The 60,948-nt window shown below is 34.5% G+C and overlaps 1 protein-coding gene across 1 annotated transcript; it reads right to left on the bottom strand.

Moving 5' to 3' along the window:
* Positions 1-697: 697 nt before the first annotated feature.
* On the bottom strand, positions 698-46,183 carry LOC117338891. The gene is made up of 7 exons (XM_033900255.1): positions 46,003-46,183; positions 8,763-8,868; positions 7,749-7,858; positions 3,692-3,995; positions 3,235-3,459; positions 2,154-2,630; positions 698-1,511 (listed from the first exon to the last, which is right to left on the bottom strand). The coding sequence occupies exons 1-7, from the start codon at positions 46,181-46,183 to the stop codon at positions 698-700; spliced, it is 2,217 nt and encodes a 738-aa protein (XP_033756146.1).
* Positions 46,184-60,948: the final 14,765 nt, after the last annotated feature.

Here is a 60,948-nt window from a genome sequence, read left to right as displayed (position 1 = left end):
ATATACAATGTTACCGATTGTACTTTTAAACAATTATTGTTTTTAGGTGAGGTACATATTGGTATTAATAATAACCTGCTAATTGTAATATCAACCATTCACTGGCTATTGGTTTGACGGTAAACCTCAAAAAACAAAACAAATAAAACATCAAGAAATGTTCATAATAAGCTAAAATCTGTCTTGACTTTCTAGGGAAACTTTCATAACCTGATAAAGTGAAACTTCTCCATACCTAGCAATCCTGCAGCAAGAACATATCTCTGGCCAGTTTAGGGAGGGTTTCATTTGCAAAAGCGAACTAATAAGTTCATACATGAAGGAATCATAAAAGTTATGGATTCCTCTTCAATATCATCAATTCTACATTAAGGTTTAGAGTATAATATTGGCTTGGAGCAAACCCAGATCTTTTAAAAAAAGTGTCACCCCTGGGATGGCGAGTGTCTTTTTTTCCTGAAAATAGAAAAATTCTTTACTTACAAACACATTTCTTGGACAGCTTCTTTGTATTTCCCACTGGATAAGAAAACCTGCAGTGCCATCTCATGGACATTGGAATTCAGGACACATGCCATTCCATCATCAAACTCACATAGTGCACTGGTTGGAGTGGAGGTCGTTGTGGCGTCGTTCATGGTCTCTGTCACCTCAGTGGAATCAGACCGACAATCATCATCTACATTTCCGTGAGGTTTTACACACGTGTCACCAACAATATGATGGAACATCTGCTGGGAGGATCTGTGATCCATGTAAAGACCCCAAAGGAAATCCTCTGACACATCATTGAAGTAATCCTCTCTAAATCTATAGTTTTCCATGTAATCTTCTTCACTTTCAGGAAGATGGTCTGTATCACCTTGCTTTTGGCTACTTCCATATTCCTCCCAACTTTCCTTACTTCCTGAAACTGAACCACTTTCCCTACTTCCAGGAGCTGAACCACTTTCCCTACTTCCAGAAGTTGAACCACTTTCCCTACTTCTCGAAGCTGAACCACTTCCCTACTTCCAGAAGTTGAACCACTTTCCCTACTTCCAGAAGTTGAACCACTCTCCCTACTTCTAGAAGCTGAACCACTTTCCCTACTTCCAGAAGTTGAACCACTCTCCCTACTTCTAGAAGCTGAACCACTTTCCCTACTTACAGATGCTGAACCACTTCCACTACTTCCAGAAGTTGAACCACTTTCCCTACTTACAGATGCTGAACCACTTCCACTACTTCCAGAAGTTGAACCACTTTCCCTACTTCCAGAAGTTGAACCACTCTCCCTACTTCTAGAAGCTGAACCACTTTCCCTACTTACAGATGCTGAACCACTTCCACTACTTCTAGAAGCTGAACCACTTTCCCTACTTCCAGAAGTTGAACCACTTTCCCTACTTCTAGAAGCTGAACTGCTTCCCAAAGACACACTGTCAAACAGACCAATGCTTCTTCTCCTACATTTTTCAAAATTCCCTCCTGTCATGATGACTGGGGATCCCTTGTGTGTTGAAATTTGACTGTAAAATACAAAAAAAAAATAGAAAAAGGAAAAAAAAAAACATGAAAAATCTTGATAATTAACACGCATAAGAATAAACTTTTTACAAGAAATTGGGTTTAACTCACAATTGTTTTTTTTTTTTTTTTTTTTTAATTTAACTATACAGAACATGAAAGGCCACAATGTCTTATGTCGGATTTGAAAAAAATACTGCAAATATTTCAGAAGAGTCACAAAAGAAGGCCATACCTTTGTATGAATTGTTGGTTCGAAAATAGTACACAAAAGATCACAAAAAAAAATGTATAAAGATGTATCAAGTTTGAAAGATGTTGCTTTTTACATTACACATTCAATAAATATTGCAGATTTTTTTCATAACAAAGAGGCATAGTAAAAATATTTTCTGAAAAATCAACAAGTCCCAAAAGAAGCCTCTAGAAATATCAATTCTAAGGTTCAAATGTATTAGTTTTTGAAAAGAATGTAAATGAATATCCATTTCTTTGGTTTAAACAATTTCTCCCATAAGAAAATCCAACTAGCTGTTAAGGAGCTCATTAAGCAGTTTAATAAATTATAACAAGTTTTTTAAATACAGGATACATTATGTGTTCATTGTTAATCTGTTTAACTCCAATTTTTTCTATATACTTACCCACATACATCCTTCTGCCTTGTGTAGGGTAAACCAATTAGGATACTGAAGGCCAGATCTCCTCCTAGCCACGCCCCATTCATCATGTCCTTCGGAACCATCTGCTCCTTACATATGCTGTGAGCAGTTAAACTTAAAATATGAAGATGGATCATCAACATGACAGCGTTTGTATTGGTGTTCTCCCCAGAGGAAGTCTTCCCACTGTCATCTTCAAAAGACCTTGTGGTAGCATCCATAGGTATAGTCATGGTGCTACTAGAATTATCTCCCCTTGATACAGTAGAGTTATCTCCCCATTGGTTACCAGGCACTGTAGAGTTTTCAGCAGATGTGTAATTTTCTGGCATTGAAGAGTTGTCTGCCCTTCCTGTGTTTTCATCACTTTCCATACTGTCTTCTTCCAACGAAGAGAAGTCGCTCATCTCACAACTGTATGTGTGATTATACACACAAGCCAATGCTCCATGTAACTTCCTGTAATGAAAACAGATTTACAAAATTACTTGAGTTAACAACAGTTGAAAGAATATTATGGTATTTGACCTGATAAGCCCACTTAATGCACTGACAAAAACAAGAGAAGTACCCCTATGTCAGAGTGAACTGTTAATAAAAGTTATAAGAAAGTTTTCTTAGCAGCTGCACAACACATTGGCAGTTACATTGTAGTTCTACTCAATTCAATTAAAAGAAGTAAAGATCTTGAGGAATCTATCGAATGATTTTATGAAATGATCTAAGAACCTTTTGAAATATATCAATGACATATTTCAACAGCTGTTGGCGGTTTTGTTTTTCAAATCAGCTCAAAGTTGAATGGGCACAACTAGGGACCAAGGAACCGACATATAAAGTTTAAGAAGATATCCCTCCAGTAGTTTGAAAAAAATGCAATAACTAACTTATAATGTAAATATCCAAGATGATCCGGAAATTAGGTCTCAAAGTTGAGTGAGCACACCATGGGACCAAGGGGACCCTGCATGTAAAATATTCCTATGTTTTTCCAGTAAATAGCCATAATGATTTTCAACTGTCAAAATCAAAGATTATAATTTCAATTTGGTCGTATCCTTACCCACACAGCAGAGGTGCCAGAGTCAACTGTTTGAGCAGTACTTCAATTGTTGTCCCTGCCTCCTCCAGACAAGTGATGGCCTTCTCTAACTCACATGACCCAGAACCACAAAGGTCCTCATGTGTCAACATCATCTTGTTGACCAAGGCCATAATGGCATGCTTCTGGGCAGTTTGACATCCGACTACAGCCGAAGACATGCACTTGGCAGACCACAGCGACTGCCTATATAGGGACAAAGCAGAACATATATTACTGAACATTATACCTGCAGGCTGGGTGACCAGAGAGTGTACTTAACGAAATATTGCATCTTTTAAGGTCAACTAGCTGCTTCATTACCTTCATTATGCTTGGTATAGAAATGCTTATCAATATACAACTTTCTGCTCAAGGATTTTCTTTTATTTTATAATCTGAAAAAAAATTATTATTCTACCATGTTTTGCCTTCGTACCTACAGATTCCTGTAATGGACCGTTCAGATAACACATCCATAAACTGGAGGAAGCATACAGCCGATGCCTGCAGGTCACATGTTCGGGAACAACTGCCATCATCTTCTTTTTCATTGGACCTGCTGTCCATTCCACTAGATCCACTTTCTCCTCTGCTTCCACTTTCTCCTCTGCTTCCACTTTCTCCTCTGCTTCCACTTTCATCGGACCAACTATCACTATGTTTTCCCCAGTCAAAGTCATCAATATCATAACTGCCAAAATCCTCTGCACTACTGCGAATTTCATTACTCTCAAAACTTCCTGCAATTCATGAAAAAAAAAAAAATTAAAAGAAAATCAGAAAATCCAAACTATAGATATATTACAAATATGGAGAACATACAAGTGATTGGACACACACACGTAATATTATGTACTAGGGTTCTATAGGAATGAGATCATATCATAGCAGGCTCTGTCAAACATTACTGATGGTAAATATATACCGTAAATATTCGCGTATAGTGCGCACTTTTTTTCAAAAATTGACAAGTGAAAAAGACCACTGCGCACTATACGCAAGTACAAGCCTTTTCCCAGTCAGAATGAATGTGATTTGACCGAGATTTGTGATCGTTTCCTTTCACAGCAGGATTGATTTAATACTTATATATATATATAACATATATAAAGCATTAAGAAAGAAATAGTTAACAAATAATCAAAGAAATGAATAGTTATTTTAATGTTTAATTCCTTGAAATTGTGTATTTATCAGCAATTACGTGGATTTATCTAAGTCGATCGTGAGCCACATGTTCCGTACACATACGATCTCACTTGAGGATGTTCCCGTATTCAGGTCCAAAACGATGTATAACATCTCAATTAACATCAAACAAAACTTGAAATGATATAGCAGTACTTAGTTATTTCATACTTCTAAATTAATCACCTTATAAATCCAGAATGTTGCCAGAAACTGATAACGTTCAACTTGTTTATTTACGGAAGCTGAAACAGCACGCATGCGCAATTAGGCACGGGTAACACTAATGCCTTGATCTCGTGCGGCAGTCGCTGACCAACTGGCCATAAAAAATATGATAAGACTGTGAAAACTACCAGGGTACTCTTATTTATCGTCTGCACTGTAGATTTATCCTTTACACATGTTAATTCATTGATATAAAAGTTGTGACCAGCATGACGACTGCAGACTTGTTTCCGTACTGTATACAAAATGGCGGCCTGTGTAACATTACGTAGCAGTCAGCTTACTAGTCAATCTTGTTATAATTGAGCTTAATTAGCTTTGTATGTTCGTGGACAGATACCACAAGAGATCATACCTGCGTGAAAATCACAAGGTAATTGAGGGTAGGATTAATTATTTTGTTGGTACAACAGCGTAGATGGGACCTAGATGGGACCGCTACAATTTGCAAGCTGACTAGGCCTGTGGCGGTATAATGTAAACAACCTGTCAATCCAATGTGTCAAATCTGACCGGTGATTCCAATTAAATGTGGTACATTGTAAATAATCTTTCATAAGTTACAACTTCCTGTCATCTTATGCTTTAGAATTCATCTACCGCTCAGTTGAAAATTGAAAAAAAAAAAATTGTTAATTTTTTTTTTTTTGAAAATGAACCTCAAAAACGTACCTGCGCACTATACGCGAGTGCGCACTATACCCGAATATTTACGGTAATCAGATATAATATTTTCTAAAACAGATATTATACAACTAAGACTTCCCCTTAATTATGAAAATTTAATGTGTCTGCAGCAATGTTTTTTTTAAATTCCTCACGCAGTTGGAAACAATAAAATTATAATTCAGAAGGTCCTTAAAAGACTGCATCATTGTTACTGCTTGTAAGACCAATGCTGTGTAGATTCCTACACTTACACCCAGATCAGGCTCAATACGGCTTTCACTGAGAAGCATTGTTTACAAACATCAACCTGAGGTAAATAGTATATAAAAACCTGTAAACATATCATGATTGAATAATCTGGATGGTATATGCTGAAGTGTTGATATATCTTAAACCCGTTTCAGTAATTACAAGAAGAAATCCCTGTTTTAAGAGTATGAAGTATACAGTTATAGGCGACTACAGGGTATATAATAGATATAAAATCATGACTTTCAATCTACATTTTTTTTGGCTACTGCAGCACAGACGGAAAAAAACTTAGGAACAAATATGCAGTCTAGATCTAGACATCAACACAATACGAACACTTCACTTTTAATTTTTTATAATGTATGAACAATCTGAGGATTGTTATTTGATCAACCCTCCCTTAGAAAAATACTAACACTGGACTATTATCATGAAGGCCCATTATGGACAGTACAGTAGAGGACTATGCTAGGGTAGCAATATAAAGTTTGTTGAAATAATTCAAGAGTAAAATATGGAGATTTAAATTCTTTATCAAAAACTACCCAAGCAAAACATCCTTGTCACCTTGTCCATTTAAAACACATAAATACTATGTATTTTTTGCATTACTGTAATACATCTGTGCTATTTTTCAAATCATATCAGTCTCACTGTCATATTAATTAAATCCTGTTCACTATTTTCTCTCACAAAATTATTTGACATGATATCATTAACTGTTTTCTTAATAAGCTAGATTATCTTACACAATAGTACCCATTGCAAAATTGTACAGGACACATGAAATTTGACTGATGAAATTTCGACTGTAAAACCTTATTTCTTTCCCTGACAAACCGCAGGTGCTAAAATATATCTGGTAATACCAGGTATGTAATTACAAAACAACCCAAGTTAAAATCAAATATCCACAAATAAGGGCCGCAATTGCTCAGTCCGTTAAAGCACCAGCCATGTAATCTCAGGTGAAGATCCAAGGTACATGGCTTGACGCTCCCTATCCGTGTCCATTTGTGTTTCATAGGAAGATAGGATACAGGCCTGTTCGTGGTTATGTCCCTTGGGTAAGGCACTTTACCCTAAAGCCAATTGCTCTGGATGGCATGCAATGTAACGCCCATATGTTGTTCAGTGAGGTATTCATCAACTACTACAAGGAGACCCTGCCTCAAAATGACCCTGGCTGTTCAAAGGAGATAAACCCAACAAACAAACAATCAATGACAATTAATAAAACTACATATATATGCAGTACAGGGATGAGTCATGGATGACCGGTACGATCCAGACCTCAGGGAATCAGAGATTCGTAAAAAATATCCCTGTAGACCTTGTACACAAGATTGGACTGCATATTGTAGTGTCATGATTGAGATATTGTGCTAACAGAGCCAGAACCTGCCGACACATTGGTGCATGTCAAATTGTGAGAGACAGACCCCTACCCATGCAGCCTGGGGGATGAACAGATCAAGTCCTTGATGTTATTGTCCTATAGATGGAAGGACAAATTAGACTTTAGGATTATTATGTTAGTTCTTTTTTATTAGGGAGGCGGGGAGATACAAGGGGGGGGGGGGGGGGGGGGTATTAAGATAACAACATACGTGGGGAGTTGGATCCATATGAATTTACCTTCCATATCCCTTGTCAGGTAATATGTATACTTTAACCATCATCTTGCTTTATCATGGATGCCCAGTGCTTTAAGATAAAGGGTTTGACAATCCCATTTAAAGTATGATATATCCACAGGGCATGTCTAGTCTTATATTAAAAAATAGCCAGAACTACCTACATGTATATATATTGACATATATAGGTATTTCTGGCTATTTTTTAATATAAGACAAGACATCCCCCTGTGGTAAGACCGTCATCAAGAAGCATTCGTCTTTAACCTTCACAGTACACATGCCCCTATCTTTTTTTTATCAATTAAGATTATATATATTTATATGAAGCGCCTGTATATCAATGTAGGCACTAACATATGTCATCGCCTATTCATAATTATACCACTTTCATGATCTTGTCGATGACTATGAATAATGGTCCCAGGGTGCTTCTAACACCTGATATAGATATGTCATAAACGTTATAAATGTTTCCCACTGTTAAATACCCTATTTTAGACATCAGCATATATATACCTGTGCCACACACGTGGTGCATCAGCGAGCGGAAGATACTGAGGTAAGAAGACATCTGTTCGGAACACCTCTTGGTTTTCTCCTCACACTCCAACGCCTCTGCTTCCATCCTGCAATGTATGAGCAAGTACAACTTAGTTTATACATCAGAAAAAAATAAAAGTCTTTTTCCAAACACGTACAGTTTTATTTGTTTGAAACATAGGCCTAACTAAGAATGCAATTAAATCAATGTTCAGGTATGCATGTAATATTTCGGAAGAATATATGGCCCATAAACTGAAAGTTTGGCGGGAAAGTAAAAGATGTACTTAACATCTTTCAGTGATCTTGGTTTGATTTTATTCAGTCCACAGGGACCCGGAAATATTTGGACTTAAATTCATTGCAGTACAAGTTAAAAATGGTTGTCGGTGTTTTTCTTTAATTGTATAAAAGTTCAGTCCGATAAGCAGAATAGATCTCAGTTGTGCAGCGAAGCGAAGTTTTTCCTTCCTTCTTCTTCTGGGTTTGAGGTGCTTATTGTCAAATTACAGTAGTTGTATTTTGTACGTGGTACTGTGTATGTAATTCTGAAGATAGATTTCAAACTCCGTCGAGTTCATACATTTGTAGTTGTCTTTCAGTGGCGTCTAGAGGTTGTGATCCTCACCCGAAGACTTGTGATATGATTGTAAAACTTACTGATCGAGGAGATGTCTGGGCATGTACATTATAATCAACTTTTCACCCAAGATAATATCTATGTTAGCCCCAGAGAGTCTTCATATGTAGGTCTTAACCAGTAGCAATAAAACGGGAATAACCATATACAGTCCCTCTTAATGATAAAACAGTTTTAGACAGATACGCAATGGAACTATTTAACTATTTCTATACTAGCCATGTACATACAGTATGTATTGGTAAGCTCATCAATAGCCTTATGCTCGATTTTAGATATAATCGAATATCTTAATAAAAAGATATTAATCAACAAATTAAGTTAAAAATTAAATCAAATATTTTAATTACCTGCATATGTGAGCGCGGTGTTTTCCTTTCAAACTGATGGCGATGGTGACATATTTGGCGTAAGACATGAAACATTCTCTGACCTCGTCTTTGTCACATTCTTCCCCTGTAACAAATGAAAAGTTAAAAAGTAAATGCTTCAGTCTGGCATATTTTAAAATACTAAAATCATGTTATCAATTTGTAAACAGTTTTTTTTTTTTAGTTTTCCTGATTGGTATTTCACACACAAAATATCTAGATGTTCAGTGTAATATAGATATGTATTGCCTACTTTCACCGAAGACTTGACTTTCGTTTATGCTATAGTTACGAATGCGCAGACGGAGTTTGGACTATAGCAGTATGCATGTATTTCGCGGTATTTATCTGCAGTAAGACCGTATTCCTAAAGTCTAAAAACTTCTTAACGTCTATTGTTGTATGTACAGGTGTATGTCAGACTTTTTTTTTTTGGGGGGGGGGGGTTGTTTTTGTTCTTTGTTGTGTTAAAAACCAATTATGTATTGATGGTGTTTGTAAAAATATATCTACACTGTTGTAGTATGTCAAAATGTCTGTATGTTATATATAGACCTTGTACTATAGTCTTTTTCGATTTCGGCATTCATGAAACAATAATAGAATATGAAATCGAAATTACAAATTCAAATTCATTTTATTATCTTTTTCACATACAGGACACATTTACATGTACCGTAGGTCCATACCGAGTTCGACAAAATTGTTGTCACAAAAACAAACAAACAAACAAACAATCAAAAACAAAAACAAAAAACAATACAGAAAAAAGACTAGATAATAACGAAAAATATATATATATAAAAAAAAAGGAAAAAAAATAGCAGATAACGCTCACTGCTATCCTTACAGTACTATAGGTAAATCAAGAAAGAGAGCAGTCAATATCAAGTTTTTGCCATAGTCTAGTTAAAGGTGCCCCAACCGCCTGGTCTATGGCCTACATTCTGTGATGATATGTCTTAACTTATTTTCAATTTTAATTTTTGTTGTAATTAATTGCAATGATAATTTCAAACCAACTGTTCCCATTACAGAATTAGTATGCGACGACTAAATTTTATTTATTTATTTATTTTTTTTTGGGGGGGGGGGGGCTATGTCTCTCTTGCTATTGCTTCAACTTATGATCTTTCAGAGTTCGCCCCTCTGAGAAAGTTCATGGGCTCTATCTCGAGGCCGTGCCATCTTGAAGTAATTGAAATGATATTTGATTCCCCTTGTTTGGTTTGTCGTTATTGAAACACTAAATGATGGACATGGACACATAACTGGCCAATTCCGGTTGGTCCTATAGACCGGGACTATGCCATGTCATTGTGCCTGGGACATGACATTTCAGTGAAATGACAATATATACCCCATTTAAGTTGACACGGTTTTCAAATGACCTAAATGTATTGAAAAAACGTATACTGTAAAAACTCAAAATCCTATGTATTATGCGCATAAATTACTAATGGCTGGAGTCAGCCTATTCATCTTTGTATTTTTCTCTCGTTGAAGGCTCCCTCACAGGTGCCCCTTGCTAGGGAAGGTAAAAAAAAAAATAGCGTACGTATTGAAAATGTTATACTCGGCGTGATCACATTACGATTTTTTTCAAATATTGCCGCCACAGAATGAACGAACATAATGCAGTTGACTCGGTCACATCAGAGTATTGATATATGGAATTATGTACATACATGTATATATAATACACTAGCCTTAATTCCTTATCAAGATCCGGGTACAAATAGGTTGGTGGGAGTGGGGGCAACTTGTCACGTCAGTGACTAAAGGTCATACAAACCTGTCTCATGGCACGCCGTCAGTACAGTAAATAGGAGATAAACATCATCATCGCTTTGTCAATCACAACCACGCAAATGTAAATTTATGTGCTATACAAGATGCGCTTTGCATAACTGACCACATCTTTCAACTTTCAGCTCACAAAAGAGATTATAAAAAGATAAAAAAAAAATTAAACCTATACAAATACATTAAATCGTATGATTTTAATGGGATCCTGCTTACAATGATAGTGTTTCTATGACGTCATACAGAAACTTCCCGACAGACGAACGCCCACATTGATTAATTGTACCACACTCCCTACGTAATATCACACCTCCATACATCTTGTCATAAAAAAAAACTTTAAATCATTTTAAGGTTTCTTCTTAAAACTCTAATCCGTCAATAATGCTGAGTGTTGAGAGTAATTCGAAAACGACTTATTGCAGGAACGGACACCTGTTCAAATAAATTATTTCCAGTACGAATACTGGTCTTACGATAAGGCCACGATCTCAGTATGTTTAGAACTTACTGTGTATGGCGGCATCAATTGAGTGTTTGCAAGATTAGAAGTATACAGACAGGATACTCTATAAGAACCCATATGCAACCTCCATATATTTATTATGCAGGTTACAGGGCTGGGTAAAAACTGGATGTTCGGTACCTATAGCTCTCAATTGGTTACAGCGCCCGTCTCTATATAGCTCTCAATTGGTTACAGCGCCCGTCTCTATATAGCTCTCAATTGGTTACAGCGCCCGTCTCTATAGCTCTCAATTGTTTACAGCGCCCGTCTCTATAGCTCTCAATTGTTTACAGCGCCCGTCTCTATAGCTCTCAATAGGTTACAGCGCCCGTCTCTATATAGCTCTCAATTGGTTACAGCGCCCGTCTATATAGCTCTCAATTGTTTACAGCGCCCGTCTACAGACACGAAGTATTTGGTCAGCCTTATTTCACTTGCCCTCTCCTGTTACATTCTTGCGAGTAGACTCGAAGCATTATAATATTTGTCACCTTGGGATAACGTGGCGTTCGTGGAAACAATGCATATGTCGGAAGTACTAATAAGATACCCCCCTTTTTCTTAAATGTACCGAACATGGAATGGGGACATCTCTTTATAGACTAATTAGAATATGCATGTTCCAATGCTGTAGAGACACCACTTGTTGGTCATACTCATTGAATCTCCACTATCATTAAACAAATCTGAGACATTATCTCGAACATGTACGTGGCGTTGAAAAAATGGCAGATGAACGAGAAAGGAGAAAATGGAGATCCCATGGTGCGGCAAAGTGGACAGCAGATAGATTCTCGTCTCTTCATAGTCACAAAGGATTTTACAAAAGTCACACAAGTGAGAACTACAAGATGGAAATATCGATCCTGCAGCCCCGCCTGGTCATCGTCAATATCTGTTAGCAGGTGAAATCCTTCCCCGATCCTACAACACTATCAGTCGTCTATTGTGATACGCATGACGTACATGTAGGACACAACTATCTACTCGTAGTTTCAGTATTCCCTAAACAAAGGGAGACAATGGGGACTCTGCAAACGCCTCTAGAGTACTGACTTTAGAACTGTCCTTTTCTTACTCCGATTCTCCACGTGTTTTATCATTAAATGGTTTATTCCACAATAAATCTCAACTATAAACATGATTGATAAGGCTCGAAAATATAGTATGCATTGTGTTACTACCTTTCATAGGTTATTGAACATTATAATTCTGGAAAGGAAACAAATCGTACAGAGCAATATTAACTCTAAAAGTCTTAAGATCTACGATATTCACATGAAAATATTTTGTTTTTCAGGGAAATGACTCCCGTTTTGAATAAATGAATTTAGAAAATACATGTTCCTCACATTTTTTTTTTTTAATTTTCAATGTCATAACAATAATTACGGAGACTGTTGTTTTCCACTAACTCATTATTAACGTATACCGATGAAAACTACCAATCGATATTATAAATATTCAAGGTAAAAAGAAAGTGTAATACATTTTTGTATTATATATTGTATAGTTACATGTATATCAATTAAAATAGGCAATGTTTCGTGAGGAAAGGCAGTAGAACGACACTCTTTTGCTGAATATGATAGAAGAGTATTTCAATGGTAAACCTTGGTCGTAACGTCATGTTTCGGTGGTATCCATCCACGTGGTATATTCGTTCACAATTTGCTTCAATGTTATGTTATTGCAATCTAATTAAAATCTAGACTGTCATTCTCACTACGTTACATGAAGTTAGATGTTCATGTTACGTAGTGAGAATGACCGTCTACATTTTAATTAGATTGATGTTATTGGAAATTAAATGACGATTTTCTTCGTTGGTGATATTTTTAATTTCCTCATTATCAATTTCCATTTTCAGTTATAAACATCCCTTTTCCCTTGTTCACTTGTTTGATATTCAAGGACATGTGCCCAATATTACGACTACCGTGACGGATATTGACTGCTGATCATCACCAAACAAAACTAACAATACAGGGTGTCGTCAGCATTCGTTTTGATGTAGGATGATGAAAATCTTTTTGGGTTGCCATTATGATCTATTACGACATAGCTAAGTCGTTATTACGAGATACTATGTCGTTATTACGACATAGCTAAGTCGTTATTACGAGATACTATGTCGTTATTACGACATAATATATTTTTTCGCTGTGACCCTAACTGGCTTCCGTATGATCTCATTGCGAAGTGATGAATTAGCGAAGTTGTCATGTCTACATGTCATCTGTATTGGCAGACGACGCGGCGAGTACCTGTGGTCAGGTCGTCGGGCCTGGTACTCTGTGATCTGTACTTTTGATGGTCCCGACATCCGGAGTAAGATTGTATGTGGACAGTGTGATGAGTACATAATTATGGGAACCGTCTATTAAAATTCGTCGATGATACCATTATGATATCCATCATCAGAAGCCCCAACAACAGAATAGACATCAATGCATGGGGATATATGTGCAGAACTGCATTAAAACAAGCATCTATGCTATTCCTACCGATTGGCTAGATGACGACAGGAGTACATAAAATAGCATATAAATGTACTTATGTACTTTGTATGCACTTAGAATGAAAGGAAGGATGGAATATGTCAGGAATTTAAACGTACGTACGTTTCTTCAACAAACCTCAGACCTATTTCCTGATAATTGTTCTGACGATGCCCTAATATTTAAATTGATATTGATTATACTATTAAAGTACGTGTTAGTGTCTTTGTTTACACAGTAATTTTCTAGTCAAGTGGTTGTAGTGATCATCCGACTAGAACCCAGGTACAAAAGTCACGATATAAACATATAAACGAGCACACAGCTCCATTACAACACTAAATATAACGATAGCATCAATAATGAAGATAGACACCTTAAAACACAGTTAATGGTTAGATGCACATACATTGTACTCCTTCAACATCAAAACAAATTTCTAAACACCTGAGAAATTTGAAATTCTCTATTATAATTCGAAAGGTGGAGATTATTTTTATAAATTAGAAATCTGTAATATAGTTTCTACATGGGTAAACAGAAGAAGATATCGTGTTATGTGGATAATTAAAAATGATAAATTACACAATAACATAGTATATACGCCTAGATTCTCTCATTCTATGACTTTGAGTTTGTTACATTTCGCGAAGCTATAATATTTCGCGGTGGCGCCAGTCGGTACTACACGTGTTTACGGGCATTAGAATTCACAAAACACGACCATGTAAAAGTACAACCATTAATAAGTAAACAGTAGAAATTTTCGCGTGGTGTTTTTTCTCACCATGTTTATTGACCGCGAATAAAGCGAAATAAAGCACCCCGAAAATAATGCCAGCTATGACGACCACATGATGGGACATTTAATTCAAAATGCAGCATACTTGACAACAGACACCAGTTAAAAGAAACCAAATGAATACTCAACCTTGATCCTACTGAGAAGATAACCTTACCGTGGCCCTTTCAATACCAACAATGTATCTATAACAAGTCCTACTCGATATTGTTCCGATGAACAAAAAACTACAAATCTCTTATTCGAATTCGGTACGAATTGAATGGACGTCTGCTGTAAAGAAATGGCATACTTAAAGTGGATTAAGAGAAAACGACAAGACCTACCCTGTTATCAAATATTGATTTAGCTCACGACTAACTTATTCTCGGTATCGTTACACAGGTACAAATCAGGAGATCCCACTTCAGGTACCCTGTGTTACAATATACTTCTTTCCCATGACAGTTTAATTGCATCAAAAAGTAGGATATACAGATGTAATCGAAGAAGTTAAATGTTTTCTCCGTCTATTACCTCCTTTGATATACTTCTTATTTGTACAGGTATATACAGTGTTGTATTTGCTTAATGCGTTTAGAACTCTTGCGAGTTTAAATGTACAGGTAATTACGTTTTATTTATAGTAATTAAAACACGCAATTCATCATATTTGTGTAGTTTAATGGGATATGGGCGTTTTTTAAAAAAATAATTGAATGCATTTTAGATATATTTTTAATACGTACGGTAATATTTCATTTCAACAAATTTTATTATTAGAAAACAAATGGATTGGACAACAGGCAAACCCCTATAAGCCCTCTCCAATAGGTACCACATATATACAGTCAAACCTGTCTATAACGACTGCCCAAGGGGAGGCAGAAAAACGGTCACTATAGACAGGTTGCCTTTATAGACAGGTCAAAATTATCGCACCAGCCAATTTACATGAAACTGCCATAAATAACTTGTCATTGAACAGGGCTTCCAGAAGACCAGTCAGAAGTCAAATAAATGCATAAAATTTATAGATCTGAAGGGTTTAATCTTAAATGATTTTGTGGACCCAAAGACAAAATATAACTCAAAATGGTCTTATAGATACTTTTTTTAAAAATATTTTGTTCTGAAATAATGCTATATTATGTATCTGTCAAGTAATCTCCCTTTTTTTCTTAAATAAAGAAAAAGAATACACAATAATTAATTAATTAATTATATTTGTGTTACTACTAATAATTTTGTGATATAGTCTAACTTCTTAAAACCAAAAGATGTATAAACCAAAGTAAATAATACATATCATAGACAGTAAAGTATTATATAAAGAGAAATAGATTAAGGATTGTAAGTATTAATGATAATATTACACAAACATTCAGAGAGTAGAATGATTACTTTATGTAATGTACAATGCTATAATCAATTCTGTAAACATGTACTGGATTATACAGATTTGCATACCTACATCCTACATGCCACACACACTCTCACATACAACAAATCAATATAAAATATGTAACTCAGCATCAGTAAACACTACTTCTACATGTATATATTGTAGTAATATCTATACTATCAGACTGTATTATAATATTTCAAAATATATTAGTAGTAGGTTGGAGCTCATTTAAGAAATTTGTCAAAATTATTCAGTATAATTCGATCAGCTTGTACATTTACTGGACAAGTACAAGGTGAATTCAACCGTAGAGTTCAGTTATTTGTAAGAAAATGTCTACTGCGTCATCGTCGACACGCCCCGTGAAAATCTGGGGCGAATTCAGGTAAAGTCACTTAATCAAAATAAAAAATGACAGCAAACTAAAATGACAAAAAATGTGAAAAACACCTTCAGATATGAATGTAGTGATAGGTACAAGATATATTATTGTCGTATAATGAAAGTAAAACTATATCATGTCATATATTGCACAATAATGAACACCTATTTTCCATTCTTCATATCACACACAAGAAAAATGCTTCAATTGAAAAAATAGTTGCAGTAATAAACATTTTTTATCGTTAACATCGTCCACAATAAACCACATATCTTGAGCGGTCTTCGTTATTACAGTTTGTTTTACCTCGTGATAAATATATGTAATTCGCATTAAATACATCTTTTATATTCATATATGACATCCATATACAAATATACCTTTTTCTTTTAACGTCTATGGGACGGGTTATCAATTAGTATTAAATGGTGTAGAATATGATGAAAGTGCCAAGAAGGTCTTAGTGTGGGAATACTCAGTGTATTTCACAGGGGCTTGGCACGATTTTCCAAATGATGGTCCATATATATATGTATTATAGTGTCTATAATACAGATATATATGGACCATCATTAGGAAAATCGTGCCAAGCCCCTGTGGTGTTTTTGGCCTCAGCCGACTAGGTGAAAGTTGAACACCATATGAACTTGTTCGCACACGAACGCGTTATTGTTAGATATTTGTTACATGAAGGTGTCATTCCCAAATAATCAGCTTGATCCCCACATATACATGGGGTACGCAAGGTATTTCATCACTTTTTGTTTATCTATACATTGATCAAGAGTTATAATCACACTTTTTCGCAAATTTGAAATTACTGTTACGATGTATTTGTCGTGTTTTTGCATGCATAAAATATCCATTCACTGCAAGTCCAGACTCCTTTGGTATATTCAAGAAACCGATAAATATTTTCCTATTTTTTTCTCTGGCGAATTGAACTGCTGACCCTATTAAATCAATTCCTAAGTTCTGTGTTGTTCGTCTCTGGGCAAATATTGAGCCCAATCCACAAACAATATGCATGTGTAAACTGACTTGTGTCATTGAATGTACGCTATTCCTAACACGTTTGCTCTTGTATTTAGTTTAATGGTCATATGTAGGTCAATATTTACAATGCCTAGATCAATTTTAGCTACTAATATATAATAGAGAAACACTTCACATATGGGTCAAGTTTTAAAGTATAATAACTCAATCAATATTGTTGTAGAATTTCTAAAAATAACACACAATCTGGCCAAACCAGTACATTTGCTAGGTGTTTAATGCTACCGAACATGGAGAGTAGTAATCATGCAAAAATAATAAAATACTGAGTTTAATTGTATTAATGACAACATGTAATACAAATGAGAACAATTAACCAAATCTATTATGTTATTTTGCTTTTGCTTTTATCAGAATGATTATCGGCTACTGTATATCTCTGAAAGGAATCAATGATTTCTAAATGGGTATATATATAAAACAAAAAAAACCCTACATTTCTATTTCTTTATGATAATCATCTTCTGTTAAATATATATTCAAAGCAGCCTAATGTTCATCACTTTTGCCAGAAAGACACCCTAATGACATTCGCTTTTAAGCAATATGATTTACACGCTCACAACTATAATATTTACAAAAACCAAAAACGATTTTGATTACGTTAAGAACTGGTGTCTCACATTTATTGCAAGTTCAGCCGAAAATGTGACGGATTGTCTCCAAAAAGAGATGTAATTTGGTAGCGGGTTGATCCCAAATGTGACTGCAATGTCAGGATTTATTAGCTTAAATACACTATCTATACTATCTTCTGTGATCATATTGGGCCACCATTGATCTTTACTCACGAAGAAACATATATCAATGTTTACATTTTGATTTTTTTTTTGTTTTTTTTTTTACAGTTTTCGGACTTAGTTGATACATACTTAACAGATTATCGTGAATCAGAAACTGAAAGAAAATGTGTATTTTTGAAGGTATACGGGAAATTCCCAAGAATAATAACTGTGGCTGCCGGACCAAGTTTCTCTGAAAATTAGTCCCACAATGCAATGCTTCGCTTAAATCATGCATTTAATATCTTTCACCGAAAATGCCCTCAGTATATGCATGAATTTTTCACAAAAACTAACAAAGCATATAGTACCTGATCCGGACATTCGAACTTAGAAACACCAAAGGGACAGAAACATCAACTTTTTTTCCCCCAAGCACCAAGTTTATATCTCCAGAATCCCCATTATTTTTGTGACCTCTATATTCTGTTGAAGTATCACACTCCCGTGTATATATTGCATTTCTAGTTTCTGTAGTATGATGTTACTTATATGTTTTCTTTTAACCTCTTGTGAATTTACTCCCAAGGAAGACTTTCGTAGGGACACAATATCATCACTGCTGCTGATGTGATGTTTGACAAATGGTTTGCCGACTCTCCCATTTGCCTCATTGTGTGTATATTAAAGTGTCGGATTTAATATCCACACGCAAAACGATTTGTAATCATATCTGCACCCTGGCTCACATTCTTGTTTAATATTATACAGTTGGCAACACTGATAGATTAATTTAAATGAGCTTATGATTAATGACAAAAAATATTGTGTATAAATATCACTTGAAAGTCAATATTAATACTTTTCGTGCTTTATAACATTTTTTTATGAGCGCGAAAATTATCGGAAATAAAATCTAAATGACAGCATTCCTTTACAGTCTAAGAGAGTTTTTTTTGGTTTGTTTTGTTAACTTTCGAGGTATACAATTTGCCTTGGGTTCTCGAAGACTTGATAAGAGTAATTACAGGTGAGTTGATATACTTACTATGGTCGATATCAATAATTGATATACATGTATACATTATTAATTACGTAATGCTATGAAGTCGAGGTTTAAATTATTCGAAAACACAGCACAAATACGCAGGATAACAAGGCACAGATTAACGAGTTGGGTAGACTAAACTGTCGACAAGACACGTTTGTAGATAAGATGACAAACACATGTGTAGATAAGATGACGAGACACGTGTGTCGATAGGATAACAAGACACGTGTGTAGATAAGATGACAAGACACGTGTGTAGATAAGATGACGAGACACGTGTGTCGATAGGATAACAAGACACGTGTGTAGATAAGATGACAAGACACGTGTGTAGATAAGATGACGAGACACGTGTGTCGATAGGATAACAAGACACGTGTGTAGATAAGATGACAAGGCACATGTATTAATAGGATGACAAGACACGTGTGTCGATAGGATAACAAGACACGTGTGTCGATAGGATAACAAGACACGTGTGTAGATAAGATGACAAGACACGTGTGTAGATAGGATGACAAGACACATGTGTAGATAGGATAACAAGACACGTGTGTAGATAAGATGACGAGACACGTGTGTCGATAAGACGACAAGACACGTGTGTAGATAAGATAACAAGACACGTGTGTCGATAAGATGACAAGACACGTGTGTAGATAAGATGACAAGACACGTGTGTAGGTAAGATGACAAGACACGTGTCGATAAGACGACAAGACACATGTCTCAATAAGATTACAAGACACATGAGTCGATAAGACAAGTCACATGAGTCGATAAGACGACAAGACACGTGTGTCGATAGGATGGCAAGACACGTGTGTCGATAGGATGACAAGACACATGAGTCGATAGGATGACAAGGCACACGTGTCAATAGGATGACAAGACACACGTGTCAATAGGATGACAAGACACATGAGTCGATAAGACGACAAGACACACGTGTCAATAGGATGACAAGACACACGTGTCAATAGGATGACAAGACACATGAGTCGATAAGACAAGACACGTGTGTAGATAAGATGACAAGACACGTGTGTAGATAAGATGACAAGACACATGAGTCGATAGGATAACAAGACACATGTGTCGATAAGATGACAAGACACGTGTGTAGATAAGATAACAAGACACGTGTGTAGATAAGATGACGAGACACGTGTGTCGATAAGACGACAAGACACGTGTGTAGATAAGATAACAAGACACATGAGTCGATAAGACAAGTCACATGAGTCGATAAGACGACAAGACACGTGTGTCGATAGGATGGCAAGACACGTGTGTCGATAGGATGACAAGACACATGAGTCGATAGGATGACAAGGCACACGTGTCAATAGGATGACAAGACACACGTGTCAATAGGATGACAAGACACATGAGTCGATAAGACGACAAGACACACGTGTCAATAGGATGACAAGACACACGTGTCAATAGGATGACAAGACACATGAGTCGATAAGACAAGACACGTGTGTAGATAAGATGACAAGACACGTGTGTAGATAAGATGACAAGACACATGAGTCGATAGGATAACAAGACACATGAGTCGATAAGACGACAAGACACATGAGTCGACAAGATAACAAATAAAGGAGGGATATATAGCCACACTAACGATAGCATAATATGCAGAAGCAGTAATAACCGGGTAGACTTAACTGATTGATTACAAGGCACAGACTAAGATGAGCTAGGGTATCCAGACAGACAGACAGACTAAGAATTTTAGATGACATGACATAGTCTAAAGGAAGGGTATCTAAACAAACTAAACTAGACTTTAAAATGACAGGACACAGACTAAAGGAAGGGTATCCAAGCAGACTAAACTAGACTTTAAGATGACAGGACATAGACTAAGAAAAGGGTACCCAGACAGACTAAACTAGACTTTAAGATGACAGGACATAGACTAAGAGAAGGGTACCCAGACAGACTAAACTAGACTTTAAGATGACAGGACATAGACTAAGAGAAGGGTATCAAGACAGACTTAACTGGACTTTAAGAGATTTGATAATAAGAAGCTGACAATAGTAGTCGATAGGATAAGCAGGCACATAACTTATTGATATGATGGCAAGATACAAACTAACAATAGGCCAATAAGGCCAACAGACGTTCTCGATAGGTTAACAAAATACCGCCCAGAATAGGTGATATTTAAACTCAGACTGACTCACATTAGCCAGCGTTCACAACGTTTTCAAAAGCACACTATACGTTAAATACGTAAATCGTTCTAATTATTTTGGTAACATATCGATTAAGCTAACTAGGGTGAGAACAGAACATTAGCTAAATAGATATGGGGCACGGGGCGGTAACTAGTCGGTTTATGGTGATAAATCACTGCTGTTAACTCGACACCCATTCCTTTTAACGTAACACACAAATCTGATGACCCATAAATATATTAATATTTTATATATACCAGTATGTGACATAGTGGGGAGTAAACCCACGCGCTAAAGCGGCAACTGTCGTAAAAAAACTGTCTACCTCTTTCTATATAAACAGAAAAGTATATGATAAGTGGAAATAGACAAACATTTATTATATCAATGATATGAAATAACGAAGTCAGGTTATAAGTAAAAATATAACGTAATATCATATAGAATGACGAACATTGTTAGCAAACTGCTCTTAGTCAAAAGTACATTTAAGGTCAAATTCTACAATTATGTCACAATAATTGACAGTTAATTTGTTGCTAGAAAACTCGTTTTCGTGGTTGAACGAACGCTAGTAGCCGAGATAAGATGTGTGACATTTACGTTTAAAACTGACGAAAAAGATAGCTCATTAATTCGGCAAACTAGAATCATTTTCGAGAGCAAATAAAATGTTCATGATTTTATAACGTGTACTAAACATTACCAGGGCGTCAAACATCAATTATAATCTTCAGCTAGGGCTCCGGGTAAAGACCATACTAGGGGGTACCTGTCACGAACCAGGTTGCCCCAGTCTACTATGCTACCAGCTTGTTGCATTAGACTCAGTATTCAAGGTCTTACGGTGGCTGGGTTGTACCACAGGGGCTTGGCACGATTTTCCAAATGATAGTCCATATATATATGTATATAGTATCATATACATATATATATGGACTATCATTTGGAAAATCGTGCCAAGCCCCTGTGGGTTGTACAGAGGTAAAACATTTTCCAGTTATCTGCCCGACCACATGGGTTTTCACCGGGTACTCTAGTTCCTCCCGCAGTAAGACCTCCTTAGCTCTTCCATCTGAGCCAACATGAGTGGCTAATATAAGTTGATATAACGGAATTGCTGTAAAATAGGTAGTTTTCTTTTAGTTTAAAAGCTCTTGTTATGAGATACCTGATAGGTGTTTGTCGACATATTATCATGAGAATATACTGAACTCACTTAGATTTCGCGAATACTTTATTTCGTAAGATTATCCCTTCAAACAAATTCGTGAAATGCAACAAGACCTCTATATAAGACACCGATAGCTTGGCCACCATCCTTAAGTGTCATTTCCTTACAGTAATCGCAAAGGATTTGAAATCCCGATTGACTCCACGCAAAATATATGTGATTTAAAATATATCTTCTTGTACGATATGGTGTTCGTGTCTGATCGTAAGCATGTCTGGTAATTTCGTTGTTACAAGTACTGTGCCAGTTCTTAGTTTGAGAACGTGACATTATTTGGATTTTATCTAGATATACGTGTTTTGGCTATGGACCAGAAGAGTCTCAGCCTTTTCAGCACCCTCTTAAAGATCCCCGTATACATATTTTTGATTGTTGATAGAGTATCCTAATATTATCGGTTTTCTATTGCTATTAATGAATGGAACTCAAATTGATTTGAACGTTAATGCACTATTTTGCCGACCGAGCTTAAAGATAAAAAGTACATGCGTCATTTATATATGCAATCGGGTCGTCTTAAGTGAGGCTTTTTAATCGACAGCGCCAGACAGACAGATAATGGAACAGGAGTATTCGCCAGTTTACCTTGTCGAGAGCAAGTTTTTTTTACAAACTCGGGGATAAAAAACGTGCTAGTTATATACTAGGTTTGTATGGTCGTATCAACTCGCAGTAGGTGAAGAAAGACTAATTGAATATAAGGAGGGAATGCAGTGTCCAATTACTGAACCAGCCATCATTATGTCTAAGTTAGGTGGTGCAAACGTAAACTCTCAAGCCGAAACTAATATCACAGGTGACAATGTCCACAGAGCAGGTATTTTATGATTACATTGTAGTTTGGCGAATATATGAGGTAAGGTTGCTCATGAGGGATATTAGTAGAATGTACAAAAATGACAATCAGATAGAATATATGCAAGTATGATTTGCAAAATGTCAGAACTTTGGTTTCGTTTACATTTTCAGGCCCATCGGCAGTAGAGGCAAACATCGATAGAAGGGCAATGACAAAACCGGACTAACAGTTTAAAAGTCGTATGACTCTCTCACTTTCTCCCGTTTACAAAATTTGATTGATGTACTTATTGATAGATTTGAGGAACTACATTTTATGTGTAATTGCGATTTTGTGATTAGAAGTACGTTGTATCTATATTTATACCATGATACTGCTATTTGCCTGCTGACGTAAATACTGTGACACAGTTGTCAGACAGCCGGACGAAGCATGATGTGAAGATAGTAGGGAAATATGATATTGACAAATCGCTCTAGTTTTTATTAACACTGCGTACATATCTTAGAGTTTCTTTCTAGTTTCTAAAGTGTCAAATTCATCTACATACACTGTATCAAGCAACAGATTAAAAAAAATTACTTTGACTACCAATGACCCCCTCAAAAAATAATATAAAACAGAATTAAGATAATATTAATAAATGATGATTTAAAAAGATAATTGCAAAGCTAAAGAATACCAAGGAATACAAGAAAGAAATGACCGAATCCACTCTTAACCTTTAAACATTTGTTATTCTAAATCCTTTTTCATTGTGATAAATAAGTGTTCAATGAAATTAATTTAATAAATGATGAAATGATTACAGCGTAAAGTTCTTTTAGTAGATATTTTTATATGCATATATATTTTATCTCTATTTTGGGGTAGTGTCAAATTAGTATTTTAGAATCAGCCAATCACTGCGCTCGTCTATGAAAACCAGTACCGTAATTCCCCGTGTATTGCCCGCGGGCTATACGATTGTTTACATCAGAAGATGTCTAGTGCGGGCTATTTGCCGAGGCGGGCTATCAATGGATTTGTCCTACCAAACTAAAAAAATGCGGGTTATACGATTTTAAATGTTTCTATTTGTATTGAAACAGCAGATGAAGTAAATGATTTCAATGCGTTGATTCAGCTATTTGTAAACAAAATAAATCGTTGATAAATTTATACATATACAATGTAGATACATTTACAAAATAAACACAATATTTCCATCATATGTCTATGATTTTCAGCATTCAAAACATCATCGGTTAAATCCGTCAAAGTCCGATGACTCAGAATCACTTTTAAATAAAATACAGATTGCCCTGGACCAGTCGAGCAATCTGGGCAAGTGGTAGGTCATCATCACTGTCGACGTATAACCCGCGGGCTCTCTCAAATTTGTTTTACAAAAGCATAAAAATGCCTTTATTAACTTCCCGCGGGCATTACCCAGGAGCGGGCAATACTCTGGAATTTGTACGGTAACGATACATCAGCCAATCACTGCGCCCATCTCTAACAAACAGTAATTATAAATCAGCCAATCACTGCGCCCATCTCTAACAAAGTGTTATTATAAATCAGCCAATCACTGCGCCCATCTCTAACAAACGGTAATTATAAATCAGCCAATCACTGCGCCCATCTCTAACAAACGGTAATTATAAATCAGCCAATCACTGCGCCCATCTCTAACAAACGGTAATTATAAATCAGTCGTTTGTTGCATCTGCACATGACAAAAGATGTACCATCCAGAAAAAAGATTACGCCTAGATGTTCATACAATGTATATTGTCTTGTAAAGGAAATAAAGTATCTTCCCCCCCCCCCCCCACCCCCCTTTTATTTATTTTTCTCTTAAAAATGTATGTTCATTCGTAAAAGGTTTATCAAATATTGTTCGAATAATATAAGAAAGAAAAATACCTCACATACCATAAAAATTAATAATTTCAGGGAAAAGGGTGAAAGTTAGATCATGTACATTTATTTCATAACGCTTACTCTCCATTCAACGTAGATGTAACAGATTTGGGCACGCTTTAGCATGATTAATAATTATATTCTGTTAATTCCTTCTATTATTTCCTTCTTGGTGTTTGAAATGTCCGGATAACAAACAACTTTTCACAGCCTAACGTACAGACATCATTTCTATGGCAATACATAACATAATTGATTTACTGAAAGTTCTTGGGGTTAAAACGAAAACGCCTAGCAATGAATGAATCTTTATCAATGGAAATGTTCGCGTCATTGCACTTGAATGCAAGAATAATACCAAGTTTTTGTTATATATAGTGAGATTCCTTTTTTTGTATTAGAAAAGACCATTTATGTTCTTTGATAATATAAACAAATAAACAAATGATTTAGTTGACATGCTGAAGAGTATATTTGTGGGCGTCTTTTGCAATAGTTGCACCCTGAGTGAACCAGAAACCAAAAGACGTCAATTAGTTACAAAATGGGACTCCTGACGTCTGTCGAAGGTAGACAGCTTGGAGAAAAAACTATCATGACAGCACATTTTTAAAGTTATGTAAAAGTGCAAAGTAAAGCTATTGTAAGCCGACGAGTCGTACTGGTGTCGAGTGTTAACACGTCCCATATATATGTTGGCCAAGGTCAGAGAAATACATTGTACCATCGAATTAATACAAAATCTTCAAGTGAGTGGAGGGAGTTGTTTAACCCTAATGGGGATCTCTGTTTTTCAAACGCCATCTGGAATGTCTTTTCAGCAGAAGTGTAAGATAGATATGACGCATTGTTTGGCTTTAAAGGATACTTATATAATATTGAATTGGTTACATTGTAGCTGAATATTGAAATCATTATACACACATCCTATTGATTAACCTAGTAATATTTTGTCACTTCCCCGGTTCTCACATTGATGACATGATACCAACTACAATTTTGCAATATTTACATGTCAATTTTATTTATTTTACAACAAATGCGAAATAAATTCTTATTTCAATTACTTTTAATGCCCGGATGGAAGCACGTACCTCAATCCCGGCCCCCTAAGTGAAAGGTAGGCGTGTGCCACCTGCCCATTCGTGAACGGAATATGCATTACGGGTGTTGTGGATGAAGATGACATGATTTTCCCACTTTGAGACATCCGGTCTGATTTTTCCTGATTATTGAATATACTGTTCCCGTTTCATCTTTTTGAGAAAATACTATCTATTTACAAAACTCTATTTTTTATGTTAGAACGCTCGTTCTCTTAAGTTCACACTGACAAATATATATGACTTATGAAAACAGTCATATCTTTACCGAAAACAACCTTACCGAAACAAACAAAACGCATGTTTTGGTATTTATTCAGATTGATAGATTAAAGATACCAACGAATGCAGTCAGATTAACAGTTCATGAAGTATAACACAAAAGCATTGCACTTGACTGCCTTTATCAACTATACATCCGTATTGGACCGGGCCCACAGTATTCTGGCATGGTGTTCTTTTCTTAAAACAAAACAGCTTGTTTCATTATGTTGATTTGAGATTATTGAGATGGAATTTTCAGTCAATGTCAAATTCAGCTCGTTAAAACTGAAGAAACATTTCCTTAAAACAACCATTACTGTATGCTTATTACACAAGCAGGGATTATCATGTTAGGAAATTCCAGGAGGAGAATAATCAGGCGATCAAGCTAATGCTTATGACTTTGCTGTCCTTGGATACTGTAACATATTTGAACACTCTCATGTTTTCATGACAAACCTACAATCTGATCGTCCGACTCCGAAGCGTTGATTTATGGCACCCGGTGACAGCGTTACCCCTGTCTATAATACAATACCAAACACAAACCAAGGGTTTAATGGTAGTCCAGTAGAAACTAGTAAACCATGTCATAAAATAAACAACACATTCACAACCTTTCCTGACTAAAAAAATGGAAATTGACCTCCGGCGAACATGGATATCTATTGAAATCATCTGTTGTATGTTTATTCAGAGTTTAAAATGAGTTTGCCTTCTAAATGTCACATTTTAAGTTTCTGTTTCTTTCAAAGACCAAGTAATACGATTTTCCTTTTATCCTCCATTGTAAGGTAATGATCGGACGTCCTTTACCCTGATATGATAATAGGGACTTGACTCAAATTTCAAGACTCACACTTCGTGTATGTTTTTAGGTACCTATAGGTCAAATATAGAGAGCGTAAGGTTGAGAATATTTGTCAGATCCTTGTGAGTGAGAATATCTGTAGAAAGTACAGAGAAGAGAAAAAGAAGTTGCTGAAGGTGTGAAGCTTTGAGGGAGACAAGAGAAGGAACTAGGGTGATTGATGATATGAGAAGGGCAGTTAAAGGAGGAAGACTGGAGAAAAGAGAGAAGGGAATTTTTTTTTCCAAAATATGCCACGACTTTAGTTCACTTAAGTTCAAAAATGATAAGAACAAACGATCTAAAACAATTCATAAAAGAAGTTTGTTTATATTTGTTATAATTTAACCAATCATTACAGAGGGTTGTTTATGTTTACTATACTAATCATTACAGAGGGTTGTTTATGTTTGCTATAACTAATCATTACAGAGGGTTGTTTATGTTTACTATAACCAATCATTACAGAGGGTTGTCTATGTTTATTATGAATAATCATTACAGAGGGTTGTTTATGTTAACTATAACCAATCATTACAGAGGGTTGTTTATGTTTACTATACCAATCATTATAGAGGATTGTTTATGTTTACTATAACCAATCATTACAGAGGGTTGTTTATGTTTACTATACCAATCATTATAGAGGGTTGTTTATGTTTACTATACCAATCATTACAGAGAGTTGTTTACGTTTACTATAACCAATCATTACAGAGGGTTGTTTATGTTTACTATACCAATCATTACAGAGAGTTGTTTACGTTTACTATACCAATCATTACAGAGAGTTATTTATGTTTACTATAACCAATCATTACAGAGGGTTGTTTATGTTTACTATACTAATCATTACAGAGAGTTGTTTATGTTTACTATAACCAATCATTACAGAGGATTGTTTATATTTACTATAACTAATTATTACAGAGGGTTGTTTATATTTACTATAACCAATCATTACAGAGGGTTGTTTATGTTAACTATAACCAATCATTACAGAGGGTTGTTTATATTTACTATAACTAATTATTACAGAGGGTTGTTTATATTTACTATAACTAATTATTACAGAGGATTGTTTATGTTTACTATAACCAATCATTACAGAGGAATGTTTATGTTTACTATAACTAATAATTACAGAGGGTTGTTTATGTTTACTATAACCAATCATTACAGAGGGGTGTTTATGTTTACTATAACCAATCATTACAGAGGAATGTTTATGTTTACTATAACTAATAATTACAGAGGGTTGTTTATGTTTACTGTAACCAATCATTACAGAGGATTGTTTATGTTTACTAAACCAATCATTACAGAGGGTTGTTTATGTTTACTATACCAATCATTACAGAGAGTTGTTTATGTTTACTATAACCAATCATTACAGAGGGTTGTCTATGTTTACTATAACTAATCATTACAAAGGGTTGTTTATGTTTACTATAACTAATTATTACAAAGGGTTGTTTATGTTTACTATACCAATCATTACAGAGGGTTGTTTATGTTTACTATACTTATCATTACAGAGGGTTGTTTATGTTTACTATAACCAATCATTACAGAGGGTTGTTAATGTTTACTATACCAATCATTACAGAGGGTTGTTTATGTTTACTATACCAATCATTACAGAGGGTTGTTTATGTTTACTATAACTAATCATTACAGAGGGTTGTTTATGTTTACTATAACCAATCATTACAGAGGGTTGTTTATGTTTACTATAACTAATTATTACAAAGGGTTGTTTATGTTTACTATACCAATCATTACAGAGGGTTGTTTATGTTTACTATACTTATCATTACAGAGGGTTGTTTATGTTTACTATAACCAATCATTACAGAGGGTTGTTAATGTTTACTATACCAATCATTACAGAGGGTTGTTTATGTTTACTATACCAATCATTACAGAGGGTTGTTTATGTTTACTATAACTAATCATTACAGAGGGTTGTTTATGTTTACTATAACCAATCATTACAGAGGGTTGTTTATGTTTACTATACCAATCATTACAGAGGGTTGTTTATATTTACTATACCAATCATTACAGAGGATTGTTTATATTTACTATACCAATCATTATAGAGGGTTGTTTATGTTTACTATAACTAATCATTACAGAGGGTTGTTTATGTTTACTATAACCAATCATTACAGAGGGTTGTTTATGTTTACTATACCAATCATTACAGAGGATTGTTTATGTTTACTATAACCAATCATTACAGAGGGTTGTTAATGTTAACTATAACCAATCATTACAGAGAGTTGTTTATGTTTACTAAACCAATCATTACAGAGGGTTGTTAATGTTAACTATAACCAATCATTACAGAGGGTTGTTAATGTTAACTATAACCAATCATTACAGAGAGTTGTTTATGTTTACTATAACCAATCATTACAGAGAGTTGTTTATGTTTACTATACCAATCATTACAGAGAGTTGTTTACGTTTACTATAACCAATCATTACAGAGGGTTGTTAATGTTTACTATACCAATCATTACAGAGAGTTGTTTATATTTACTATAACCAATCATTACAGAGAGTTGTTTATGTTTACTATAACCAATCATTACAGAGAGTTGTTTATGTTTACTATAACCAATCATTACAGAGAGTTGTTTATGTTTACTATACCAATCATTACAGAGGGTTGTTAATGTTAACTATAACCAATCATTACAGAGAGTTGTTTATATTTACTATAACCAATCATTACAGAGAGTTGTTTATGTTTACTATAACCAATCATTACAGAGGGTTGTTAATGTTTACTATACCAATCATTACAGAGAGTTGTTTATATTTACTGTAACCAATCATTACAGAGAGTTGTTTATGTTTACTATAACTAATCATTACAAAGGGTTGTTTATATTTACTGTAACCAATCATTACAGAGAGTTGTTTATGTTTACTATACCAATCATTACAGGAGGTTGTTTATATTTACTGTAACCAATCATTACAGAGAGTTGTTTATGTTTACTATAACTAATCATTATAGAGGATTGTTTATGTTTACTATAACTAATCATTACAGAGGGTTGTTTATGTTAACTATAACCAATCATTATAGAGGGTTGTTTATGTTTACTATAACTAATCATTACAGAGAGTTGTTTATGTTAGCTATAACCAATCATTATAGAGGGTTGTTTATGTTTACTATAACTAATCATTACAGAGGGTTGTTAATGTTAACTGTAACCAATCATTACAGAGGGTTGTTTATGTTTACTCTAACCAATCATTACAGAGGGTTGTTTATATTTACTATACTAATCATTACAGAGGGTTGTTTATGTTTACTATACCAATCATTGCAGAGGGTTGTTTATGTTTACTATACCAATCATTACAGGAGGTTGTTTATGTTTACTATAACCAATCATTACAGAGGGTTGTTTATGTTTACTATACTTATCATTACAGAGGGTTGTTTATGTTTACTATAACTAATCATTACAGAGGGTTGTTAATGTTTACTATACCAATCATTACAGAGGGTTGTTTATGTTTACTATACCAATCATTACAGAGGGTTGTCTATGTTTACTAAACCAATCATTACAGAGGGTTGTTTATGTTTACTATAACTAATCATTACAGAGGGTTGTTTATGTTTACTATACCAATCATTACAGAAGGTTGTTCATGTTAACTATACCAATCATTACAGAGGGTTGTTTATGTTTACTATACCAATCATTACAGAGGGTTGTTTATGTTTACTATAACTAATCATTACAGAGGGTTGTGTATGTTTACTATACCAATCATTACAGAGGGTTGTTTATGTTTATTATACCAATCATTACAGAGGGTTGTTTATGTTTACTATAACCAATCATTACAGAGGGTTGTTTATGTTTACTATAACCAATCATTACAGAGGGTTGTCTATGTTTATTATGAATAATCATTACAGAGGGTTGTTTATGTTTACTATATCCAATCATTACAGGAGGTTGTTTATGTTTACTATACCAATCATTACAGAGGGTTGTTTATGTTTACTATACCAATCATTACAGAGGGTTGTTTATGTTTATTATAACCAATCATTACAAAGGGTTGTTTATGTTTACTATAACCAATCATTATAGAGGGTTGTTTATGTTTACTATACCAATCATTACAGAGGGTTGTTTATGTTTACTATAACTAATCATTACATAAGGTTGTTTATGTTTACTATAACTAATCATTACAGAGGGTTGTTTATGTTTACTATAACCAATCATTACAGAGGGTTGTTTATGTTTATTATACCAATCATTACAGAGGGTTGTTTATGTTTACTATACCAATCATTACAGAGGGTTGTTTATGTTTACTATACCAATCATTACAGGAGGTTGTTTATGTTTACTATAACTAATCATTACAGAGGGTTGTTTATATTTACTATACCCATTCATTATAGAGGGTTGTTTATGTTCACTATAACCAATCATTACAGAGGGTTGTTTATGTTTACTATACTAATCATTACAGAAGGTTGTTTATGCTTACTATAACCAATCATTACAGACAGAGGGTTGTTTATGTTTACTATAACTAATCATTACAGAGGGTTGTTTATGTTTACTATAACCAATCATTACAGAGGGTTGTTTATGTTTACTATACCAATCATTATAGAGGGTTGTTTATGTTTACTATACCAATCATTACAGAGGGTTGTTTATGTTTACTATAACTAATCATTACAGGGGGTTGTTTATGTTTACTATAACTAATCATTACAGAGGGTTGTTTATGCTTACTATATCAATCATTATAGAGGGTTGTTTATGTTTACTATACCAATCATTACAGAGGGTTGTTTATGTTTACTATAACTAATCATTACAGGGGGTTGTTTATGTTTACTATAACCAATCATTACAGAGGGTTGTTTATGTTTACTATAACCAATCATTACAGAGGGTTGTTTATGTTTCTATAACCAATCATTACAGAGTGTTATTTATTTTCAGTATACTGTTCAAATGACGAAAACATAGTGAATTTATCAACCATTTCATCAATATAATGTACACGAACATACAGAGGTATTCCCTCGGCAGTTTCCGTAACGGAGTTTACCGAATTTATGCTTTATTTTCCTAGTATCTTTTCAAGGTTCTCAGATTTTGTTGTTGATATTTTGTGTTTTGGTGGTATACTCTTGTTTTTATATTGATCTGCTCTTTTTGTTGGTATCGATCTTGAGACAAAAGCATTAACAATATTCTTTATTTTCTTTGCGAATTCTACTACGAATAGATATTCATAAATATGTTTAAATGCCTTTATTTTGTATCGGTATAAACACACAGTCACTGTTTGTGTTATCGGGGTACAACTCTAGTTGATCAATAGACTCTAGATAATGCTTTCACTATTTTGATAACTACCTTATGATTTCTACCATCAGATTGGAAACAAGGGATTTAAATCATTATGCTATGCTATTTTTAAAGCCAAATGCACATGTAGGATACCATTACTGATTAAAAGATTTTCAAGTACTTATATAGATCTACGGTATGCATTTGCTACTTCGTGACAGTTATCTTTGTTTTTGCATCATGAAATAAAAATGAATAAAATCTTAAAAGTGATAACAGATAATCAGGTTCTATTTCTCTTAACTGTAATATCTTTTCCGTTCTCTATAATGTAACTTTTCAACTACCTGCTGCCCCACTAAATGACTTCAAGAGGAGGCTAAATTTTGATTTTTTTTCTTTTATTTCTACCCAACTCTCTTCTTTCTAACGTCTACCTTGACACTGCCTCACTCTTGACCATTCGCCCCTTTGAGGAACACTTTGAAATCTGTCAACTGGTCAATACGTACCGGAGTCTATAAAATGGAAGTTGCTACTACTGCTGAGCGCTCAGCATTCCTGGGACGGGACGAATAGTTCGCCTGTTGTCAGTGAAATGTGACCGGGTAAGATGACCTGCCGCATGTCTTCGGCAGTATGTTTCAGTGAGGTAGCACTATAAAATCGACATCAGTTTCGCGCTATCACAAGGAGCCAACCACAGTGTCCAAAACACACACATACACTACCTGCATGCATCGCGCACATATAGGATGTTGAATATTTCAAACCAAACTATACATTATAATAGAATGGACAGCCGGATAATCATCCTCGACTCAAGGTTGAAATGGTACAAAAGGGTTTATCAAGAAATGAAAGTGATCAAATAGAAGCAGATACCGATTATATTTAAGAAATTTTACTTTAATAAATTGTGATTTAAACAGTTACATGCATAACTAAATAACCGTAAGCTCAAAAATCTACCAAACACGTGCAAACAAATGATTATCATTTAAAATGATGTGCCGATTAATGATACAAAATTATGGGTCTCGATCGAATAATAAACCAACATATAACCTGATTGTCTTTGCCCCAGCTTGATGAAATAGAGTGGGCGAGGCTAATGGCATGTGCTCTCAGTAATATTTTGATTGGCTCATGAAAGAATATGATTGACTCATTAAATGATTTGATCGACTAATTAAAGAAAAAAGTGCTGGAACTATAGACCGGTAAACTATTGCTTAATCCAATAAATACTGTAACTAGCATATATCTCATAAATTTTATATCGAGAAAATAATAACATGAATTTCCATATATAGTGAGAAAGTGTGACGTTTTCCTCTCCTTTGGTAATGAAGTTAATGTCGCAAAAGGCTGTACGATTTCGACTCACACTCTATGTTTTATACAAGCATTAAAGATGCCCTGACACACTGACAATTTAGTACACGTGTTACCGAATACTCTTCAGTTTGGTGTTCTGTTCTGTATACACTTGCAGGTCACATCAGTTTCGTGATATTTGATACACACATTCTGCCCTTCTTATTTGAAGGTATTCTCCTTACAAGTTATGTGTTAAGTTAAATTTAACAAAGTCCATACTAATAGGTCACAAAAAATTTGTGACACATGATTCACACATGATAGTGTTTCTTATTTAACTCTTCACTTTCCAGACTTCCCTGATTAATAACCATCGTCATTTCTCTTACAACTCACTCTATTCAAGAACTTTCGCGACTTTTACCCGTTTCGTTAATGTTCCTTCTTTGAAGGAAATTCGTAAAAAATAAAATGTTCCACTAGTGAGCGTTATTTAAGTTAAGGAAAAGAGTTACAGTTAAAGAAGCTACAATGCTTTCCTATGCACAATTCTAAGGAATTTTCTTTAGTTAAGAAATTTTGATAAGTGTGGGTTATGGATTTTTATACTTCATTTACTTACATGTTTCTCCACTGTCACTAGATGATCCTGTGACAACTCTTACAGTTGTATTGAGAGGCCTGTCAGCACCAGATGTTGCTGTGGTATTTGCAGGAGGTGGTGTAACATTTGTTTCCGTGGTATTCTCACCAGTGCCAGCTGTGGAGACAGGCCCGGTTGCAGGCGGGGTGGTACTAGATGCCGAAGTCTTCGTCCAAACGCAAATACATACCACAAGGCAAAGCAGCTCCTTTGGAATCATGATTTAAAACGAAATATTGGGAAGTTCTCCCACCTTGCTACATCAAATGTACCATGTACAAAAGAGAAGTCACGATTCCACTACCACTGTACTACGAGGTGTTACTCCGACACCGGTCCCCAGTGTTTTGGTACTCTTTCACTTTATGTACCAACCCGTCTCTGGCTGGTAGTTTGCAGTCCCACATCTACATACAAAATGTACAACCTTTGGCTAATGTGCTTGTATTGAAAACGAAAAGGTGGAATTTGAATGACAACCTTAAGTCAGTAAACAAATGCTATGTAAATGGGGTATATATGTGTGTATTGAGCATTGCAATCTCCGACAGACCGTGACTCCCACCCACTCGGGGCACTGACACAATTATTCCGGGTGCTGTTCCCTCCCTCGTCAACTGTCACGCTCCGTCGCTCACCAAGTTTACACAAGCCGTAAAGGTATACAGAAAATCGAATTTTAAAGACTTTGCTTTTATTGACCAATTCAAAAGGAAATCACTCGATTAAAATTAAGATGTCGTCCCAACTAGTGCTAGACCTTGTGTAATCTAATATCCCATTGAGTGTAGAGTTTTTAGAACTATTGATCCAAAAGAGTTATACAAATCATAGTGTATCGTCCACCATTCCCACATGCTAGTATGAACATTGTAGTATCAGTTTACACCTACGATAAAAGTTAATTTAATTCAAGCTACCAATGATTGCATATATAGGAATGGTATAAAGAAAATCATCTGAGCGAATTACAGGATGATCATATAATTCAACTATTCGGTAATTGTTTATATACAGAATGAATTATATTTTATTTAGTTTTTCAGTGTATATAATGGGAAAACTAAATTGAATTATATTCTTCCTTGTGGAGCTCTTTACAGGAGTTGTCGCCCTTTGTACTACCATGACTACAATTCCTTGAGTGCCAGTTGGTACCGGATTAAGGGGAAAATATACGCTTTCAATTAAAGTTTTAATCAGGCAGAAATATATGTGATTTCTAATTACAGAAAGGTGTATTTAAATGTTTAACGAGACTACCTTTGATCCCAATCGAATATAATATATTTCATCACATAACGGAACATGACGAATAATAGTCACAACACTTTAAGCGAGTTATTAAATATCTATGAAATTAAATCAATTTTTATCTATTTATTTTTCCCCATTTTTACTTTGATGTTTTGTAAATAAATAAGGTTAAGGTAAGCGTTTCACAAGATCTTAAAATAAAAAAAACCGCCAGTCTTGTCGGAACATTGCCGGAATATACTTACCACATATATTTTTGCTGTATTCGGCAGTGATGGGAACATCTGTATTATAGTACGTGCATGTATTCGATGTTACAATTCCTGAGTGACCCGCACTTTGACCTTTACCCTCTATAAAACCTAAACAAACCTTCATCACACGCATATCGTAAACTAACAATACGATGTATACTGTACAGTACATGGAGTTGAATCAATAATGCTTTGTTGTAATTATAGGACTTGTTTATTCAATAACAACAACCTACGCCAAATATCAGACCAGCTAATGGAAGATGATGATAATTTCTTAATGGAAATGGGCCAACGTTCGCTTGAATTCATTTTCGATATTATGAATATAGAACAAGATGCAGAAGTATTTGATAAGGAATAATGGAAATTCAAACGATATCTTTCATTCGGCCAAGTGTAGAAATGAATAATGAAGTTGTAAATATCACCCTGTCACATCGGTTACACAAAATGAATTAGCTCAACATTGAATGGCTGCTCTGGATATGTTGACAACAACATCAACTAAAAACACAAACAAATACGTGACTGACTAACTTATTCAGTTACAAATGACATAAACATTGTGTTACACAGATAAATGCACAAATGACGCAAATAAAGTATGAAAATGAAAACATGTGAAGGAATCAAACAAGAAAGATTACATGATTACATAAATTACGATGTATATAAGAATAGTTAGACATAAACAGGACACGATTATGGCAGAAAGTATGAAACAGGTGTGTAACCATACGTAATACATTTTTATATGTTTTATTACTAACATGTTATCATGTTTATTACAACCTAAGAAGGTATGTAGATATAAGCACATTGAAGAGTAACTTGTACCACTACATCAGACCCCCTTCGGCCTCCCCTACTCCCAACAATTTTACAGCATGATTCAAGTAAAACAATGAGGATTATTTTATAAACACTAAAAAAAAAAAAAAAAAAAAAGATTTTTTTTTTTTTTGTCTTTTTATCTGGTAAAGATATTCTTAATTATGAAAAACAAATTACCTTCCCTACTGGCATACTTCATCATTGCAGTTCGAAGGGAAGAACGGTGGAGGAATATAAACCAAGGTAACCTAGGTCTATTATAGTTATAGGCAGTGTATACAGAAACACCTTGCCAGGAAGTTACTCAAATGTAAATGTAAAGCTAATAACAAACAACACACGGCTCCATATTATATGGGGCAGAATCTGAATGTCTGTATGTCAGGTAATTAACTCTATTCAACAATAATTTGAGGGTGGCACAGTAGAAACACACTTTCACCTAGGGCCACGACAGCTCAGGTGGTTAGAACGGGGGCCACGTAACCTCAGGTGAAGATCCGAGGTGCGTGGTTCGACGATCCCTACCCGTGTCGGTTTGTGTTTCTCGGGAAGCTGAGAAACGGGTCAGTCTGTCGTAGATGTGTCCTTGGGCAAGACACTTTACCCTTATTGGTCTGGATTGCATGCGACGGCGCTCTCGTATGTTTTTCAGTGAGATAGTCACCAACTACTACAAGGAAACTCCGCCTTAAAATTACCACGTGAGTTTTTCAGATTGGATTGCCGTGCATGGAAATGCATGGTTGAATCAGTGAAATCAGCTGGGGCAACAGTTTATGGAAATCCATGGTTATATTAACTAAAACAGCTGGGACAAGAGTGTGAAAATCAATGTTTATACTAGTCAAATCAGCTGGGATAACATTTGAATTCTGACTATAGTGTACGGAGATCCCTGGTTATATTGACCATAGGAGATGGGACAATGGTTTGTGGAAATCCCTGTTATGTTAACTACAAGTACATCAGATCGGACAACGTGGTTATATACTCAACTATATCATACGAGACAACAGTGTGGGAAAACCCATGGTAATGTTACATGTATCTTATGTGGAACTGCATGATCATACATGTCATATCAGGTCATACAGGAGTCCTTGGTGATAGTGGCAAATAATACAATCTGAAAATGATAATGCCGAATGTTGAATATAAAGCAATACAAATCACACAGCTCTTCCTCCTCCTTGAACTCGTCATATTGATAATGAGTCAAATGTCTGGAATTCAATAGGAAAGTCGAAAACATCAGGATAAGCTTGAACGAATGTTAAGGTATCGCTATCTCTTGCTAATGTCTTTTTGAAGTATCCTTACGTTTCCCTCAAACACAAAGAGGGGCCTTTCTTGTGTGTGTTTTTTTAGACAGAAGAGTGGCCTTCCATAAAAGCAGCATTAAAGCGATCAATACTCTATTATTGTTTACAAATCAATTTAGTTATCTTCTTCTCACGAACCGGTACTGGATAGGGTAGCTTTGATGTTAACAAGTTTTATGTATTGAAATTACGTAATAGTTCGATGGTTATCTATAGTAAATAAGGATAAATGTAACGTCTAGACTATGAAGACCAAGGCATATAAAGTTATAGTTCGGGGTACCTAAAAGATAGCCTGAGCATTATCAAAGTTACAGTTTTTAATGACATTTAAGATGTTTAATTCTCTAGACTACATATATACATATATAAATAGGTGTTGGGACTCTGGGAAATTGTACTGTTGATTGAAGTCAACTGTGGATAACATGAAGAATACATAAAACATAAATATTAAATAAATTAATGTTACTTTAACATCCTATGCAAAGTCAAAATCATTTTAACGAGGGGGAAATATAAACAGGATTATAGATTTGAACGGAGAATCCAAGAGATCTTTCAATAAATTTAAAATCCTGGGTTAAAGATAAAAAGGAGCAGCTAGGCAGATATACCCCGACAACAGGTAACAGACCATTACAACACACTAGTGCTTAGATATGCAAATATTGTCAAGATATTGTGTTATATCAAGCTAGCCGAACTTTCTCGAACATACCTTCCTGAAGGAAGGATACGATTTATTCAGTCTTGAAGACAGTGAACGATATTAGTAATAAGTTGGAACATTTTATGGTCGATATTTTGTTCTCATCTCAGAATTATTTATCAATTATTAATTTATAGCGATATCAAGTTAGATACGTCCGATACTCTTTGATATGCATGTTGGCTCCATTATCACCGAGGTACCGATTTTGAGGACATGACATTACCTGAATTTGCCACCAAAATATGACAGATGGAATTGTTTAAATAGAAGACGTCAATCCTTCCGGAACGCCTTATTTACTAACCATTGTATGATATTGGATTGTTTATGTTAATCTTCATTTTGCCTATATTTTGTCTCCGTTTAAACAATTTTGAGCTGGTGTTGTAATTTTCGTTGGCGTGTTGGTAACACGATTATTATTACAGAATATCATTAAATGAGACAGGTGTATAAATTGATATATTATTCCGACATCACAAGTCCGATAACACCAGTGTCAGTCACTGATCCGTCATCTGTATATATCAAGTCATATATATGGATTACTTTCTGTTACCTATAAATTAAACATTCCAACGTTTCAATGTCACTAATCAAGTTTCTGATCAGCCAGATTAATTAAATTGCTTTACTTGAAAGGAACTTCATAAGTTGTTAAAACGGGAAAATCTCATCACTTTGCGACCGTGTATTTGATATTGTGTTACAAAATGTACTAACATGCCAAGTGCCCTTCGGAGACCTTGAAGTAAGCGTTCCTATACGGAGATAGTGTTACGTGAAGGAATGAGTTTAACTGTATAGACCATGATTGTAATCTCTGCTGATAGAAAACGAGCCATACAATGACTATAGAAAACCGGTTTTTTTCTGTTGAAGGAGACTTCAGCAATGACACCTGAATACAATAAACAGCTATAATGTCCTAATTTTTAACTTGGACGAATTATGATATAAAAAGTTAAGCAGGCTACATCACAGTAGCATGCTTTGGTAATTGTAGAGTACCTGTCAACAGAAAAAAAAACCAGAAAAACATTAATGGCGTCGTGGAAATTCAATTATATCTGCGAATTTAAAAACTTTGAAAAATCCGATTTCACACATCATATCCGTTGCTAATACTATCTGGTTTCCGATGATTCAGTCCCTTTAAGGATCCATGTACTTCTGTAGTTGTACTTCTGTATTTGTACTCACCACTGTAGTTCTACTTCTGTAATTTTATTTCTGTAGAAGTACTTCTGTAGCTGTAGTAATAGTCGTATTTCTGTAGATGTAGGGTCTTCGGTGGCCGAGTGGTTAAGGTGTCCCAACACTTTATCACTGGCCCTCCACCTCTGGGTCGCGAGTTCGAAACCCACATGGAACATTTGCCTGGTACTGACCGTAGACCGGAGGGGTTTTCTCCGGATACTCCGGCTTTCCTCCACCTCCAAAACCAGGCACGTCCTTAAATGACCCTGGCTGTTAATAGGACGTTAAATAAAATAAACTAAATATGTAGATGCATTTCGGTAGTTGTACCTCTGTAATTGCACTCCTTCAGTAAATTACCGGTATGTAGTGACGTTATGCCACTCTCTCAAGATATTTTAGTGTAATGGTATAAGAAAAGCGCTGGGTAGTGTATAAATCCTTTGTTAAAACTGTGATAATGTGTCCTTATTATTACCTAAGGTGTTGCGTAGACATCCAACCCAATGCAAATACATTGTAAACTATTGTTATATCAGTAAGGTTGAACTTTTCAACAAACTAGACAGTTTGCTAGATTCTGTTTAGCAGAGTACATACAATGTATTAACTATTTTATCTGACAATCATTTAAGTAATTTTCATCTTTTTATTTGCAAGACGTGCTTCCTTTCCCAATACTATTAGTTTGGGTGTTACAGTCAGACACTATATCAATTAATTGTATTGTATCCGAAATGTTGAAAAGCAATCTTGCTTGTTGAATTGTCAGTTTTTCTCGTTTAAAGTGATTGTGTCTAACTATAACTATTGTAGCGTAAAAAATGGACAAGTTCGCCTCTTTGCTAGTCAAGTGTGGAACACTTTCCCGCTACAACAGTAGCTAAACTGTTAGCACATTGTAATCCCCTTTACCTTTGTATTCATAGAAAATGCAACCTTATATTGTTTCAACATCGACCTCGTGAAAACAATCATCTAACCTCTCGATTTCAATTAAATATTATATTTGTGAACGAAAAACTGTCAGAAATGAATATTTGATTCTAGAAGCTGATTGTACACACAGCTCACAGTTACGATTGCAGAAGTACATTTCAATAATAATAAAAAAAATTAGCCAGCTGATCGCACAGATTTCACATCAACACACGACGAATAATTCCTAATCAGAAGGTTCATCAAAAATAATACCGACAAACTGGCTTTAGATATTGTAGATATTTGACAAGCTTTATACAAATTATTCATTGACGCTATATCTATACGTTCAACGATATCATACCTGCAATTTCCTTGTACATAATTGTCAGGATAACCACATACCTGTTCAAAATGTCTTCATAATTTGCCAAATGTATAAATGTGATTTAATTTCAAGCATAAACGCAGATTGAGAGTTACCTTGAAGTCAGTCTCTAGCTTGTGTTTCCGAAATGAAAGCAGAATTAATGGAAATGGTTGTAAGCATAACAGGACTTGTGATTATCAATTATATGTTACTACTTTGTATCTCACAGCTGAATGAAAAAACTCAAATTTTCCAGCGGACTTTACAGCTCGATAATACACTGTGGATTAGAGAAAGCCTATTTCCTTGCCACAATATGATGTAGATTAATTTTTTCTATGTTAGATTTGCTTGGACGATCTTTACTATTTGATATAATAGGGCCTAGGCCTAGCAGTTGTTTGTAAAGCTAGAACGACTGAAGACCATTAATGATGGAACGACGCATCTCACTGTAATATGTCGTTGCTGACAGGCTGTGAGAGGAATATATATTTTAATAACAAGGACGAGCGTCTTGTTACGTTGTCGCCATATTATTCAACTAATTATAAAACATATCTCGGACCAACATATCCGGAATCAAGTACAAACTAATAAAACAAAATTAGAAATAAACAACAATATCCGGAATGGAGTTATTTCCCCTTAGACCATAATATCTCACAGACCAGTAACACCATATACATAACATCACTTCCAAAAACTCTGGATTATGTTTTCATATGTAATGATGTCACATTATAGATATGCATAAAATATTGTTGTTTTTGTTCGTCTGAATGATTAACTTGTCAAACATTCCTGTCTGATCATATATCTTGAAAATACACTAAGAATTGAGCTAAATTACGACGAAATGTTAATATCAAAACTCTTTATACAAGGTATATACATATATGGCAAGTCAACTTAACATGTATTCCAGGAGTAATTTCGATCCCTAATTTCTTAAAGCGATATAACATGTACCGTTAACCTACTCAGGTAAACCCCAGTGCACTTAGCATACAAATCGTATCAAACCTACAGTATCACTTAACTGATGGTATTACCAAGTACGAGTTACCGTTCTTCTACCCTAGGTACTGCATATTCCAATACCAAGGCGAAGACAATCTGTATCGCCATACTAATGGGCAAGTCTGCTCACAAGGGACTACAGACATATGCCCAGTGTCCTTTAGTTTACCTCTGATGTCACTGCCCTTTATTCAATCAATATTAAATGTCTTCTGTTCTTTAGTACATTTGTATGTAGCCTAAATCAGATGTGCCTGACTAAATTAACCTGCCCTATGGAGATCTTTCAAGTATAATTTCGTTACCGACATATATTTTCGATAACGTCTCTCCCCGGTATGTTTTCTTGTACTGACGTGACCTCCATTTTAAATCTCTCGCAAGTGATCGTCCTCCTTTATATACTTTAATTGCACAGTACCAAGGCAATTTCTATCTCACAAGAATCAGTTGTTTGGAAAACGTACGCTGGGGAACCTATATGTTACTAACTAGAAATGGAAATTAATAGTAGGATACCACGAATTAGGTCGCTAATCATTAAATCATATAGCTTAGTGGTAAGTATTACCCCCAGTTTACGATACAGAAGAGAATCAAGTGTTCTTGAATATAGATTGATGAGGATATATCTCATCGATATAACCAATATATGTCCTGTTACTGAATTGTGTAATACTATTGGGGGTAGTGAAATATTGTTAGCAGTGATATTTTTATAGCAGACAGTTTGAAATGTCACACATGCTGGAAGTATTAACATTCTAACAACGATAGACCAGCAACTAACAGTAATGATGTATATAAATAGCTGACAGCAGGACTGTCCTGGGCAGTCCGGACATTACCAGCTATACAGAGCACTCAACCTTCCTCTCAAACGGGCTCTAACTTAATTTCGTGAAGATTGTGATACCATACCTTTAAATACTGCTGCCTATATTTACACCTTTGTTAGCTGCTGTAAGTGTGAGGTTAAACATTAACTTTGAAGAATTGACCTGTTCTTCTATCTGGCTACAGTAGTGTCCCATCATCAATATATCTATTGACCCACTTGGAAATATCTTTGCTACAAATTGGGATGAACCCATCGATGAATGGTGTGAAAAACCAACTGGCTGGGAGAGTAGCATAGTTTTTTTCTGATTGGTAGGCAATTAATCTGAAAATCTTGCCAACAAACAAATACATTTATTGTTAACACAAACTTCAACTTGTTCATTATTTCATTCCATTTAGACCTTCAGCAGTTTATTGAAATATACTTGTATGCAGTCCGATTTTCAAGGAAAACAAAGCCCATACGACATAGGAAAGAATGTGTTTATAAAGTTAAGAATGGCGTAAGGATATGTAAAGAGTGTAAACGTAGAAAATTTTAATAGTAGAAATGCTTTTCTGAGCACATTTCGTGATGGATCAAAGTTCTTCTAACTTGAGTTCCGTTAATTCCATTTATAGGGGATACATTATCACAGAAACACTACAACTGGAAGCAATGTGTTAGGAGATCCTAAAGAAGCGATGCAGATTTCTTATTTGGTTAACTCGTAATCTGAAAGTTAATTGCGATAACTGTAGCTAGTATTGAAAACATGTAGGTAAAAATGTATGGTTTCCTTATGCATCCAGAAAGACTCGCTTGTTTTGTTTTTAGGGGTTTAACATCATCGCAAAACCAGGGTCATAGGAGCACAGGTGTCATGGAGACACCTAGAGTAAAAAAAAAGCACAAAAAAAGAACAAAAAACAAAACAACCCCCCCCCCCCCCCCCCCCCCCCCACACACACACAAAAAAAACCCCAAAAAAACAAAAAACAAAACATAAACAGAGTAGTGAAGAAAGAAAGGAATGACGTTTCCTTTGTATCTTGTTTTCGGACAAGTATTGAGGTATGAGATGTTTCATTTGTCGATAATACTATATACTTATAATGTAGATAGCTGGATTTGACCTTAATAATGGCATTATGAAATACAGAATTGTGTTTGGTTTTCATTTTCTACTAATTCGTGTTAGGATGCTGAGCCTTACTATCTACCCCGAAAGTGAATGCAATGTATTTTATTTTCGCTCAAATATCGCTCAAGTCAATCAGTATTTATAAAATTCCCTCTATATTTAGGAGCATTCAAAACTTGGTGCTTGGTTAAGGAATATGTGTTGATCGCCAAATACTTAGATTCCAGTTTGATGATGGTTTGTATGTATGTAGAAGTACTGTAACAAAGGAAAATATTGAAGGAGGCATTGTCTGTATGACAGTTTGTATGTATGTAGAAGTACTGTAACAAAGGAAAATATTGAAGGAGGCATTGTCTGTATGACAGTTTGTATGTATGTAGAAGTACTGTAACAAAGGAAAATATTGTAGGGGCATTGTCTGTATGAGTTTGTGTGTATGTAGAAGTACTGTAACAAAGGAAAATATTGAAGGGGCATTGTCTGTATGACAGTTTGTATGTATGTAGAAGTACTGTAACAAAGGAAAATATTGAAGGAGGCATTGTCTGTATGACAGTTTGTATGTATGTAGAAGTACTGTAACAAAGGAAAATATTGAAGGAGGCATTGTCTGTATGACAGTTTGTATGTATGTAGAAGTACTGTAACAAAGGAAAATATTGTAGGGGCATTGTCTGTATGAGTTTGTGTGTATGTAGAAGTACTGTAACAAAGGAAAATATTGAAGGGGCATTGTCTGTATGACAGTTTGTATGTATGTAGAAGTACTGTAACAAAGGAAAATATTGAAGGGGCATTGTCTGTATGACAGTTTGTGTGTATGTAGACGTACTGTAACAAAGGAAAATATTGAAGGGGCATTGTCTGTATGACAGTTTGTGTGTATGTAGAAGTACTGTAACAAAGGAAAATATTGAAGGGGCATTGTCTGTATGACAGTTTGTATGTATGTAGAAGTACTGTAACAAAGGAAAATATTGAAGGGGGCATTGTCTGTATGACAGTTTGTATGTATGTAGAAGTACTGTAACAAAGGAAAATATTGAAGGAGGCATTGTCTGTATGACAATGGACCTTAAACAACCGCTTTTCATCACTACACAGGTTATTATTTTTTTATTATCCTATTGACACTTTATACATGAAATATAACGACAAACTATATAACTACAGAGTATTTGTTGGATATATTTCCAACAATTTTTATTCGATAATTCGGTTTCGACAGAGTACTGTTAAGTTTTGTATAATAAACCTTATTGAAAATCACACGATAGACATACTTATCAGAGTAAAAATATTGTCATAATTCGTTATATCCTTTAGTCATCTAATTGACATATTTGTCAAACCATTAGTAATGCCATCTGCATAAAATAATTTTCCATCGTTTCAAGATCACTTATCGAGTTCCTCACGAATGTATATACATTTGTATAATTACAGACAGTATCAACGGTCACAGTCGACAGTGGGTCGTGTAAGTCGTCCATTTCCTGTCGAAATAGCGCCGCCTGGATCAAATTGATAGGTGTCAGCATCATTCTCTTCAGAATACGAAGTCGAGGCTTAAAATTTTGTGACGTATACAATTCATCGTGGAGTCGCTGTTCTATGACCTCCATGTTGTGCAAGGTTCCGTAGAACATGCGCATTGAGTGATAAATATGGGACAATCCCTCAGCATCCTATAAATGAAGAAAGTGGAATTTTACAAACACTTGTCACAAGATGATAATAAAAATAGAACAATATTTGAAATCTGATGAACTTTAACATTTATGCAATGACAGGCATAACAACACAAACAAACATACATATAATATTCATTAGTTCCCGGGTTGTGCGCTTTATTATATTTTGTAGTTCTAATATAATACAGAAAACAATGAAGTGTTCATGTTGAATACAAATGTATGAAACACACCTGTCCATGAAAGAGGTCATCTGCAACATTCGAGCTAAGGTCACCGGTAAGGGGTTGGAAACGGGTATTCTGAAAGATTGGATGTAGCGGTTAACGGTTTACTATAAAGTCTATGTTACACTGAACGTTCCTTTAAAAATCATCATTTATCAAAAATATACCAAACTGATCAAAACTATTAGGTTAACACCCACCCCGTCCTATACTTCAATACTTGTTTGTGCGCATGCTAATGTCTATATTCCACCTGGATTTTCTGAAGTCCTCTGTCTTCTTCACTTTTCCATTTGTCTTATTTCCATATCGTTTGCGCATTTCCATTAGGCAAATATATCAAACGTGATCATCTGTAGAAAGTTGTATTGACTGGGCATGTGCAAAATTACAAAAAATCACATTGCCCTGGTGACGTCAGAAAGATGTCTGATTTCTTGTTATAATCAATGTTTAAACCAACGGCAAAACATTGTGTATGTCAAGCGTCTGAAAACCACGATTTTAGTCGAGAAGTCGACTTTAAACATGAACGGTCACAATTCAAAAACGTCATCCGATTCTCTACTTACGTATCTCCGGACCATGTCTGTCATCCGAGGGTACATGGCGCGTCCAACTGATGATAGATACCCCGCTGTAATCCGGGTAGGTCGGGATCTGTTTACGCGACCCAACTCCGGCAATGTGTAATTGACCATGCATCCATTGACAAGGGCCACATGTTCGCTCAGTGTTATAATGAGCATAGCAAAAAATAACATTTTTCCTAAATTAAGAAATTAAGAATAGGTTAAGATTATAAGAGATAACTTTCCTGCATATATCATATACATATTGTTCATGTTTAACCACGAAATTAGATTTGTAATTTTGACAGTGCTAATAGATTTAAGTAAATTGATATATAAATCAGTCATCAAATAAAGTATGAGCGTCACCTTTTGATTTGTCAACGTTTTTCTTGAATGCAAACACAACATTTTACATAAAGAGTTTTATAATCAATCTTATTGATTGTCAATATATAACTGCGATAATAATGAAATAAGATGTAATCATATATTATATATAGATATATAACTGTGTTATGCCAATGTACATGGTCTACAATACGACTATGTAGCTTTAAGCATACCATGGTAATTCAACAATATATTTTTATATCATAATGTCATGGGAATTTTATCAAAACTAGTTACTTTTAAATCTATATTCATTTATTGAAGATGTACATCGGCTATAATTGTGTAATCTAAGTGTTTATTTACTAGAAACTATTTTTACTTATGCTTATTACTTAAGTTGTTTAATTAACTGATGCTAACCAACAGACAACCATGTGTTCCATTTTTAATGATGGATTGCTGTGTAAAAAAACATTTCGTTTCGTTATTGTTAAGACATTATGCAATGTCATAAACACGCGACATCTTTGTTATAATGCTGTCGCTTGGCTAATTACTAACTGTGAAATTTGAGTTATGGTTATTTCAAAGAGCAATAAAACAAATTTCTGACGTTTTCGTCATAAAATTCCTCGCTGTTATAAAGAATAGAGCTAACCCTAAAATACTAGCTATTCTTTCAACAATTGGACACTCTTACATTCAGCGAAAGGTGAATGTGAAACAAAACACTAATTTAAAATGTGTTTGTGATGAAAATTTGGCTTCGTTTTGCGACACTCTTAATAAAATAAGTGACTTCTGATTAGCGAAGACTTCATCAACTATATCTACTACGAGTTAACAAGTATCTAGGACACATTACTATTGTTCACATGCCTATCTAAGGGTGCATTGGATCATGTAAATACTATTTTACTCACCTGTTATGTTCATTTTGATCAATATCAACCAACGAGAATGATAATTAATTCTGAAAGTTCGATTTATATATCTTTTGGCAAGGAAACGGAAGTGAGCTATATAGGGAAAATTGATCTAATATCTAAAACAAAACACCAGGGGTAAATACGAAGTTGGAAATTTAAAAGTATGTGTCATGTTTTCCAAAATAAAGGCGATTTTTGATAATCATGGGATATTTGTCGTTTTCCTCACAGCATTTAAGTATCTGGTTACCTATGTCTGTAATATCAACAATTCATAGAAATACATATTGCATGACCGCGTATCGTTTCCCGGATATAAAGCCGAGTGTATAGTAACTGCTGAGTCGTACTGCCCGGCATCACATGGACTAATACTGACACGAACGACCTTGAATCTGTTGTAACTACTACAATTATAACTATAAGAGATGATCAAGTATGTGATGGAAGGTTGTGTACTGATATCGAGCACGGTTGCGAGATGTTAATAAATTATCTACATTTGATAGAAAATGTATATATGGACGATTCTTTGATACTGACATTAGTAATATTTGGTAATTTCTAATTTTCCTTTTACGAAATATGCATAAATTGTGATATTTAAATAGCTATGACTATTGTGGCATAATTTGATTATATTACGAACTATATATTAAGGATCAAAATGATATTTTCATGACATGTTCATTTAGGTACAATATTACTATTTTACGAAATGTTGACTATAGTTACTTTATGAGAAGTAAATTTGGTACTATATGATTTTTTGACGACCTGAACTTTTTGTCAAGAAATGTAGATCCTCGTGCAAAATGTTGATTTTATAAGGCATTCTCCTCGATACAACTGTATCGTTTTAAAGCAATTATTTACATGCAGTATTGATTTTGGTGCAAAGCTTTCATTTAAAAAAAAATGCTTTTAAATAAAAACAATTTTGTAAAGAAAATAATCATATTTTTTAAAACAAATTAGGAAAATAAGAACTTTTATAAATTGAACGAGCTGATCATGGTATCAAAACAATTATGGATCAATATCATATGTGTATGGTCTATCATTTTAGGTCCGTATTGATATCAGGATTGCATGCATTGCTAATACGAACTATTGTATTTCATATGATTTGATATATTTCACAAACAATACATTATGTACGATAGCATCATTTTACAAATAGCGAACAAGAAGAGGAGGTTATCAAAGAAAATAACTAAGAAGAAGAGATAATCAAAGGAAATAAAGAAGAGGAGGTGATCAAAGGAAATAAAGAAGAGGAGGTGATCAAAGGAAATAAAGAAGAAGAGGTGATCAAAGGAAATAAAGAAGAGGAGGTGATCAAAGGAAATAAAGAAGAAGAGGTGATCAAAGGAAATAAAGAAGAGGAGGTGATCAAAGGAAATAAAGAAGAAGAGGTGATCAAAGGAAATAAAGAAGAGGAGGTGATCAAAGGAAATAAAGAAGAAGAGGTGATCAAAGGAAATAAGAAGAGGAGGTGATCAAAGGAAATAAAGAAGAAGAGGTGATCAAAGGAAATAAAGAAGAGGAGGTGATCAAAGGAAATAAAGAAGAAGAGGTGATCAAAGGAAATAAAGAAGAGGAGGTGATCAAAGGAAATAAAGAAGAAGAGGTGATCAAAGGAAATAAAGAAGAAGAAGAGGTGATCAAAGGAAATAAAGAAGAGGAGGTGATCAAAGGAAATAAAGAAGAGGAGGTGATCAAAGGAAAAAAAGAAGAGGAGGAGATCAAAGGAAATAAAGAAGAAGGTGATCAAAGGAAATAAAGAAGAGGAGGTGATCAAAGGAAATAAAGAAGAGGAGGTGATCAAAGGAAATAAAGAAGAGGAGGTGATCAAAGGAAATAAAGAAGAGGAGGTGATCAAAGGAAATAAAGAAGAGGAGGTGATCAAAGGAAATAAAGAAGAGAGGTGATCAAAGGAAATAAAGAAGAGGAGGTGATCAAAGGAAATAAAGAAGAGGAGGTGATCAAAGGAAATAAAGAAGAGGAGGTGATCAAAGGAAATAAAGAAGAGGAGGTGATCAAAGGAAATAAAGAAGAGGAGGTGATCAAAGGAAATAAAGAAGAAGAGGTGATCAAAGGAAATAAAGAAGAGGAGGTGATCAAAGGAAATAAAGAAGAGGAGGTGATCAAAGGAAATAAAGAAGAGGAGGTGATCAAAGGAAATAAAGAAGAGGAGGTGATCAAAGGAAATAAAGAAGAAGAGGTGATCAAAGGAAATAAAGAAGAGGAGGTGATCAAAGGAAATAAAGAAGAGGAGGTGATCAAAGGAAATAAAGAAGAGGAGGTGATCAAAGGAAATAAAGAAGAGGAGGTGATCAAAGGAAATAAAGAAGAGGAGGTGATCAAAGGAAATAAAGAAGAGGAGGTGATCAAAGGAAATAAAGAAGAGGAGGTGATCAAAGGAAATAAAGAAGAGGAGGTGATCAAAGGAAATAAAGAAGAGGAGGTGATCAAAGGAAATAAAGAAGAAGAGGTGATCAAAGGAAATAAAGAAGAGGAGGTGATCAAAGGAAATAAAGAAGAGGAGGTGATCAAAGAAATAAAGAAGAGGAGGTGATCAAAGGAAATAAAGAAGAAGAGGTGATCAAAGGAAATAAAGAAGAGGAGGTGATCAAAGGAAATAAAGAAGAGGAGGTGATCAAAGGAAATGAAGAAGAGGAGGTGATCAAAGGAAATAAAGAAGAGGAGGTGATCAAAGGAAATAAAGAAGAAGAGGTGATCAAAGGAAATAAAGAAGAGGAGGTGATCAAAGGAAATAAAGAAGAAGAGTTGACAAAGAAAATAAAGAAGAGGAGGTGATCAAAGGAAAAAAAGAAGAAGAGGTGATCAAAGGAAATAAAGAAGAAGAGGTGATCAAAGGAAATAAAGAAGAAGAAGAGGTGATCAAAGGAAATAAATAAGAAGAAGAGATAATCAAAGGAAATAAATAAGAAGAGGTGATCAAAGGAAATAAATAAGAGGAGGTGATCAAAGGAAATAAATAAGAAGAGGTGATCAAAGGAAATAAAGAAGAGGAGGTGATCAAAGGAAATAAAGAAGAGGAGGTGATCAAAGGAAATAAAGAAGAAGGTGATCAAAGGAAATAAAGAAGAGGAGGTGATCAAAGGAAATAAAGAAGAGGAGGTGATCAAAGGAAATAAAGAAGAGGAGGTGATCAAAGGAAATAAAGAAGAAGAAGAGATAATCAAAGGAAATAAAGAAGAAGAGGTGATCAAAGGAAATAAAGAAGAGGAGGTGATCAAAGGAAATAAAGAAGAAGAGGTGATCAAAGGAAATAAAGAAGAGGAGGTGATCAAAGGAAATAAAGAAGAAGAGGTGATCAAAGGAAATAAAGAAGAGGAGGTGATCAAAGGAAATAAAGAAGAGGAGGTGATCAAAGGAAATAAAGAAGAGAGGTGATCAAAGGAAATAAAGAAGGTGATCAAAGGAAATAAAGAAGAGGAGGTGATCAAAGGAAATAAAGAAGAGGAGGTGATCAAAGGAAATAAAGAAGAAGGTGATCAAAGGAAATAAAGAAGAAGAGGTGATCAAAGGAAATAAAGAAGAGGAGGTGATCAAAGAAAATAAAGAAGAAGAGGTGATCAAAGGAAATAAAGAAGAGGAGGTGATCAAAGGAAATAAAAGAAGAAGAGGTGATCAAAGGAAATAAAGAAGAAGAGGTGATCAAAGGAAAAAAGAAGAAGAGGTGATCAAAGGAAATAAAGAAGAGGAGGTGATCAAAGGAAATAAATAAGAGGAGGTGATCAAAGAAAATAAAGAAGAGGAGGTGATCAAAGGAAATAAATAAGAGGAGGTGATCAAAGGAAATAAAGAAGAAGAAGAGGTGATCAAAGGAAATAAAGAAGAGGAGGTGATCAAAGGAAATAAAGAAGAAGAGGTGATCAAAGGAAATAAAGAAGAAGAGGTGATCAAAGGAAATAAAGAAGAGGAGGTGATCAAAGGAAATAAAGAAGAGGAAGAGATAATCAAAGGAAATAAATAAGAAGAAGAGATAATCAAAGGAAATAAATAAGAAGAAGAGGTGATCAAAGGAAATAAAGAAGAGGAGGTGATCAAAGAAAATAAAGAAGAAGAGGTGATCAAAGGAAATAAAGAAGAGGTGATCAAAGGAAATAAAGAAGAGGAGGTGATCAAAGGAAATAAAGAAGAGGAGGTGATCAAAGGAAATAAAGAAGAAGAGGTGATCAAAGGAAATAAAGAAGGTGATCAAAGAAAATAAAGAAGAAGAGGTGATCAAAGGAAATAAAGAAGAAGAGGTGATCAAAGGAAATAAATAAGAAGAAGAGGTGATCAAAGGAAATAAATAAGAAGGTGATCAAAGGAAATAATGAAGAAGAGGTGATCAAAGGAAATAAAGAAGAAGGTGATCAAAGGAAATAAAGAAGAGGAGGTGATCAAAGGAAATAAAGAAGGTGATCAAAGGAAATAAAGAAGAGGAGGTGATCAAAGGAAATAAAGAAGAAGAGGTGATCGAAGGAAATAAAGAAGAAGAGGTGATCAAAGTAAATAAAGAAGAAGAGGTGATCAAAGGAAATAAATAAGAAGAAGAGGTGATCAAAGGAAATAAATAAGAAGAAGAGGTGATCAAAGGAAATAAATAAGAAGAAGAGGTGATCAAAGGAAATAAAGAAGAAGAGGTGATCAAAGGAAATAAATAAGAAGAAGAGGTGATCAAAGGAAATAAATAAGAAGAAGAGGTGATCAAAGGAAATAAATAAGAAGAAGAGGTGATCAAAGGAAATAAAGAAGAAGAGGTGATCAAAGGAAATAAATAAGAAGAAGAGATAATCAAAGGAAATAAATAAGAAGAAGAGGTGATCAAAGGAAATAAATAAGAAGAAGAGATAATCAAAGGAAATAAATAAGAAGAAGAGGTGATCAAAGGAAATAAAGAAGAAGAGATAATCAAAGGAAATAAAGAAGAAGAGGTGATCAAAGGAAATAAAGAAGAGGAGGTGATCAAAGGAAATAAAGAAGAGGAGGTGATCAAAGGAAATAAAGGAGAAGAGGTGATCAAAGGAAATAAAGAAGAGGAGGTGATCAAAGGAAATAAAGAAGAGGAGGTGATCAAAGGAAATAAAGAAGAGGAGGTGATCAAAGGAAATAAAGAAGAAGAGGTGATCAAAGGAAATAAAGAAGAGGAGGTGATCAAAGGAAATAAAGAAGAGGAGGTGATCAAAGGAAATAAAGAAGAAGAGGTGATCAAAGGAAATAAAGAAGAGGAGGTGATCAAAGGAAATAAAGAAGAGGAGGTGATCAAAGGAAATAAAGAAGAGGAGGTGATCAAAGGAAATAAAGAAGAGGAGGTGATCAAAGGAAATAAAGAAGAAGAGTTGACAAAGAAAATAAAGAAGAGGAGGTGATCAAAGGAAATAAAGAAGAGGAGGTGATCAAAGGAAATAAAGAAGAAGAGGTGATCAAAGGAAATAAAGAAGAAGAGGTGATCAAAGGAAATAAAGAAGAAGAGGTGATCAAAGGAAATAAAGAAGAAGAGTTGACAAAGAAAATAAAGAAGAAGAGTTGACAAAGAAAATAAAGAAGAGGAGGTGATCAAAGGAAATAAAGAAGAGGAGGTGATCAAAGGAAATAAAGAAGAGGAGGTGATCAAAGGAAATAAAGAAGAAGAAGAGGTGATCAAAGGAAATAAATAAGAAGAAGAGGTGATCAAAGGAAATAAATAAGAAGAAGAGGTGATCAAAGAAAATAATGAAGAAGAGGTGATCAAAGGAAATAAAGAAGAAGAGTTGACAAAGAAAATAAAGAAGACGTGGTGATCGAAGGAAATAAAGAAGAGGAGGTGATCAAAGGAAATAAAGAAGAGGAGGTGATCAAAGGAAATAAAGAAGAGGAGGTGATCAAAGGAAATAAAGAAGAGGAGGTGATCAAAGGAAATAAAGAAGAGGAGGTGATCAAAGGAAATAAATAAGAAGAAGAGTTGACAAAGAAAATAAAGAAGAGGAGGTGATCAAAGGAAATAAAGAAGAGGAGGTGATCAAAGGAAATAAAGAAGAAGAGGTGATCAAAGGAAATAAAGAAGAAGAGGTGATCAAAGGAAATAAAGAAGAAGAGGTGATCAAAGGAAATAAAGAAGAAGAGTTGACAAAGAAAATAAAGAAGAAGAGTTGACAAAGAAAATAAAGAAGAGGAGGTGATCAAAGGAAATAAAGAAGAGGAGGTGATCAAAGGAAATAAAGAAGAGGAGGTGATCAAAGGAAATAAAGAAGAAGAAGAGGTGATCAAAGGAAATAAATAAGAAGAAGAGGTGATCAAAGGAAATAAATAAGAAGAAGAGGTGATCAAAGAAAATAATGAAGAAGAGGTGATCAAAGGAAATAAAGAAGAAGAGTTGACAAAGAAAATAAAGAAGACGTGGTGATCGAAGGAAATAAAGAAGAGGAGGTGATCAAAGGAAATAAAGAAGAGGAGGTGATCAAAGGAAATAAAGAAGAGGAGGTGATCAAAGGAAATAAAGAAGAGGAGGTGATCAAAGGAAATAAAGAAGAGGAGGTGATCAAAGGAAATAAATAAGAAGAAGAGTTGACAAAGAAAATAAAGAAGAGGAGGTGATCAAAGGAAATAATGAAGAAGAGGTGATCAAAGAAAATAATGAAGAGGAGGTGATCAAAGGAAATAAAGAAGAGGAGGTGATCAAAGGAAATAATGAAGAAGAGGTGATCAAAGGAAATAAAGAAGAGGAGGTGATCAAAGGAAATAAAGAAGAGGAGGTGATCAAAGGAAATAAAGAAGAAGAGGTGATCAAAGGAAATAAAGAAGAAGAGGTGATCAAAGGAAATAAAGAAGAGGAGGTGATCAAAGGAAATAAAGAAGAGGAGGTGATCAAAGGAAATAAAGAAGAGGAGGTGATCAAAGGGAATAAAGAAGAAGGTGATCAAAGGAAATAAAGAAGAAGAGGTGATCAAAGGAAATAAAGAAGAGGAGGTGATCAAAGGAAATAAAGAAGAAGAGGTGATCAAAGGAAATAAAGAAGAAGAGGTGATCAAAGGAAATAAAGAAGAGGAGGTGATCAAAGGAAATAAAGAAGAAGAGGTGATCAAAGGAAATAAAGAAGAGGAGGTGATCAAAGGAAATAAAGAAGAAGGTGATCAAATGAAATAAAGAAGAGGAGGTGATCAAAGGAAATAAAGAAGAGGAGGTGATCAAAGGAAATAAATAAGAAGAAGAGGTGATCAAAGGAAATAAAGAAGAAGGTGATCAAAGGAAATAAAGAAGAGGAGGTGATCAAAGGAAATAAAGAAGAGGAGGTGATCAAAGGAAATAAAGAAGAAGAGGTGATCCAAGAAAATAAAGAAGAGGAGGTGATCAAAGGAAATAAAGAAGAAGAGGTGATCAAAAAAAATAACGAAGAAGAAGAGATAATTGAAGGAAACAAAACAGAAGAGGTGATCAAAGGAAAAAATAAAGAAGAAAAGGTGATCAAAGGAAATAAAGAAGAAGTAGAGGCTATCAAATAAAATAACGAATAAGAAGAGATGAAAAAAGGAAATCACGAAAAAGAAGAGGTGATCAAAAGAAAATGACGAACAAGAAATGATCAAAGGAAACAACAAACAAGTTGAGATGGTCAAAGGAAACGACGAACAATAACAGTTGATAAAAGAATTTTAAAACGATGAACACGTATCTTTATTTTTGAAATCAAAGTTAGTTCTGGATAAAGTTATGTTAAATATTAGCCGAATACTATACACAGTATTGTAGTAGTTCTTAAATTAAATCGTAGGTGCACCTTATGTAGCAGGGCGACTGATTTGATGACAAAATCTGTTGTTTTCTTTACTTCCCTTATCAATCCATGAGGGTGCCAATGTATATAAATAATCAAGATATTATACTGATAAGTGGAAGATCCGGACCCTTTCCGGATCTTCCTTGTAAATTGATAAAAGCTTACAGTTTCTTTTCTAATTCCTCATGTACATTTTGTAAATGCTTCAAAAGGGAAAAATTGAAATAAAACACCACTGAAATTGTTCGCATATTGTTTTAATGGCAGAGGTTAACGGATACTCATACGGATCCATCTTAGCACATTGCCGCATTCCTTTATATCAGAATCATCATATCATCTTTCTGTTACAACCCACCGACCCTGCCTTACAACTCGTGTATCATATAATGAAATATTTGATAATTACCCAGCCGTATCTGGCCTGGAGCACATCACGCAATCTTATTGTCTTTTTACTTTTTAATACAAATCCTTATGTTTGTAGACATAAAGGTCTCAATCCATGACAAGTTTTCAAACGGAAGATTGTGGCGATCATATTATTACTCGGCCTATTTATGTACGCCTGGCTTGAAGGAAAAGTACCTTTTACAATTGATTGAATAATTTTAGAGCTAATTATGATGCTATCCATATATTTCACCCAGCTGCAATTATTTACACGTTTGTATTTTCAAATATTCACGAGGGGATAACGATATTAGATTTTTTGACATATTCCATTATCTTGTATGTACGACCTCTGGAATGAGATGCTGAAAAATAAAAGCTTCTTTTCATTTTCGTTATTATTCATTTCATTATATAACTAACAAAATAACTAAACGTCAGTATTTTCAACGACGGTTTGTATTGTAAAGAAAATATTAATTTTCGTGTGTAATTTATAATGCTAAACAGACGTAAAACGATTATCAAAGACAAGAGAGAGCAAGTAAATAATATCAAAGGAAAAAAAAGAAGGATTGAGAGTTTACAAGCTCTTCAGCAATATCCTGGTAGATAACAAGGATAAATCCCTGATAGGAAAGTGTCTAGGAATAACATGAACTTTCCTGAAAAGGTTAATTTCCTATAATTTTGAATGCAATTCATTTTTGCATCCAACTTTGATTAAATCATTAAGCATTTCAATTACGAGTGCTGCATGTAAACTTAATTTATAAGACGACAGTTAAAATGTTACAATATATCTACATTTCAAAATAATAGCATATAACTATTGTCTAATTTATTCGAATGTTGAACAAAATTTTTGTAAACGGTAGCACTGTGAAATACAATTAGCCTTGTAGTTTAGTATTTATGTATGTGTTATTGTTGTGAAATCTTATTTTCTAGCAGAAAGAGTTGAATATTGTTTACCCGGAAACCAAAAGATAAGAGAGAGAAAAGAATAATTGTCCGGATGGTGTATAAGACGTATCTACTACAGAATCCCAGGTAAACCCATAAACATGTAGATATCATCACCTTTACCGGTGACATGTGTGTAAAAATACATTATTCGTTTATGAGTGGTGTCGTTTTGAAAGTTCTCCTCATGCTGTTATGAGTCACTTACACTTTCCCAAGAAATGATACCGTTGTAAAACGACGGATACAGTAGGATCGCATACCCCACTGATCTTTTTGTCAAAATTCCTTTTCTTCCCTAAATTCACGGACGGAACTGACCGTTTGCCAGATTGTCTTTCTTAAAATTTAATCTTTTTCATTGCTGATGAGTAATAAATGATAAATAATATCAGAACAAATACTGCAGGCCAACAAATAGAATCACACATTTTTTAAATCGCAATGGATACTTCTTAAAGTGTTTATATATATGTAATATATACATATAAAACGTAGTCATTAATATAAGGAAGTAGTCTTGAATATTATTTATAATAAACACCAAATGCCATAGTTTATATGCAATCCAGTAAGGATTACAATTCTGAAGAAAAAGAAACTATTAAGGGAAAAACTTATTTTTGTGTATCATGACTGAATATAAAGTGAAAAAAAGGAAATGTTAGGGAAAAATCAAAATTTATTTACAACAAACATATTTGTTTTGGCCCAAAATTGAATTTAACACAGTATAATGGTAAATTCGTCTGGCCAAAAAACCGTGGTCGTACACAATGTAGCTCTGGTATTAAACAAATGATGTGAGGTAGTAAGCAAAATACACGTGGTAATAAGCAAAATACACGTGAGAAGTAAACAAAATACGAGTGGCAGTAAACAAAATATGTGAAATAGTAAACGAAATACACGTGGTAGTAAGAAAAAAACACATGATAGTAAACAAAATACTGTGGTGGTAAACAAAATACTGTGATAGTAAACAGTAACCAGAATACGCGTGGTAGTAAACAAATTACACGTGGAAGTAAACAAAATACTGTGTGAGTAAAGAAATAACGTTCGGTAGTAAAAAACAATACAAGTGGTAGTTAACAAAGTACATGTGGAAGTAAGCAAAATACTGTGTTAGTAAAGAAATAACGTAAATACAAAATACTAAATACAAGTGGTAGTTAAAGTACGCGTGATAGTTAACAAAATACGCGTGATAGTAAAAAAAATACAAGTGGTAATATACAAAATAAGCGTGGTAGTAAACAAATAACACGTGGTTGTAAACAAAATAAGCGTGGTAGTAAACCAATTACACGTGGTAGTAAACAAAATAACGTGGTGGTATACAAAATAAGTGTGGTAGTAAACAAAATAACGTGGTAGTAAACAAATTACACGTGGTAGTAAACAAAATAACGTGGTGGTATACAAAATAAGCGTGGTAGTAAACAAAATAACGTGGTGGTAAACAAAATAACGTGTTGTTAAGCATAATACACGTGGTAGTAAATAAATAGCACGTGGTAGTGAATAAATAGCACGTGGTAGTGAATAAATAACACGTGGTAGTGAATAAATAACACGTGGTAGTAAATAAATAACACGTGGTAGTTAATAAATAACACGTGGTAGTAAATAAATAACACGTGGTAGTTAATAAATAACACGTGGTAGTGAATAAATAACACGTGGTAATAAACAAAATAACGTAGTGGTAAGCATAATACACGTGGTAGTAAATAAATAGCACGTGGTAGTGAATAAATAACACGTGGTAGTGAATAAATAACACGTGGTAGTAAATAAATAGCACGTGGTAGTGAATAAATAACACGTGGTAGTGAATAAATAACACGTGGTAGTAAATAAATAGCACGTGGTAGTGAATAAATAACACGTGGTAGTGAATAAATAACACGTGGTAGTAAATAAATAACAAGTGGTAGTTAATAAATAACATGTGGTAGTGAATAAATAACACGTGGTAGTGAATAAATAACACGTGGTAGTAAATAAATAACAAGTGGTAGTTAATAAATAACATGTGGTAGTAAATAAATAACACGTGGTAGTTAATAAATAACACGTGGTAGTGAATAAATAACACGTGGTAGTGAATAAATAACACGTGGTAGTAAATAAATAACACGTGGTAGTGAATAAATAACACGTGGTAGTGAATAAATAACACGTGGTAGTGAATAAATAACACGTGGTAGTAAATAAATAGCACGTGGTAGTGAATAAATAACACGTGGTAGTAAATAAATAGCACGTGGTAGTGAATAAATAACACGTGGTAGTGAATAAATAACACGTGGTAGTAAATAAATAACAAGTGGTAGTTAATAAATAACACGTGGTAGTGAATAAATAACACGTGGTAGTTAATAAATAACACGTGGTAGTGAATAAATAACACGTGGTAGTAAATAAATAACAAGTGGTAGTAAATAAATAACAAGTGGTAGTTAATAAATAACACGTGGTAGTGAATAAATAACACGTGGTAGTAAATAAATAACAAGTGGTAGTTAATAAATAACACGTGGTAGTAAATAAATAACACGTGGTAGTTAATAAATAACACGTGGTAGTGAATAAATAACACGTGGTAATAAACAAAATAACGTAGTGGTAAGCATAATACACGTGGTAGTAAATAAATAACACGTGGTAGTAAATAGATAGCACGTGGTAGTGAATAAATAACACGTGGTAGTGAATAAATAACACGTGGTAATAAATAAATAACAAGTGGTAATAAACAAAATAACGTAGTGGTAAGCATAATACACGTGGTAGTAAATAAATAACACGTGGTAGTAAATAGATAGCACGTGGTAGTAAATAAATAACACGTGGTAGTGAATAAATAACACGTGGTAGTGAATAAATAACAAGTGGTAGTGAATAAATAACACGTGGTAGTAAATAAATAACACGTGGTAATAAATAAAATAACGTAGTGGTAAGCATAATACACGTGGTAGTAAATAAATAACACGTGGTAGTAAATAAATTACACGTGGTAGTAAATAAATAACACGTGGTAATAAACAAAATACGTGAGGTAGTAAGCAAAAAAAGAAAAGAAAAAAAGAAACGTGTCGTAGTAATTAATGTACAGAAACTGATTCAAACCTTATTTCCCGTAAGCATGAAACCACTTTTCGCGATAAGTGAAATCATAAAGTATATATTAAATTTGGAATATTTTTGATATGAAAATACTTGTTCTAAACTTTACTTACATAAGAATTATATTAAGGTTGTTACAGAAGAACGATAGCATTAATTCTCTCAAACCTCTGGTTATAAATTGCTGGTAATATTCATATCTGTTGAACAGTTTTTAAAGGCCACAACGTTCAGGTCAATTTGGTGGCACATTAAGCTGTGAATATATTGTTTGTTAGCTACAAGTATCACGTTGACAACCTTTATATTTATGCCGATATCAGTTCAACCAAAAGTTAACATTTTTTTCTTAACTGAAATGGGA

This window comes from Pecten maximus, chromosome 12 (genome assembly GCF_902652985.1).
Source record: "Pecten maximus chromosome 12, xPecMax1.1, whole genome shotgun sequence".
NCBI classification, from domain to species: domain Eukaryota; kingdom Metazoa; phylum Mollusca; class Bivalvia; order Pectinida; family Pectinidae; genus Pecten; species Pecten maximus.
The sequence above is the reverse complement of the archived record's forward strand: the minus strand, read 5'-3'. Positions and strand labels throughout refer to the sequence as shown.

Bases quoted from the DNA above. Each gene is read 5' to 3' on its own strand.
- LOC117338891 (XM_033900255.1), bottom strand. From the start codon at position 46,183: ATGGAGGTCATAGAACAGCGACTCCACGATGAATTGTATACGTCACAA. The intron at 3,996-7,748 runs GTATATATATGC...CATGAATTGCAG, and splicing joins GCACCACGTGTGTGGCACAG to GAAGTTTTGAGAGTAATGAA. The intron at 1,512-2,153 runs GTAAGTATATAG...TGTATTTTACAG, and splicing joins AGGCAGAAGGATGTATGTGG to TCAAATTTCAACACACAAGG.